The 60,948-nt window shown below is 38.2% G+C and overlaps 1 protein-coding gene across 4 annotated transcripts; it reads left to right on the top strand.

Moving 5' to 3' along the window:
* Window positions 1-266: 266 nt before the first annotated feature.
* letm1 (leucine zipper-EF-hand containing transmembrane protein 1) lies at window positions 267-30,082 on the top strand. Of its 4 annotated transcripts, XM_046877033.1 has the most exons (16): window positions 267-565; window positions 4,383-4,440; window positions 4,572-5,049; window positions 13,586-13,729; window positions 13,935-14,072; window positions 15,493-15,696; window positions 15,792-15,911; window positions 16,029-16,160; window positions 16,273-16,434; window positions 18,859-18,975; window positions 20,136-20,168; window positions 20,785-20,919; window positions 21,420-21,613; window positions 24,794-24,826; window positions 25,696-25,834; window positions 27,176-30,082. In XM_046877033.1, the coding sequence occupies exons 1-16, from the start codon at window positions 487-489 to the stop codon at window positions 27,329-27,331; spliced, it is 2,322 nt and encodes a 773-aa protein (XP_046732989.1). In that variant the 5' UTR covers window positions 267-486; the 3' UTR covers window positions 27,332-30,082. The 4 variants fall into 4 exon arrangements, with proteins under 4 accessions (XP_046732989.1, XP_046732998.1, XP_046733007.1 ...); XM_046877042.1 differs by lacking the exon at window positions 20,136-20,168 and having other exon boundaries at window positions 268-565; XM_046877051.1 differs by lacking the exon at window positions 24,794-24,826 and having other exon boundaries at window positions 268-565.
* The last annotated feature ends 30,866 nt before the right edge of the window (window positions 30,083-60,948 follow it).

The raw sequence follows: 60,948 nt of genomic DNA, 5'->3' as shown, positions 1-60,948 counted from the left end.
ATCATGAAATTTTTCAGAATGAAATAGTGAATAGTGTCCATTTGATAGACTTGTCTCTCCCATTCAGTTCAGCAGGTCTGTATTTAGATCATATCGCACAATATAAACAAAATAAAAAGAATAGGTTTATGTATACTGTTGAACGCTTCAGGTTGTCCTTCAGCAGCCTACACAGGACACGTTTCCGAGGAGCTCTTGAAGGCAGCATGGTGCTCGCCGTGTCCTGAAATGGCCTCCCAGCGACAACACGCCCCCTACCGGCCGAGCCTCCGCCTGCACTACAGGAAGCTCCGAGAAGCGCATGAAGGCCATTCAATAGCGAGCGTTTTGCTAGATCATCGCCTGAATCTCTGACCAAGGGCATGGGACGAGAATTTCGGACTTCCATGGTATTAAGTAGTTTCTAAAGCGCCCGAAATCCCCCCAGCACTCCCGGATCGGCGACTTGCTTACCATCAGCGTTTCCATCAGCTTTCAGGATTAAGGATGGCCTTAATTTTGTTTTCGAGATCGCGGACTCCATTGATGAAATCATCCAGATCGTTGAAGGACGAGCTTAGGAAAGGTAATGGTGCTGCTTGGTCTGATTAATTCAGTGCTACTTTAAATGGACGGTGTGACCTGCTGTCTACACGACCCTCATTGTTTTAGCCGGTGATCTGGCCTTGTTTGTCTCTGACAGTACAATCCGACGTGGGGCAGATGCCGGTAGCCGCTAGCATGCACCCAAGCCACAGGGTTTAATAAGATGATGGGGCGAGTCAGGATTTCTGGCTATATATCATTTATTAGGTTGACCAACATTAAGAAAAATGTCCTATATTTTGGCTAACGTTGGGGTTTTAATACTACACACTAAATAAAAGAGTTAATCCGAGCTAAATGCTAACAGCAGGACACTTCACCGAGATACATTCATTTAAACATGTGGCTGTTTCATGGAAGCTACATTGTGTTTAATGTTATTATTTGGACTAAAACTGCACACCTCATTTCCAGAAAGTGGTGCAACTGAAATGTCCTTTTGGACAATGGGGGGTCTTTTTTCCCCCACACATTCTGACCAGAATCCATGGCTTTCTAGAGCTGTGTATCCTGTCACACAACTACCCTTTTCACCGGCGGGTTTGGATGTAAACCCCGTTGTCAGTGGTTTTACATGAATTTTCCCTGTCATAATAATCCCTCCATGCTTATTCTACGTGTCTTCAGGTCTATCTGCTATGCTTGAGCTGTTCTTCCAGGTTATTCGAGGGCAAAGTCCTTTTGACACAATCATGTCCTCGGTCATTACTCGCCTGCACTCATGAGTCTCTTTCACACTTGGTCAGCTCTCAGATCATGTATGTTGCAACTGTATATCTCTGGGCCCTGGTGTCCTTTTGCCTTCTTTCGTTTGGCCGATTTCTTTACCAAAAGTACACCAGATTCACCGAATGATCTCCCTCTATACATCAGTGTTTCCAGAAGCCTCACTTATTGATCTAAATTGAACATATGATTGAACGTATTGATTGAGAAAAGAAGTATGAAGAATGTCCTGACGTTTTCAAGCTGCAAGCTGTTAAGTAAGTCGATATCGGGAGGATAAATGTGATCAACACTTCCGTTCCAAGTTTCTTTTTTTTTTTTTTTTTTTAAACTAATACAAGTTATTATTTGTCTCTCCAGACTGATGGCAGAGGTGGATTTTTTTGGATAAAGGTATAATATTAATTCACAGGGGAAAACATAAAAGCACAAAGGATCTGCTTTTCTGCATCAGTGTTTGGGCTTATAGACGAGAGGATCTTCTTGAACGCTATTATAAAGCTGAGATTCGGACTTAAAAACCTACAGATTGGGATGAAACGTGTGGCTCCATGTAGGTGAGAGGGGTGTAGCTTTATGTTCTGGCTAAATGAACGCAGCATTCTGCAGAGTTTTGAGTTATTTAGCAGTGATTCAGGGTTCAAGCACATTTTGGAGGTTACCAGTAACAAATGTAAGGTTTCCTGGTATTCATAAGATACGTGGTGTCACTTCAAAAATGTCCCCATGTTCTTTTCCTTAAACATTGAACGTTCATCATGTGCATCAACATATATTGGTTTAGCAGATATAATATGATTTTGGTTGAATTGGTAGTTAATGAGTGCATTGACTCCCAGATTATTGTACAGATGAAGTACTTCATAATTCAGTGAGAGATTTATATGTGCTTCTTTTTCAAGCTGTTACCATGAAGATGGAGGTTCACAATTGTATAGGATGTCTTAGGATGCGGCAGCATAAACTTTTCCCTTCGATTGAACTTGAAGACCCAAACCTGTTCCAGCATGGCGATGTCCCTGTGCACAAATCAAGATTCATGTCTTACATGGTTCAAAGTGGATTATCTTCAATGGCCTGTTCTGACCCCAAACCTATTGGATGCTTGGAACTGTCCTGCCTGTCTAGACTATATGTAATTACAGGGTAACTCACCTTTTTTTAGAAACGCATTCCAGTTTCGGAAGTGTTTAAAGGGTGTAACTCAGTGATGTATGTATTACATGTAAACATCTCATTTGGAACGTATAATAATGCAGGTTATAGTTGAAACTACTGTGAACGACCCTTGTGTTCATTGAGAAAGTCCGTTCTCAATTCTGTGTTCAGAAGCAACAACAACTACTACAACAAAAAACATTTAAAAGGGACAACTTTAAAAAAATTGTATTTATTTATTTTTTTACATTTGTTGGGTGTAATATAGCATAAAATTAATGATTAAAAAAAAAGTGTGGATCAGATACAAGTTGACATTTGTATCCCGAAGCATAGTTTTTAACATATTTGCATCTGATAAATGGATTATTTTATAAATAATTAATAGTAGATGCGTTAGACTTTTTTGAATTCAGAAATCGACCAATAATTTGTGAACAATATTTAATATGTAGATTGATTTCTCCTCGCTAAACAGTGCGTTCTCTCACATAGTCACATAGAATACAGATTAACATGGCAGAGGTAGAGCTGCATCCCTAGAAACAGAGCAGGACAGAACCTTTAGGTTTATTTATTCTTTTATTTTTGCACTATAATGGCCTGTTTATGAAAGGGGTCATGTGTTAGAAGTTTGAAGACACTTAAGTAAATGTATGATTTGCTGTCTGTCTGAAACAAAGAAATAAAAGTTGTACCATATTGAATTGCATAAAATCATATATTTTTTTCCCCCTTACACTTCATCGTAACTGGATGAATCGCATCGCATCTTTAACGTATCCTTGAGTATGCATGGAAATGCGAATCGCATCTGCCTCAGTTAGGGACATCCCTTACATATATACATAGGGAGTAAGGCAGCACTGGCTCATTAAAGAAAATGTTTGGTTAGAAATTAGTTACACAATTTTCAACTCAACCTAAATGTAGTTCATCATTCAAGACATTCATTATATGGCCCAAAGTAGATGTGAAAACCTGATCCATTATGTGGTTTATTCCCAAAATATTGCCACAAAATTGGAAGCAAGCACAGATTTGTATATAATGTATGATGTAGCATGATTCCAAATGTTTAATTTTTTAAATGTAAATATGGAGACTAAACCTTCTCTAGCATGAAGCGTGATTTGTCTGAAGAGAAACAATATACAAGGATGATCTGCTTTACTTTTATAAAATCTTTTATTTTTATGATTGTTGAATCTTATCTTTACAACTGATGAGCCTTCCTCCTGAACAAATCGTCTTGGTAGTGTTCAATATTAGAGCTCATGCCCTTGAATAACCTGGGTTTCTTGGTAAAAGTCTGTCCTCTGCTGGAAGCAGTGGATGAAAGTTCATCAGGTTTGCACCTGACAAGGAGGGAATCCCTTTAAAAGCATTGAGCAGATGTTCTGCCTGGGGTGAGTCGGTGCGTGAATGTTCCGTATTGCACAAAAGGTCTTCGAGTCTTAGAGGTTTGTTTGGATTCTTCTGCATATGTGACGGTATAAATGAACAAGAATGTCGTTTTGAAGCATGTCGTAAAAATGGTTGTTTAAAGATTTTTACAAAATGTTTGACATTTTAAGAGACAGCACTAGATAAATATAAAAAAAATTTCATAGGGTTTTCAGCTATTCAGCTATAGGTGATTTTAGCTATTTTACAGGTGCTACTCACCATATTTCCATATTTCTCAGTGGTCATCTGATCAGTTTCATGCTGTATAGATACACAAGTCCATGATTTTCCATGCAGATGTCTCTTTCAATGTTTGTCTTTTGCTGCTTAATGCATTTGGTTTAGATGCATGCGTCACTGACCCAAAACCAGAGATCGCACAATTAATAGATTTCAGTAAGTTTTTTGTTAGAGCTTTATAGAGTCTATATAAATTTCATTCAATTCAATTTTTGTTTTTCTAGGAAAGCTGAAAGAAGTAGCCTGTTTGAGTTGTACTGCTCTACGCCTGGCTCCAAACAGGTACACGAAGTTTGAATGGCATGCAAATGTTAATTCTAATTTACTGTACACTGAAGCACAGTTTATTTCTCTGTGAAACTCTCAAATGGATTTGGTGAACTTTGTCTGATTTCTGTGTCTCTCTGTAACAGCCCCGCGGTTCTCAGAGGCAGTTCGGCAGCTCCGACGTTATCTCTCGGTCTGTATCCTGACCATTCATATGTGCGTCAGTGCTCACTGACCAGTCCATCTCGTCGTTACTGTGCCGTCCTTTTACCCAACTCGGGTGCACTAGGCCACGCCCACTCCGCCTCTCATTGGACCGTTGCGCAGTGGGCCGCGCCAGTACGGTGGCTTCACACCTCAAGCTGTCTCCGTGACGACTCCAAAGTGGAACGCTCGCTGCGTTCATTAAAAGACCGCAATAAAAAGCTAGAGGAGGGAGGACCCATCTACAGCCCTGCTGTGGACGCTGAGCCAGTGCGGCGAACGCTGGGGCAACGCGTCATTGACGAGGTGAAGCACTACTACCATGGGTTCCGACTTCTGTGGAACGATACGGCCATCACTGGACGCATGCTGTGGAGAGTATTGAATGGACATGCGCTGTCACGAAGAGAGAGGAGACAGGTACAAACACACACCTACTTGCACAACTGACTATATTATTACATGTACAGTATCTCACAAAAGTGAGTGCACCCCTCTCATTTCAGCAGCCATTTTAATGTATCGTCTGAGGGGACGATACTATAGAAATAAAACTTGGATATATTTTAGAGTAGTCAATGTGCAGATTGTTTAGCAGTACAGATTTACTGTCCTCTGAAAATAACATACAGCCATTATTGTCAAAATATCTGGCAACAAAAGTGACTACACCCTAAGTGATAACAGCTGTATTTTGTTTAACTACGCAAAGCCACATGTCCTATTCATCATGTCATGTTTTTGTCTGCTTGACAGAACCATAAAAATGTGTGTATCTTGTAGTAGAGCAGTTAAAAGTTGGTGATTTTCAGTTCAATTCTCTCATACTGATCACTGGATGTTCAACATGGCACCTCATGGCAACGACTCTCTGAGGATTTGAGAATTAGAATTGTTTGCCTCGATGCATTTTTGTATTCTAGTTACTTCAGGAATTGATGCTTTGTTTAGTCCATTTAACTACACACGGAGCACTGTTTTCCCACGGACCATTATTACTGATGCACCACCCACTAAACTCTGGAGCACTCATCAGGTAAACACTATGGAAGCCCGTTTTCACAAAAAAAAAAAAAAGTTTGCTTAACTCCGACTTTTTTTTCTCGGAATTCCGACTTTATTTTTCGCAATTCCGACTTTTTATTTTATGCGGTGAAAACGGGCTTTCATAATACACAGAAGACGCTGCAGAATGAAAAGTGGAGGAACGGGGAGAAAACAGCGAAGGGCGAGATGATGATCCAGGCCAAAGAAAACAGCAGAAAGTTTCCAAAGTTTGGGATCATTTCAAAAGAAAACATATTTATTTATGATTTTCTTATTTATTTATTAGTATTTGCATTTTGGTGTAATGTGGCAATTACATACATTAAATGGGTTTGGTTAATACAAATAGTCCTCTATGCAATTTCAGCAATAAAATGTATGTTTTGCTAAAAGGGAAACTAATTACTTGTTCATTTTAAGAGACTTATATTCTCTGGTATAGTTAGTTAGTGGTCAGTTTTTTGGCTTGAAGTTTGTGAAACCGGGAAAAACCCAGGAAAAATCCATAAATTAGCTGCTTTATTGTTTAATCCGCGGGGTTGAAAACATGGGAAAAAAGTAGCGGCTTATAGTCTGAAAAATACGGTATTTCTTATCCAATTTCTTGATTAATCGATGGAATAATTGGTAGAATACTCTATTACTAAAATAAACAATAGCAGCAGCCCCAGTTTGAAGGAAAATTTTTATTTTATTGCAGTAGGTGGTTTTATTGTTATCAGTAGCTGACAAAACTAACTTTTACTAATCAGAAGATTAATCACAATTAAGCATTTGTGCTTTTCTGTCTTGACTCCTGTTGGTAGTTGGATTGTGTGTGCTGTACTGTCTTTACTCCTATTGGTAGTTGGATCGTGTGTGCTTTTCTGTCTTTAGTCAGTAAAGTACTGTGTAATACTGTCTTTCAGCCATTGACAGTCACTCCATAAAGTCGATCCATATTTGTTATTTTCATATTCGTATTTCAGTGACCGTTAATGGTCTCTAGTTGCTGCAGTGTTTCAACATAGCTTATGTTTTTACTGACTAAGACTAATGCTTTAGTCTTTGTATAATGACAGTCAGCATCTGTTCATGTGACCAGAATAATAATTTATTTCACCACCTGTGTTCCAGTACCGAAAGCAACCCTGAGTCCTTCCTTAAGTCTTTCACGAATGGCAGGCCAATTTATCCCCTTCTTGTTACATGATACCAAAACAAGGTTTCTAAGTAACTGTGGGAAGATGCAGGGCGTTTTAAACCTGATCCTGCACGCAGGGGTAACTTGCAGAAGTCCATCTAAGAGATGGCACCGGTGTTGCTTTGGTAGAGTGGAAAGATGTTGCGAATGAGAAATAAACAAGTTGACTCATTTCAGTTCTCCAAGGGGGATGACAAGGACATGATTTTGGGTTGATCGTTCAGGATTGTGTTACAGTTCAGCCATGCTGGGATGAAGTTTTATGAGTGATTAGTTGCCATTTATAAAACATGACTTGGGGGTGGTTGGGAGGGTTGGGAAGAGAATGGTTGTAAAGGGCAAATTGTAGAGAGTGAATTACTGAGCCGTGTGGGAGCTTGCATTGGGTAGACATTGACATTCTCCATGTTGCATCCTTCCTACCAGCAAATACACCCTACGGGCAAAATTATGTGGACACCTGACTAATCCCATTCCATATTTAGCACCTCCTTTACTCTTATAATAACCTCTGCTCTTTTGTTTGGAGTGTAGCTGTGGGTTTTTTTAATGCCCTTACAGGAACAAGAGCATTAGTTAGGACAGGAACAGGTTTTTCCAAAGGTGTTCGGTGGGCTTGAAGTCAGGGCTCTGTGCAGGACAATTTGAACAGGGACAGTGTCATACTTAAACTGGTTTGGGTCTCCCAGTGCCCAGTGAATGAAAAAACACCACAGCAAACAATGACATCCTTTACAATTGTGTGCCTCCATCTTTGTGAAAGAACCACATTTTGGTGCAGTGGTCATGGGTCCACATACTTAACTGTTAATGTCATAATATTTCATGAAATTGAAGTAAAGCTAGAGGCCAGAATATTCAGCTAAAACATTTTCTAAAACTTGTTTGTATGCTGAATACCGACTACTGCCACCTTTTAGTATGGGGAAAATTATCTGCACAGAAAGTTCACACGCAGTTTGGTGTTTCAGATGCGCCTGCCTAATATGCAACACAATCGGCCGATGGCGATAAATAAAAAAATGGCAAAAATCGGCTGGAAGATCAATCGGTCGACCTCTATTTAAAATGCTTTCATTAAGGATGAAATCAGAAATTTCATTTTAACTGGCTTTTTATACTTTATATAGAACTCTTCTCCATCTTAAATAAGTTAACTAAATTTAATTGTTGTGATTGCATTATTTCTCAATAATGCATTATTTTCTTTCTTTCTCTCTCTCTCTCTCTCTCTCTCTCTCTCTCTCTCTCTCTCTCCCTCAATTATTCGAGGTAATTGAGTGATAGGACACAAAGTACTTTTTCTTTATTGAGGAGCAGTACTAAATATACAAGAGAAAACAAGATGGGTCCAAACAGGACTTTGTTTAATTAGCCATATTACATAAAAATACAAATATATAAATAAGGAAAATCATACATAAAAATACCAAAACATTTCAAAAATAAAAAAAATATTTGAGTTACTCGAGGTCTTTTATTGTGCATCTGTGCAATAATCATGCTGTCTAATCAGCATCTTGATCTGCCACACCTGTGAGGTGGATGATTATCTCGGCAAAGGAGAAGTGCTCAGTAACACAGTGAACACTATTTGAGAGAAATAGGTCTTTTGTATACATTTTAAAAAGTCTTAGATCTTCGAGTTCAGCTCATGAAATGGCAAAAACAAAAGTGTTGGGTTTATAATTTTGTTCAGTATATCATGTGTTATTTGGATCTGTAGTTGGAAAGTAAAAATAACTTGTGAAGGACATTTATTTTATTTTATTTTTACTTCTACTGATCTGAAATCATCACCATTCTGTCTATTGTTTTATTTTTGGCACCTTTTTTTGTGGTCTAAACATTGATCAGTCCGAAAAGCTGTTGTATCATGCTGTACTAGGCGGATGTGTGTGTGTGAGAGTTTCTGTTGTGGTAATGTGATATCCCTTGGGGAGCTGCCGCCCTTCAGACAGAGGTGAAACAGAGGTCAGCTAAGGCCATGCTGTAACAGAAGTCATGCTTGAAATTAGCATTACGTTCACCCTTAACAGAGTTTTCCTTTCTGCCTTTGATACCAGTACAGTATGTGGTAAATAACACTGCATTAGATAAAATCTAAAATTAGCTGTTTTCTGCAATGGATTCCAATGAGGTGTTTTTTTTTTTGTTTTTTTTTCTCTCTACCACCATCGTTCTGGCAGATGCCCTGAAATATAATCCTACTAGCATTGTGCTAATGTCTGTCTCAGCCTCTCAGACAGACACATGACTCAGTTACTGTCTGTTCTGGTGCGTTCCCAGAACGTCTCCTCTAAATTCAGATCGAAATAGACACACTGCCCTTTTGTTGTTCTGATTCCATCATTACAGTCTAAAGCATCGCCTGATTGGGAATCTTTCTATCACATTGGTGGTGTTTTTCATCATGCCGCATTCTGCCGGATATATGGACATTTCTAATGGATATATCTGGTGTAAAAAAGGCCTGCCGTTAACTCATCTGAAGTAAACATTTCCAGTAATACCTCAGCACTGGTTGCATTCTCAGAGCTCGACACTGAATCTTGCGATGAAACTCATGAGCGCTTCAGTCTCGCGGCAAAACGCATGCTCGAAGAGTCTCATGTTTGCTCACGAACAGTGCTGTCGAGTGCCCTCAAAAACATTTCACTTTAGTGCTTTCTGTATATTTTAATCCTAAATCATCCTGAAGTGGTTAAGAATACACTCTTCATTTCGACAAACTTACTCACTGGTTAAATTTTGACCCTATCTGCAGGTCATGGTTCAAATTGAGATTCATTAAAAACCAGAAAATGTTTATCCAATTGTCGGCTGGAAATCTTGCACTTAACTGACTGACAGAAGTGGATTTTTTTAATGGGGTCCTCAGCTGAAGTAGCTTATCTGATTTGAGGATCAAACTGTTTTGGAGTCTGAGGCACTTTTCTGTTCACACACACCATTCTGTTCTGACCTCTTTCACCAAAAAAAGTGTTTCTAGCCATAGAACTCACTGCCTCACTGCTGTTGAGATATTGGCTTAAGCCAGGCTTTTTTCCTTTATATAACAAAAAACAACACTGTACTATAAACTCAGAGCACTTTTCATACATTGCCACATCATAAATTATCGAAAAAACTTTTGGCCAAGTTCAACAAGTTAAACTAAATAGATTATCCACAAAGTCCACACTTATAATTTACTGTTAGAACAACCTCCAGTCTTCTGGGAAGATGTTCCACTAGATTTTGGTGGCCCGTGCATTTGGTACCTGGGCCTTCAGTGGGGACTTACGTGACTTAACCCACCTGTATATACCACCAATCTATTAATACAATACAAAAACGCAATATAATAACGTGTGGCATCAAAGAGAGAGGCATTTCACATATGGAAGGTAAATACCATTATACTAAAGCAAGCTCCAAACCTCTACACTACAATTGCAACACGTACATCATCTGGAGCAGTTCAGAATCAATATTTGTCTAATAACATGACAAAAACATAAAAATTGTAATAAAATACCACCTACTTACCAGAGATACAGACTCATAATCTGCTCCGCTCCTCAGAGTCTGTAAACCAGTGGTACCGCTCAAATTCACTGGTCTTAATGTGGCGAACAAACCCTTTCCTGGGTTGAGACAAGCTAGCTAGCTTCGGGGTTGGCCGACCTCTCCTCACGATGTCTAGCTTTTCTTCAAAATGTATTTTTAAGTATGTCCGAAACCAAATAAATTTTCTTCCTCCATAGGCGTAAAAAAAGTATAACTCAGATGTATTGATGTGTGCAGAGCTACAGACGTGTTTTGCTAGTCGTACTTGGCTGTAACAGTTTTCCTCTGACCAACCAATCAGAGGACGGGAAAAATGCTGACACTATCAGCCCCGTGAGGCATATTTGAAATCTGATTGGTTAAAGAAAATGAGCTATTTCTTGAGGAGACTATGGTAAAAAGGCCAGCAGTACAGACTTTGAAGGCCCTGGGCAGATTACATGGCAGCAAATAGAGGCTGAAATCTGATTGGACAAAAAATACATCCACATAAACATACTGGAAGCAGTGCAGCCATGCAGAGAAGGCTTTGCTGACCCTGACCGCCTGCCACCGGTGAACCCTAGACAAAAGTTTGTGGACACCAAGATTCACTTTTGGAACATTCCATTTCACATGTCCTCATTTGCTGTTATAAAAACTTCACTTCTTCTGGGAAGCTTGGTAAAGTTTGGAGTGTGCTTGTGGAGATTTGTGCTCATTCAGCTAAAAGGGTGTTGGTAAACTCAGGTACTGATGTAGGTGAGATGAGGAGGCCTGGGGTGTGGGAAATGTTCAATTATTCTCAAAGGTGTTCAGTAGGGTTGAGGTCAGAGCTCTATAGCAGGCCACTCAAGATCTTCTACTTCAATCTTCATGGAGCTCGTATTGTGCACAGGGGCATTTTCATGCTTGAACAGGTTTGGGAAGACCTCCTATACAATTGTATGCCTCCAACTTGGTGGTAACTGTTTGGTGAAGAATATTATATGGCTGGAAGTCAGATGTCCCAGTGCTTTTGTTCATATAGTGTTTGTTTTTGGGTTTTTTTGGATTTTAAATTACTAGAAGTGTTCCTAACAATCCATGAATTTGATTCCATCAATTAGAGGCAATATTTTATCCTGATTAAGAAAAAAAACCCTTTGTGCCAGTGGTGGACAGTAAGTAGGTAAATGTAATTTGTTACTGTACTTTTATTTTTTTCACACATCTGTACTTTACTGGAGTATTTACATTAATGGAGACTTTCACTGTAACTTCACTACATTTCAAAGTCAGATTTCTTAAACTTTTTTTCCTCAACTACATTATGCAAAATCAGTCGTTCCTTTTTCTTCATGAGCAGATTCAAACTTTACTGGTCAAACCAGCAACAATCCTCCAAACAGGGTAGAGCACAAAATCTGTTTCGAACTTGTTTTAATTGGCGCTCGCTGGCATCTACTTATCACCAACATACAGATCAGTGTCAGTTTAACAGTAAGCAGAAGATTTTGAGAGAAATAAATGATTGAGGAAACTCCTGACTCGAACTCGCCTCAACACTTGGACTAATTTGCAAGTAGTTGAAAAGAAGGTTTTGGCTTTATGATAATTTTAATAAATATTAATCAGTGTTTGACTCATTAATATCATTCTATTAATAGATTGTTGTGCTGAGAGTAACAGAGTCTTTTCACATAAACTGAGTTGATTAATATAGTCTTATGACAAATGCTAATAGGAACATTATAGTTATAATAAATCATAGTACTTTGGATACTTAAGTAAATTTGAAGGCAAATAGTTTTGTACTTTTACTCAAGTGAAAGTTTACTTTTACTGGAGTAATATATTACCTACTGTATCTCTACTTTTACTCAAGTACATGCTTTGTGTACTTTGTCCACCACTGCTCTGTGCATGTTGATTAACACAGGTTCGTTTATAACGGCGAACTCTGGTCATCCAGATCTTGGGGCGCATGCAGGAAAAGTTTGCCTATTGTGAGCCGTTTGTTGCTTGTCTTCACCCAAACTGTTAAAGTGGATTCAAAGGAATTTAAATGAGCACTGGGTGGTAATTGAATGACCTGTTATAACACACTCGTACAATTAGTCCTCGTACAATCCATGTGGGCCTCTTGTATTAAAAAACACATCTCTTTGGCTTGAGTTAGCGTCTACTCAAGCTTCAAACCACTATTCCTCCTTCGTGTGTCTTTAATGCTTAATCACATTCAGCCCAGAAGCTTTTGATGTCATTTCTTATTCCTTTTTTTCCCCCTCCCTTTCTTTTTAAAGCCACCAGAACCAATGCCTCTTTTCTTCCCCTCGTTCCTTTTTTTTCTTTCGTTTTACCCCTCTCTGGCAGAGGTGATATACATGTCAATAGAGGATAGCACAAAGCTTCTTTTCATCCCCTTTGTCTTTGTTCCTATAGGACTATAGACATGCAGGTGGAGAGAGGGGAGAGGAACTCAAACTTTATCAACGTCTTTGGAGCACACATCTGTGTTTTTATGCAGTGATGGAAATTTTCAGGTTTCGTTCTGGCTATGACAACTGGTCTGCGCTAATTAAGCGTTGTTTTTTTGGGTTTTTTTGGTTGTAAAAGGAGTTAACAAACTGAAGATGACCAAAAATGACAATGACGGTCGACGGGGGATGGGGGATTCTGTGTTTGGAGGATTAAGATTTTGGGCATCTATAGGCAGAGGTGGAAAGAGTAATAAAATATTTTACTCAAATGAAAGTAATGTTACTTCCTTAAGTACAAGTAAAGTTACCAGCCTACAAATCTACTTAATAAAAGTAAAAAGTAACTCATTTGAAATGTACTCGGAGTAAAATCTACTGATGTCCTGTTATAACGTCATTTACGATAATGAGAGAAATCGCAGATTCAGAATTCAGACAGTGGGGGCACGCGTTGAACTTTCGATTCGATGGCATTTTGCTTACGGCTGGGTTTGAGTCACTGGTGCCTGTCTTGTTCGCCCTTCAGCCGGTCAGTGCAGTGGTTTCTGGGGCGCCATCCATCCATCCATCCATCCATCCATCCATCCATCCATCCATTTATCCATCCAATATAATATAATATAATATAATATAATTTCAGGTTATACTTAAAACATTTATTATCTGTATGTGATCTTAAGGCCTTTATGCTGTTGGTATGTAATTACATATTTGTCTTTTTTCTTTCTTTCAGTTTCTAAGGACGTGTGCAGACTTATTTCGGCTGCTGCCTTTTCTGGTTTTTATCATTGTTCCCTTTATGGAGTTCCTGCTTCCCGTTGCTCTGAAGCTTTTCCCCAACATGTTGCCATCCACATTCGAGACCAAGTCCAAGAAGGTGCAGCGCTCGTTCACTTTCTACTCTTCCTGTTCAGCAATACCCAATGCAAGAGAATGTGATCACGTTGTATTTTTGTTGTATGATCCGGATAAGGGGTGTGTGTTATGGCTGTGTTTGTGTTGTACTTTATGGGAATGTAAATAGTCATTGCAGATACTTAAGTATGTGGAAAATCTAGAAACTCCATTTTAATATACGGCAGGAAGAACGATTGAAGATGGAGCTGAGAGTGAAGCTGGAGATGGCGAAGTTCTTGCAGGACACGGTGGAGGAGATTGCACTGAGAAACAAAGCAGACAAAGGCAACGTGACCGAGGAGTTTTCCACCTTCTTCCAGAAGGTAATGCTACCGGGCTAATCTCTCTGTAGTAAATCCCAATCACAATGCTGAAAATACCAATTACTCTGATTAACAATGCTTGTGTCGCAGTTGGTTCTGGTTTTAATTAACGAGCCATTTCACGGTGTATATCACAGTCCTCATTATTATTCATGCCATTATCGCAAATGATATTTTCAGGAATATAACTTCAAATATGAACTCTTGTTCTTGTCAGCAGTTTTTCTTAAGAAGTGATTTTAATTGCAGAGTACAAACTGATGTGAGCTAGCTAGTGATCTAGTGGAAGTTAGTAAGGCATTTTTTGAAATGTAATAATACTAATATTTGGCCAAATTGTGTCCTTAACAGAATGATATTAACGAGTCAAACACGGATTGATATCTATTAAAATTATCATGAGCCCAAAAAACCTTTGAAAAAAATCTACTTCAAATAAATTACACAAATAAGGTCATTTATGACTCTCAAAATGTTCTGTTTGCCGTTGAACTGATGCTGAACTGCATGTTGGTGATAAGTAGGTACCACCAAGCGCCAATCAAAACAAGTTCAAAACAGGGCGTGCGCTCCACCCTGATTGGTGGCTTGCTGCATTATTGACCAGTTAAGTTTTTATTCACTTGTAAATAAAAAGGAACGACAAAAAAAAAAAAAAAAATTATCATTAATATTGATTACTTTAATACTCTGACACTCATTAATCCAATTAGAAATGTACTTGGGTATTGGTGCATATTACTGTAAACAATTATATATGCCATAAATGTACATGAGTTTATTATTAATATATGTAATAAGCTGTGTCAGGCCCTGGTGATGTGCAGGTTCGACGCGTACATTCTGACTAATGCTCTCCATGCAGCTCCGCAGTTGCACAAACCGCACGTGGTGTCAGTGATTTGCCTCTAGAGGCCGCTCTCGTAATGACACCGGAAAAACTATTGGTATGGAATTTTGCTGATAGCCGATCCTGCGTTCAACTATCAGTACCTTCACCTCTAATGATAACTAAGGGTAATTTTAGTTTGAAAGCCAACCTTTATTCTCAAATACAGATATGATATGAGTAAAACATATTTAAAATTAAATGTTCAAATTATGTCTCTGGCATTGTTCGGAGGGCTTTCCAAATGTGGGGGCCATAGTTTGGGGACCACTGCTATAATTAGTACTACCACACAGATCATTCTGAATTCTGCTAATCTCTGCTGAATATTATTATAAATTTTGACCTTTATGCATTGACAGATGGCACCAATGTTTGTGCCACTTATAATCTAGTCACTGTTCAGCTTCGTTCTCAAACAGTGCTACATTGCCTCCACGTGGTCATGCTGTTTTACCCACACTATTCCCAGGTCTTTAGTAAAATTTGGCCAACTTTTTTTTTCTTTTTTCTTTTTGCCTCTCACATCAGATCCGGGACTCGGGTGAAAGGCCTAGCAATGAGGAGATCATACGATTCTCCAAACTGTTCGAGGATGAGCTGACCCTAGACAACCTGACGCGGCCGCAGCTTGTCGCTCTCTGCAAGCTCCTGGAGCTGCAGCCCATCGGCACCAACAACTTCCTCCGCTTCCAGCTCATCATGAAGCTCCGCTCCATCCGCGCTGATGACAAGGTGCCTGGTCTATTCCTACAAATTTTCTTTATTCCCAACTGATCACAGTCTGGCTTACACATTGTCTCTGTACGTGTGTGATCTTGTGTTGACAGCTGATCGCAGAGGAAGGAGTTGAGAGCCTCAATGCAAATGAGCTGCAAGCTGCATGCAGGGTTCGAGGCATGAGAGCTCTGGGAGTGACACAGGAGAGGCTTAGAGAACAACTCAAGCAGGTAGCCCACACTCTGGTTTGTTCCAGTACTGTTATGATTTAACTGTCAGATTTGTAGTGCTCTGTCTAGCATAGCCAAAAGTAGCAATACAATTGAGATTTTGTGTTTGTGTGGCAGTGGCTGGAGCTGCATTTGAACCAGCAAATACCAACTTCCCTCCTCCTGCTTTCGAGGGCGATGTTCCTTCCTGACACTCTATCACCTGCAGACCAGCTTAAAACCACCCTGCAGACCTTGCCTGAAATAGTGGTGCGTATATGACTCATGAATCACTGCCTCACATTTTTGGTCTAAGACTTGAGCAAAAAAACGACTGTCACTGTTACGTTAACGTCGGACGTGTATCTGTGTATCTTCGCAGGCTAAAGAGGCGCAGGTGAAAGTGGCAGAGCTTGACTTCTCTAAGGTGGACAATAAGACAAAACTGGAGACCATGCTGCAGGAAGAGGCAGCTATTCGCCAGGAGAACAGAGAGCGGGAACTGGAACGGCAAGCCGAAAACGCAGAGAAAGCCAAAGAACAGGTTGGAGCATGTGGAGCTGCGTGAACCTCTCCTGTAGTGGATCACGTAGTTGATCACTTGATCTGTTTCGTCCCCTTAAATTGTCATTTGCAAAGATTTTTAATCTAAGATCTTTACATCTTAGTATCAAGATGTTTGAATAAGTGGATAGAGCCGGATGTGTTTATTTATAGTGGGAATGTGCATCTCCATAAATGAAGTTGATGCATAGCCAACGATACGATACATTAAAGATGCATATGAAACAGATACCAATGCGATACGATTTTCCCCCATTACGATGCAGTTTAATCCGATTTCAATGTGATTCAACACAATACGATGCAATAGAAAAATGATGATGCCATGCAGTTCAATATTGTACAAATAGTTCATTTATTTTATTTTTTTGGTTTGCACAGACATCAAATCATATAACTATGACGTCTAACACATGCCCTGCTTACAATCAGTCCTTTGTAGTGCAAAAAGGAAGAAAAAGATTAAATAAAACCAGAGGTTATTTTCCTGTTCTGTGTCCAGGAAGATGCAGCTCTACCTCTGCCATGTTAATCTGTATTCTATGTGACTCTCAGGACACGCCTCGGTAGTGTTGATATACGTAATATTCACGTAGCAGCAGTGGTCAGTTAGCGAAGAGAAATAAATCTACATATCAAATATTGGTTTCTCTTCAATAATAAAAGTACAGCAAATCCAATAGTTATATATAAATAAATCAAATGTGTTTAAAACTGTGCATCTTGATACAGATGCCAACTTGTATCTGATGCACACTTTTTAAACCAATGCATCCAATCAATGTATCATTATTTAATTTCTTTTTGTTGTAAAGAGGCTGTAGCAGTCATGAAGAATCTCATGGAACCTAACTCAAACCCTGCACTTTAATTATAATTATATAATATATAATCTCATCTGGGTTGGAGGGATTTTGGTTGATGCCCCAAAGTAAAACATTTTAGGCCCCTTTTTCAAAATATTTGTAGATTTGTGCATTTTAAAGTCCTATTCCAGTTTAGACCACAAGTTGATTTAGCATTGATCTTCTGTTTTATCGGCTCAACATCTTGTTGAAAATCCTGTGTGTTGCCGAATCTGGACCTCCTGTCAGGAGCAGCCAGGTTTTAAAGAGAAATATCCTGTTACAGAGCAGAATTCATGACATCAGCAGTGTTCTCAAGAGGCCCTGAACCACAAGCCACAAAACAGCCACAAGGCATCAGTGATCCACTTGCCTATTTTGCAGCTGGTATCAGGTGCTTTCCTGTTGCAGTTCTCTTATTTTCTTGTCGCCCATCATGCTGACTGTGTGCATGACCGATAAAAAAAACTGTAGTCCTTGCTTACCACAACAAACAACATTGAAACCAAAAGAATTTGCAAGAATGTGCAGTGCTTTGTGGTGGTTTAGTATATTTATAGTTAATGTCCCACCACATTACATATGTGGAAGCTTATTGTTAAGGCCTTCATTTTGCCAGTTTTTCTTTTAAACTAATTATGGATTTATTGCACATTACCTGATTTTTGCAGCATGAACAAATATCTATATGTTGTGGGTAGAAAGAACAGAGTGATAGTGAATTTAACTGAGCCCGATAGCTAGACAGTTCTTAAAAAGGAAACTGGATAGATAAAAAAAACATTTTCATAAAATTTTAACAAAATTTATTACCAAAATAAACAATTAAAAAAAGTACTAAATCATAAAAAAAAGTTCTAAATTAAAAAAATATAAATACATTAATTATATTAATAAATATTGTGAAAAATAAGTCCATGCTTTCCAACTGAAACAAAAAGTTACACTTCATATAAATTTAAACAGTTACATTCAAAATGAATAAAAAAAAAAAAAAAACACTTCAATTAAACAGCACCTATCATCAGTGATTCGCCTCTAGAGGCCGCTCTCGTACTGTATAATGACAGCAGAGCTTCTCAGCCACTTCAGACACTCCAGACACAAACGCAACCCGGATAAACTATAGGTATGGATTTTTGCTAATAGGACTTGTAGATTTTATACGCATGCAACATAATATTTTGACCCTAGTGTATTATTATGTAATGTATATTTTATTTGCTCAAATGCTTTCAACCGCATGATTTATTTTGTTTGCATGTTTATAAAATTCTCACTGTCGATACTTTTGCCACAATTTTGTGAAGGAATGTGATCGTTTTGTGGGACACTGTATAATAAAGGCTGCTCTAAAACATAATATGCATAATGCATAATATATATATATATATATATATATATATATATATATATATATATATATATATATATATATATATATATATATATTATTTTTCTAGTTTCAATGCAATTATAGTAAAAGGCTCCCATATTGAGTTTTTGTATTAACAAATAAGATGATTTGGAAAACTAATAGTTTGTTTATGCTTTTACAGAAGGAGGATGTGGATGTAGAGCTTCGGGTAGATGCTGATCTCGCCATGCACAGTGTAGATGTGGCGATTCACTCGGAAACATTACGAGACACTGCACCAGTGCTGGAAGGAATTAAGGTACAATTAACATAAAAGACCGATTCATGTATTATATCAGGCTTTCGGACCATTACTTAGCATTTAGAAGATTACTTAGCATAACCAATCGTTTACTCAGACACACCTGGACTCGGTCGTCATGCCTTTTATTTTTTTTATTTTTTTTCTCCTCCTCTAACATACTCTGTATCGACAAAATTTTGTGAACACCTGAACATAAGATTTGTATGTGCTTTTTCAACATCTCATTCCACATTTAGTCTCCATTTGCTGTTATGATGATCTCCACTTTTCTGGGATCTCCTTTTTCTGGGTTGTTTTTGGATTGTGCTTGTTCACATTTGTGCTCATTTAGCAATAAGGGTTTGAGTATAGTCAGGTACTGATGTAGGTGATGTGAGGAGGCCTGGGGTGTATTTTAAGTACCCAAAGGTGTTCAATACAGTTGATGTCAGAGCTTTATAGCAGGCCACTGTAGATCTTTCACTCCAAACCATGTAAACCATATCTTCATGGCGGTGACTTTGTGCACAGGGGCATTGTCATGTCTCGTAGTGTAAATAAAGCAAGAAATGTAATGCTACCGCATCCAAAGACATCCTGTGTGCCTCCATTTTTGTGGTAACAGTTTGAGGAGTTCCAACATATGGCTGGAACAGTCAAATACTTACTTACTGTCCCTATACATTTGTTCATAGTGTATGTGTGTGTATATGTTTTATATTTATATATATATATATATATATATATATATATATATATATATATATATATATATATAGTACAGACCAAAAGTTTGGACACCTTCTCATTCAAAGAGTTTTCTTTATTTTCATGACTATGAAAATTGTAGATTCACACTGAAGGCATCAAATATATATATATATATATATATATATATATATATATATATATATATATATATATATATATATATATATATAAAATACAATACTTGGAAAAACCAACTGAAATGTTTATTCCTATCAAGAACTGTGCTTCAGTAGACAATACTATCATGTCTATTAGTCTGTTGTGCTACTAAGCTTTAATGCAGTTCCTGAAATATTTTCAGCGTGTGTGTGTGTGTGTGTGTGTGTGTGTGTGTGTGTGTGTGTGTGTGTGTGTGTGTGTGTGTGTGTGTGTGTGTGGGCTTATTTTCTTCTTGCTGCCGTCAGTTTGAGCTGTGGCAAAAGTATCTGCGCATAAAGGTCCTGTACCTCTGTTTTGTTACCATCCAGACATGAGCACACAGACTCTTCTGCTTCTCGGGGCTCGAACCAGGCTTTCAGATTCTGTACTACTAAAAATGATCTGCTGGAAATATTATTATAATTGTGATTTCTTCTTAAATGGAGCTCTTAATTAGGAGGAGCAGAAAAAGCTGGTGATCTTGTTGTATGCTTTCCCTTCCTCAGTGTCTGTCTGTGTATGGTCTGTCTGTGTATGGTCCTGCTGTAAATGTGTTTCAGTTACTGCATTACTGTAAGCCTTTAACAGCTCCAGTCCTCTTGTCAATTATGTACTGCTGCTGTACACATACATTTGCATATTCAGTGTACTGGGAAAATGGGCATGAAATAAGCATAGAACAAGGATGGTCACACACACACACACACACACACACTCCACACGCCAAACGTAAAAAACTGTTTCATGTATGATCGCATCCTTTTATGCATGCAGTGCATTTACTGAGGAATGTTTGTGTTTTTCTACCTCTTTCTGCAACTTTACACTGTGTTGTGTGTATGTGTGTGTGTGTGTGTCGGTCGACGTGCCCCGGAAACGATATTGAATAATCTCGTGTAAACATTCGATCCGCAGGGTGAGGAAATCACTAAGGAGGAGATTGACATGTTGAGTGACGCCTGCACCAAACTCAAAGAGCAGAAAAAGCTCCTGACAAAAGAGAAGGAGGAGCTGGAGGAGCTGAAAGATGATGTGCAGGAATACAGTGAGGTGAGAAAGATGGTCCAAGCTGTTCATTTACCCATTTTCTTGTCAAGAAACATTTGTGAATAAACTCCCCAGGACTTATTGTGTGCTTTTGGAAACACAAGAGCAAATCTGTGCAATTTTGGGCAATTAGTCAAATATATTAATGGAAAGCGAATATCAGCAGTGCATTTTCACTTTAATCAGTCTCGGAGAAAGAGGCTATATATCAGGTTGCCCAGTAGAGGTCAGTGTTTTGCTTTTGGACTACTCTTCAGTCTATACCTTAAGGGAACTGGGGAATAATTGACCATACTGAGGCAATTCTATGTTTTTCCATTAAAAAAACAGAACATTAAGCTTTCACAACTCATCCAGGAAGCATGTGAAGCCTTTGTTCTTCTTGATTAATCGTACTGTGACAAAAATGGATAATTGGCTAAACAAGAATTAAAGTTTTTAATATATTAGATTTCTGAAAGAATGTATTCTGCTTTACACTTTTCCCATGTGTTGTATGTCAGGATCTGGAGGAGATAAAGAAAGAGCTTTCTAAAACTGGGCAGGAGAAAGAGGTGGAAGAGTCGAAAGCCAGTAAACATCTGTCACGCGGGGTGAACCGCATGATCAGCCGCATGGACAAGATCATAAACGAGTTGGAAAAAGACAAGCTGGTGTTGGATGGACAGGTGGACAGTGGAACCACACCACCAGTTAGGTAAGAAAGCATTATTATGATTGAGTATGCATGCATAGTTTTCACTTTTTTAGTTCTAACAGGCCTAACATGTATACCAAATTTTCTACATTTATTTATTTATTTATTTATTTATTTTTAATAAATGAAGGGGTTTATATAATTAATTTCAATATAATATTTACCATTGAAATAATATATTTGAATAATTTCTATTTTTGTTCCACATCTTTCACCATTATTCATACTTTTTTTCCCAAATGAGTGTATATAAAAAGATTGCACATCTGATAAAAATGCAGTTTTTTATAATAAAAAAAAAAAATAGAAAATAACTTTTTCCACCTTTAAGGTGATGAATCAAATTAAAATGAAAAACAAATAGAAATTTTTTTGTTGGCAGACAGAGTGCCGTGTTACAAGCAAAACAAGTGCATATATGCATACATATAAATAATGTATAAATAATTCGTTCTATTTATTGTTCACTTTTAACAAACAATACCAATATTTAGTTACATTCTTTATGCTCACTACAATCTATATAAAAGTTCAATGTAGGTTTTTGATATTTCATATGATCCAATAAATAAATTATGTCTGAACTTTTTAGATCAAAAGCCAACTGGAAAACAATTAAGATTTTAGATAAACAATTTTAACCGATAATTAAGATATAATATAATTAAAATAAAATATAGAAAAAAAACCATTTTTGGCCTAAAAACAAGACCTCCATCTCCAAAAAGCAAACCCATTATAAAGCATGGCGGTGTTAGCATTGTTCTGTAGAGCTGCTTCTCTTCAGCTGGAACTGGGTTTTACAGAGGAAATCAAAGTTTTGCATTTATATATATTTCCATCTTGAAAAACCTCTATATGACCTGGCGTTCTGAGCTGCACGGCATCGGGAGAAAAGCTTCACCGGTGGTGATTTTTAAACGCACGACGATGCCAAAAAAAAAAATTACAGAGAGAAATAGTTGTGAAAGGAAGGAGGAAGACAGTGAACAATGACTTTCTTGGTAGGCTACTGTTTAGATACAAGCCGTTGTAACACGTTGAGTCTGGGTGAAGGGAGAGCTTGCTAACTCCAGTTGCAACAGAAATCATATAAGCACAGACAGGTTTCCAAAACTCGTGCTTTTTAATTTTTCTTGGCAACAGCGTTACGGGTTAGTCAAAGAAACTTAGCATCAGAAAATAATGACATATTCCTCGGCCTTGCACACATGCAGTAATAGCGGGAAAACACCGTGTAGCAGACTGTCTTTCGTTAAAGCCTGTGTAAAGTTTATTAGTTTCAGTGTAGACACCTGCAGCTTATACACAGGTGCAGCTTATTTATGTTCAAAATAAAAATCTTTGTAAAATTCAGTGGCTTATATTTGGGTGCGCTTAATAGTCCGGAAATTACGGTACTCTAAAATATTTCCAAGCTTCATTTCTATAGTTTCATCCCTTCAGAAGACACTAAAATGGTTGCTGAAATGTGAGCGGTGCACTCACTTTAATTACTAAACACTTGGCCTGAGTTTTATTAGTGTGTGTTATTAGTGTGTGTTAGTAGTTCTGTTTGACCATTTTTTATTAAAAATATAAATCAATAAATATAGAAGAGACGAAATTAAAACCTTCAACTCACCACAAATTTTATTCATGGCATCCTTGCCCATGTTGATTAGAGTATTTAAAACTTGAAAAATATTAGTTAAAGCTACATTAAGAACAGATACAAATGTGCGAATAAATTGTGATTAAGTGACAGCTCATGACAATCATTCAATTAATCGCTATTAAATATTTTAACCGCTTGACAGCCCTAATACACACACACACACACACACACACACACACACACACACACACACACACACACAGAGATCTGGACATTTTATTCCTTGCAAAAATACTCGAAATTAATCAGATTGAAAAGGAAGCTCCTGTTCACTGTTTTCATGTCATTCCACAGTTTTTCAATAGGATTTAGCTCTAGCTGGGACTTTCTGTAAACACTGGTTATTATTTTTTTTATTCCAAACTCATTCGTCTGATAATACGGATTTGTGCTTTAGGATGATATTGTGCTGGAAGGTGAATATTTTCTTCATTTTTAGTAGTCTAACTGAAGGTTTTTGCCAGAATAAATTGGTATTCTGAGCTGTCTGTAATTCCTTCTCTAAGCCAAAGTCCCAGCCAAAGAGAAGCAGCCCTACAGCATAATGCTACCACCGCCATGCTTTACACAGGGTTTGCTTATCGGAGATGAGCGGTCTTATTTATTTTTTGCCAAAATATATTTATATTAATTTTATTTTAAGTATATCATATCTTAATAATGCCTTACAGGTTTTTCTGTAGAACTTTTCTATTTATTTTTCAGTTTTTGCTTTTGCTCTAAAAAGTTCAGACATCATTTATTTAGTAGTTGAATTATTTTAAATAACAAAAACCTACATTAAAGTTTCATATAGATTGTAGGGAGCACGAGAAATTGAGTTAAATATTGGCAATGTTTGTTGAAAGTGAATAATTAATAGAATGTATAATTTATTATACATGGCTTATGCCATGTATAGACAAAGTTTAAAATGGTGGTGAATGGTCTAAATCTGTTCAGAGATGCAAACAATAATTGCTGAATATTCTGAGATATAAATTGTAATAGTATCATTCATTCACTTATTACTGAAAATCTATATACACTAGAAATGATTTATAGTAGCCTATTTTTAAAATCCCAAAACAAAACAAAAAAACCCAATAAAAATGCATGAAGTGGACAATCACCAGTACAAAAAGCATGTAGTTGAGTAAAAGTAGAGATACAAAAAAGTACTATGATTTATTATTGCTATAATGTTATCATTTTCATCACAAGACTCTTAATCAACTCAGTTTATGTGAAAAGACTCATTTAATATCGTTCTATTAATAGATTGTTGTTCACCCAGAGTAACAAACACTGATTGATATTTAATAAATTATCATGAGGCTAAAACTTTATTTTCAACTATTTAAAAGAATCAGAGAAGAATGGAGTGTGTTTGTATGTGCAAGTGGTGTTTATTTGGTCCTCAGTAAAATTGTGGTGGGAGGAACGGCTTCAACACAGACAATCATAAGGGGTTCTGCCATTAATAAAAAGTTTGTTTGTTGTTGTGGGTTTTTTTTATTTTATTTTATTTTTTTATTTTTTAGATTTTTCTTTGAGAAATGTAATGACTTGCAAAGGTAAGAAAAGATGTTTGGCCGTCTCTGGGGTGTTTTGCTTGACAAAGCCACTAACATACATTTCCTGGGTTGCTTTCAAACGGTATATTGGCAAAGATTGATCCTTTTTATTTATTTATTTATTTATTTTTATTCTTTTAACAATTAGGGGGTTAAAAACAAGTTAATTTGCCTGTCATTTACTAACTTGGTGCTAATCTGTGGATTAAATTAGGTCATGATAATGAATAACAGCTGTTTCTCAATACCTGAACGTAGCTGTGTGGCATAATGAGCTTCATATTGTGCTGCAATCCACTAAAGAAATTCAAGTCATTATTCCGCATTGGCAGTTTACACCTGGATAAATATTTCTGTATCTTCTCTTTGAATGTAGCCAGTGAAATATGAAACTCCAGTTCATGTCTGTTATTGAGAAACAGTGCCATTATAGATAAGACAATTTCCTTTTTCTTTTTTTTTTTTTTTTTTTTTTTTTTTAATTACACCACTTTATTGTTCTCTGTGCTGATGGTAGCAGAACAAATCAATAACTTTCACACAAGCGTAATTGCGTTTTTTTTTCTGTGCTAAAGTGAAAAATAACATTTCAAAACGTTCCAAGCTTTTAAATGTTATCGTTCTCTCAAGCACAAATAATTATTCACCAAACAACTGATATGGCAGGGAATGACACCAAATATAAATATTATCCGTGAATTATAAGAAGAAATGACTTAAAAGTTAAAAGCAAAGTGGGTTGTAAACCTCTTCTAGAGTAATTGCATGAGAGTATGTTATTGCCAAGCTGGCTCCTCCCACATCTTTTTAATTCACTAATATGTTAGTGTGTAATTGCTTCCTGTATGCTACATGGTCCTTTCCTGTAGGGAGAACCTGATTAGCATCAATGAGCTCATTGCTGTCATGAGGCAGATCCAGAGCATCCCAGAGCACAAGCTGCTCAGCATCGCCAACTCGCTGGACGAAAACAAGGATGGCAAGATAGATATCGACGACGTCATCAAGGTAATAACAGTTTATGCAATGGAAAGGGGTGAGTGTGAGTGTGGCAGTAGGAATAAATTAGTAACAGATGTAACAGATACTTAAAAAAATTTAATTTTTCGCAACTTAATCGCACATTTTTATCTGTTCTAAATGTACCTTGAATCAATACTTTTTCAAATTTTTAATACTGTAATTGACATGGGCATGGACAAATATGGAGGCTTTTTGCAAATGTATGTTTTTTATTAGTGAAACCGAACTCAACATAGAGCATAAACAAATCCTTCTGTAACACTCTGTGAATAGATCCGAGTCTCACAAGTCCCTGGAGTCACTTAAATCAGTAGGGATTCTGCCTGCCTTTGCCTTGTAATTCCACTAGTGGGCACTCACTGAATCCATAAATTCATGAATTCCACTCGCACTTCTCTCGGTTCTGGCTGTTTCTGTACACGCTGCGAGTCCGCTGAATCCCATAATTTAGGTGGATCAGCCAGGACACGTATAGGACCTGCGAAACTGAATCTCTTGTTTCTGGCCATGCGAAAGTTTCCCGAACATCTCAGTCAGCTACTTGTTGCTACAGTTTCTTGCAACAACTTTGTAAACATAAATGGTGTAATTTACAGTTTGTATTTAGTCCTTGGGTTAGTTGAGCCACTCGGCATTGCTTTGCCTCAAGTCGCATAAGAGAGAGCCAAATATTTCTCATTGTTTCTATGGTAAAAATGAAATAGAAAGAATTTTGTGCCAACTCTGCAGGGAAAAATATAAATGACTATGAATCAAGAATTATCAATGGCAAATATGGAGATGTTAATATAAACATCACCTCGCCAGCTCTTCTGGATGACATAAGTGTTGTCTAATATCAGAAGAATTTCAATCTTTTATATTTATGTATATTGTTTATAAAAAATTGTCAAACAGAAAGTTGCGCTGCATTGATCACACATTAATAAAAATTAGTGCAGGTAAAATTTTGTGTGTATAACAAATGCAATAGGTACATAGAACTAACCAAGTCATCTCTCCCTCCATTCCCCAATTCGCTCATATGCCATTTCCCACCGATCCCTGCCATAGAACCAATAGCAGCTAGGAAGTGTGAAGGCAAAAACGTGATTTCTCCGAAACATGTGAAACCAGCCAAGGGCATCTTTTCAAATTGTTTTTTATACTGCATTGCTGAAAGCTTTACCTTCCTTTAAAGACATGTCATTTGCTCAGAGAGAGAGAGAGAGAGAGAGAGCTATATTTCAGAAAACTGTATTATGTGTTCTCAATTATTATACTTTAAATATGCAATGGTACAGTTTTCAATAAGAATCTCATTATCTGATCTGTGTGTGGTTTTAGGTGGTGGAGCTGATCGATAAGGAGGACGTGGACATCTCCACCGCACAAGTGGCGGAGATCATGCTGATGCTGCAGAAAGAGGAGAAGCTGGTGGAGAAGGAAAAAGCGAAGGAGAAGGCCGAAAAGGAGCAGGCTGCTAAAGTGCAGCAAAACTAAGTCTGTCATGGCAAGTTACCAGCAATGCAGCAGGAACGCACAGAGGAGCCAATAGTTCTGTAGCCACTGGTTTCATGCTTGAAAAATATGAGAAATGAAATGTATTTGTTAAACAAAAAAAAAAAATCCCTTTACATTTTACCGTCTAACCATCAGCCACTTCATGTGAGCTGAAGCACTCATTTTATCTCGAGTCGCTCGTTTTATTTTGCACACCTCCGCGCTCCTCCTCATTCCACCGCCACCGCTTGTGTTCGGACTCATATGTTTCGTGTTCGATTCGATTGAAACCGGGCGCTTTTGAGTGGAATTAATTGGCACTCGCTCCTGAATGTAGCTCACACGGCCCGTGAGTGCACTATTCTGTTTTGTCCACGAACCAAAGTCAATTTGCAAAGCGACTACAGAAATCAAGGTCAATATGCAAATACTATGGACTGATCTATAGGTCAGCTCTTTGAGTGAGTGTTGGCTATGTAATTCTTTTTTTTTTTTTTTTTTTTTTTTTTGGGCCATTTCTCTGTGGTGACCTTGAGTGAGGAAACATACACTTTTCCTGCTAATGTCAGTGATTGTATATTTTATTTTATTTTATTATTATTTTTTTCATCTTTATTGGCCATGGTCAAAAAATCTTCTAAATTAGCAGTGTTTTCTTTCATGCCTTGATGAAACCTGGCATATATCAGTGGGGTAGTTAACCTCGGGACGAATGCTCGCTGTAGACTAATCCAACTGGCTGTAGTTCTTTAGGCAAATGTAGAGGATAGAGGGTGAGAAAAGTGTGTGTGAGTGTGAGAGATGGAGAGAGAAGATGAAGTGGGCTCTTTGCACTGCAGTTTGGCGTATCTAGGCTTCGGCTCAGACCCAGTATGGTGAGGCCAGTCTGGGTACAGTCGCTTCAAGGACTGGGTAAACACTCACACCATACATGGAGAGGGGTAGCTCGCAGATACACACACACACACACACACACCGTGTTATGTCAGCGTAACATAGTTGCACAGGGCACAGCCGACAGCGAATACATCACTCCCACTCCTAAACATGTCATAGAGAGAGAACAGAGTGTCTGACCCGAAAGCACTGCCTCTGCGTTGCATCAGAGAAACAGACGGAGCTGGTTTTTTTCTTTCTTTCTTTTTCCCCCGAGTCAGGGTGCCTTTTCTCACTTCGTATCTGTACGCTTCCAACGAAGGGTCAGAGTTCAGCCCTCACCACAGTAACCATCTGTATTTTTTTTTTTACAGCTTGTGTATCTGCATTTGGGCCGTACACCACGTGAATTTATTGCACGTTAAAATCTCATTATCTGTCGTTCTAAGGGAGCAAGAAATACCGATTTGCATTTGCACTATCATTATTTAAAGCTGTTTTTTGTTTTTCTTCTTGTTTTGAGGTTGTGATTCAGACTCAGGAATATTTGTGTAATGGGCTGCAGGTGCAGGTTTAGAGAGGAATAAGCTGGCTTGGTGATACTACTGGAAAAGATGAAGAGATTGTCAAGTGGCAGAAGACTCTATTTAGGTGAACAACCCAGATTTGGAAGAGAGTGTTATTTTGCTATTGTTCTGCCCTGAAGGTGCATTACTGTGCTCCTGCTTTAATGGGCAGGTTTGAAAGTTCATGTTTCAATATAAGCTTTTTTCGAAGGTGGATCTTAGGACATCTGACTGAGAAGGCGAGGTCAAACCGACCAGGGAGTAGCCACCTAATCCAAAGTTTGCATTCAAATTATTTAAAATGCAACAGTTGCTCTATACGCACAAAAGGTTGTCAACACCTGAACATAAAATTTGCTATTTGAATAGATCGGGTTTAGATTAGATCTTGAGGTCACACTACTTCCACTCCAACCCATGGATTTCATATCTTCATAGAGCTCACATTGTATACAAGTGCATTGTCATGCTGAAACATCTCCTAGTTCAAGAGACCCAAAGACATTGTATACAATTGTGTGGCTCCAGTCGTGTGATAAAAGTTTGGTGAAGAACCACATGTGGCTTGAAAAGTCAGTGGTCCCAATACTTTTGTCCATATAGTGTTGTTAATTTGCTAATTAAGTTCATTTCTTTTGTGTGCTGCTTAGGCTTGTCCCGAACAAGGGTAATTGTAATTGTATGACTGAGTGTAATATAATATTCTAAAATATTTTCCATCCCAGAAGTCTAAAAGATTATAAAGTGTTTCTGTGTATTAGTATACACTAAGTATATTGGTGTATTTAAAAAAAAATAAAAAAAGGGGGTATTTGGCCTGTTTTGATTTTTTTTTTTTGTGCTTAAAAAACAAAAAAACAATTGTAGTAGGCAAAACCCATTATAAAAAAAAAACAATTCTACAATTCATTTGTAACTATAAGTACATGTTAACAGCATGTAGTTATATATTTCAATTTATGTTTTAATTGTACAGTACAATATGTACAGTGAATTGGCTTTTAGTGATTACATTTAATGAATTTATTTTCTTATTAATAAGTTTATCAAATATTTGAACAGAAGAGGTGTGAAGCTTGATGGTCTATTTAATTTTTTTATAATTTAATTAACATTTGATTAAAAAAAAGGCTTAAAACTTGATGTATGGTAAAGTTATTGGTACTGTATTTCAAACATCATTTGGTTTTCTTGGAGCTTTTATTGTCAAAATATATGAAAAACATATCTTAATTTTTTCTCATGACTAATGTAAACATGCATATGCTTTAATGGGTTGTTCCAATTTGAATAAAATGTGGGAATTTTATTTCTGGGAAGTGTTGCATTGTTATTATTAATTTTTTATACATTTCAATCACTCATATGTTTGCTTTTGAATTTCTTTCTCCACCTTTATGCCCAACAGCTTTTCCTTCTTATTGTTTCTTCTCATTTCTGCTTATACATATATTATTTACTCACTTTTCTAGCACTTTTCTATTAGGAAACCCGGTACATCTACTCATTTATACAGTTATCTAATCAGCCAATCATGTAGTGCAGTGCATGTAGATATTGTATAACAGCTTTGGGCAATGTTCACATAAACCATTAGCATGGAAGTGGTAGTTTTGTAGACTAAAACTCCTTGTTAATGTTGAGGGGAGAAAAGCAAGACTGACTTGAGCTTAAATGTCACATCTGTAAGCTACAGATAATATTTATAGACACCGATCAGACATAAATTATGACCACCTGCCTAATATTGTGTTGGTCCCCCTTTTGCTGCCAAAACAGTCCTGATCCATCAAGCATTCACTTCAACAATTTGAGCTACAGGAGCTACATGGTCTGTTACATGAACCAGCCTTCACTTCCCACGTTCATCAATGAGTCTTGGGTCTTCCCATGACCCTGTCGCCGGTTCACCACTATTCCTTCCTTGGAGCACTTTTGATAGATACTGACCACTGCAGACCAGGAAACAACCCACAAAAGCTGGAGTTTTGGAGAAGCTTTGACCAAGTCTTGCATCACAATTTGTCCCTCGTCAAACTCGCTCAAATCTTTACGCTTGCCCATTTTTTCTGCTTCTTACACGTCAACTTTGAGGACAAAATGTTCACTTGCTGCTTAAGATATCAACCCATTACCATTTGCCATGATGATGAGATAATCAGTGTTATTCACTTCAACTGTTATAATATCTAAATTTTATGCCTGAGCGGTGTAAGCTACAACAGTATACTTTTTGACTTTATTATCCAAAACGGAAAAAAAATGAGACCGGCTCACCAACCCAGGGATGTGATAGGAGATTCACGTAAAGAAATCGGCAGGAACTGCGTGATGTACTCATATCAGCATGGACCAGAATCCCAAAGGAATGTTGTGAAATCTTGTGGTACCCATAACTCAAAGCACTGAGGCTGCTTTAAGGGCAAACTGAGCCACAGTATTAGTATATTGTTCCTAATAAAGTAATCAGTGACTGTATATAAATTCATGCATGATTCTGCTTATAAGGACCCTCTGTTTTGGAATCACCTGCATGCTGCAGTAGACTTCAAGAAACTCATTCTGATCTTATTTTGTAAGCTCTTGTCATGATTCTATGAAGGCTTTAAGTTACAATAATCCTGTGACCTCTGCTGTAACTGTACTTTGATGCGATGTGTATAATTGAGGTGTAATAATGTCCTTATTGCTGCTGCATTGGGAAATACTGATCAGGGTTTGGGCAGGAACAGAGTGTTACTGAAGTGTTATTGAAAAGAATCGTGTAAAGAATGATTCATAAACAGGGTTTATTTACTTCGTTTTTTACGACTCACAGACTGAAGGAATTTGATATGTTTAATTATGACGTTTGTGAAGAAAATGGATATGGGTGCTCAGTATGCTGGTAAAGAACATATTCATTCTTATCACCAAATTATCTGTGTAAAGCTGCTTTGAGACAATGTTCATTGTTAAAAGCGCTATAGAAATAAAAATGAATAGAACTGAATTAAATGCTGGTATCATATTGATTAAACTTTGACATATATAAGCAATTTTTCCTCTAAAAGAACAAATGTTAAAGCTGACAAAAGCTGCGATTTAAAGTGTAGGGGGAAAAAAAACCCCCCATAGAAATAGTTTTAATAATCTCTTTTTTAAAACTATGCATTTGCATAATAGTCAGTAGAGCCAATGCTGTTCATACATCTGTAACAAATTCTTTCTCGCTCATGATTTCACTTTAATGCTTTACAGTTGGGCTTGTTAGATAATGTAATGATTTATGAAGGATCTAATAACTACAAATGCAAACATGCTGTACATACACTAATATGAACAAAAGATTGTGGACACCCGACTATTCGTATGTGCTTTTTGAACATTCCACATTTAGTCCCTGTTTTCTGTTATAATAACCTCCACTCTTCTGGGAAGGTGTTCCAATTAGATTTTAGAGTGTGCTTGTGGAGATTTGTGCTCATTCGGCCATAAGGAAATTAGAAAAGTCAGACACTTATGTAGGTTAAGGAGGCCTGAGGTACACTTAGAGTTTTTTTATTTCATCTCAAAGGTGTTCAATAGAGTTGAGGTCAGAGCTCTAGAGCAGGCTAGTCAAGAGCTTTAACTCCAAATGTCTAGCTGTACCACTTGATGAAGTATTCACTTCCCCAAACACTTTACACAGTTCGGCTAATAATATACCATAATGAGATCTTGATACCTTGTTTTTCTTTGTGCATTACATTCCCTTTTGAGAGACTAAAATCTAATTAGTAAATTATTACAAATAAAGTAAAAGACTGCATCATATTTGCAATAACATGCAATTGTAGATCTTGATGCTTTCATAGATCTTTGGTATGTGACCCTGGAAGGGACTGTATATAAAAAAATAAAGAAAGAAAAGGTTCCCTTTTTGAAACTGAAAAAACCTTCAAAATCTTTATTTCTTTCTCTTTTTTTTCTTAGGAGTGAGCTTATGTAAGCAGTCCAGCTTAAAGAGAGATTTTGGTTTGCTATTTATGCAGGTGAAAGCCTTGTTTTTTTTTTATTACGCAGCTGGTAGCCTTCTCAAACTGTGTACACAACATTGGGAGATTAAACTGCATAATATAGTGAATTCTAAACCTAATTTAATGTGTGTTTTCAGTGTCTAAGAGAATATGAATTTGCAAAGTGTTCATGAGAAATGCATCTAAATGTACAAATCTATTAGAAAGCAAATCATAAGGCTTGTAATGACAAGTCATTTTAAAACCTTTTGCTTTTGATAAATGCTATAATTTTATAATAATAATGTAAGATTTTATATTTAGGCCGTATTGTGTGAACCTGCTCTAATTAGTAGAGATTATCCCGGGGCATATCACACCGTAAACATTATGTCAAGGCCGAAATAGCGGCGAATATACTGCCAAATTGTGCATGTTTGCACCGGTGGAAATCAGCACACACAACCTTTACATGACAGAGACAAATACCAGTTTGGGTGCCAGACTTATCATGCATGTCTCCAGCTGTCAGCCACGCAGACTGACTTAATGATTAAAGGAAAATAATAAACCAGTGCAGACTTGATATGACCGTTTGAAACGACTAAACACTGTTCCAGTAGATGATTGTTCCCTGAATGTGAGGCTTGTTCAAAAACAAGTGTCTTATTTTTTTCATTTTTGAAAGCAAAAATCCAACATCTCTGCCACCTTGTAAGGCCAAGCTCTGCTGGCTTCCTTGTTTAGGTCAGAGGTGAGCGGTTTATAGTGTTTTTCATGGCATTTAAACTGTCCATGTACTGTGTAGGATTGTTGCTTGAATAGAAAAGCGCATCTAATATTCTCTTAAGTAGTGAGACATGTCTTGCTGACGTTCCTCTGAACATAGATTGTGTACTCAGGAAGCATTCAGCAGTACAACCTGTGTTCGCTTTTGCACTCTCACTTTCCCACACTCACACAAACATTTTCTCCACTGTCTTGTTGGGGAAGGCTGAACATGTCTGGGATGTGTTGGGAATCCCTTGGCATGCGCAGTATATGCAGCTGTCCTTCTACTGGTCCTGCTTGTCTTCACATCTCGCTTGCCCTGCTTGTCTTCTGTCCTCGCCCTGTCCTCATTTCTTCTGCCAGTCCTTTGCTCTTTACACTGCACAGTAATGTTCAGTAATGTCTTAAAAAAGTAAACACAGCTGCATTTGCAAGTGTGCAATGTTATAATTGTGCAAACCGTAAGTGATAGTAAGCTTATACACTTGGTAATGCATGGACTCAAGTTTATTGTATACATTAATACCTTCTGACATGGTTTTCTATGTGTAAAAAATACTATAATATAGGGACAAAGGTTTGTGGACACCTGACTGTACGATTCGTATGTGCTTTTTGAGCATCCCATTCCACATTGTTTCCATTTGATGTTTCATTCAGCCAAAAGTGTGTTATTAAAATCATGGACTGAAGTAGGTGAGGTGAGCAGAGGACGCCTGGGGTGCAGTCAGCGTACACACATTCATCCCAATGCAGTAGCAGGCTACTCAAGATCTTTCACGCCAACCCATGGGAAGCATATTTGTCGTCATGCTGGAACAGGTTTGCTCTCCTAGTTCAAGTGAAGAACAATTTTAATAATAACACATCCGATGACAATGTGTCCTTCCATCTTTGTAATAACAGATTGGGAAAGAACCACATATGGTTGGATAAGTCAGGTGTCACAATACTATTGTTTTATATAGTGTATATTCAGCTTTCCTCCACACACTGGTCTTGACTACGTTCTTACCTAAATAAATATCTGAATAAATGATGTGTTTCTGCCATTGCAAAAGAAAGCATTTTGAAAACTTCAAGCCATCTTGATGTGTGTGTTAATGTGTATCATTTACTACTGTGCTAGTTATTTTTTTATTCATTTTCATAATACTTCCATTTGATTAGCACATGACCGGTGAATGTACCTCTGGAATTAAAATTTTTTTAAAGGTCTGTTTTTTTTCATTTAGTAAATTTTTTTAAACAGTTATTCGAGCCATAACCACAGCACTGCTAAATGAAACAGAATTCATTAAGAGCATCTTTTTGTCTAAAATGTCCCCCCCCCCACACACACACACACAAACACACACTCACACACACACATCCTTTTTCATGTCTCTCCCAATTCTTTTATTAATCTATAATAAATCCGAATACTGCTTGAGATTTTGGCTGCGGTTCTGTTCTTGTAAAGCCAGAGTCGGCCCACTGTGTTACTGACATGGAGGCTTAAGAATGTTAATGAAGTAAACGTTTACACCGAGTGTACACTGTTGACACGTTGCTTACGTCAGACACATTCCCATTTTAATCTCTTCTACGGTTAACTCTCTGTGGCTCAATGCAAAGAGCACCTTCTTTTTTTTCCCCCTAATAGGCCGTATTTCCAATTTTCCATAGTGTCAGAAGAAATTTTTACTGAAGCTTCAGGTGTTAAACAAGATGATGAGGTGATTTGCTGGTGACATTTTTAATGAAGCTGACGAGAAGCTGTTTCATTTAAACACTAGGAGGCAGTATGTGACATTTTATAGCATTTGTTGAAACCCATAAATCACTGGTCCCCCTAAGCCCTGAGGCTAGAGTACTGTGTCCTCGCTATTGTGGTGCTTTAGCCAACTCCCACCTCATTATAATCAATCAGCTAATTAACAGCCCACCTTGAGGTGAAGGTGGTTGTATTAAAGCAGGAAAAATGCTAAAAATAAAAAAAATGCAAAGCATAGGGTACTCCAGGACCTGATTTTTAACTCGTACAGGGAGGCTTACAAACAATTCATAGCTGCATGTCTTCTACAGCTAGTAATAAGATCTATAAATTGCACCTATGTATTAGGCTTATAAACTGTCCTCAGGCTAGACGCACTAATACACTATTAAACTTGATACTGCACATCAGTGCACAGACGCTCCTCATGGCTAATAAAACTTATTGATCCAATCCCAGCATTCTGAGGCTGGTATTTCACATTTTTTGGTGTATAGCACAGGTAAAAATTGTATTTATTTCATGACAATTTTACAAGCAAATTCGAGATGATGAAGATTTCAACGAAATGAGATTAACACGTTTTTTTGACGTTGTTTGAATACAGGCCCTGTGTCGTTACAAAAATAATCTATATTCAAAAATTGAAAATAAGATTTCAGACACTTTACTTTCTATACACAATATACCATTTAGTCTATTTTGCATTTGCTGCATTTAGCAGACTTTTGCCCTTTGTTAAAATAACTTCCACTCTTCTGGGAAGATGTTGCACTAGATTTTGAAGTGTGCTTGTAAAGATTTGTGCTCATTCAGACACAAGGCTGTTAGTAAAGTATGGTACTGATGTAGGGTGATTATAGAGCTCTATAGCAGGCCACCCAAGATCTTCCATTGCAAACCATGTAAGGCATATCTTCATGTAGCTTTTGTTTAGCTTTGTGCACAGGGGCATTGACATGCTGGAACAGGTTTAGGTCCTGGGGGCTACAGCATTAAAAGACATCCAGTATAATTGTGTGTATATTATACATGCATGTAGATACATAGGTACATTTTATGTATATGTCAATATGCAAAAAAACATTTCAGACCCCACAAACTACCTACATTAGACTACTACAAAGCCAAAGTCGGCAATTACAGCTGTGAGATGTCGGTAAGAAGTAATTAACTTGTTTGCCAGCATTGTGGTTCGGTTTTGGCCCATATGTCTTGGGCAAATGTGAAAATTCCTCAAATAAAGACAGGAAATTGGCTGATACATGCAAGCACAGTCACCTTTCTATATCGAAACCAGTCTTGAGTTGTTTTGGATGAATGTTTGGTTATCGTTTAATTGAAACGTTCACTTTCATGCCAGATTCCGTTCCTCTTCTGATGAGATTAAATTCTCTGCTGATACAATTCCAATACAATCAATCTGTTCCTTTAATGTATCTGTCGATGATGTATGATGTTCCCGTACAGTTTGTACTGAAGTTGTTCCATATCATTATGCTCTCACCTTTGTGCTTCACAGTGGCAATGGTGCCCTTAAGCTTGTATGTGCAAACCTTCTTTCTATAACAAAAACATGCTTAATTAATTCCAGAGCCTGCATGTGTCTCTGCAAAGCATGTGTCTCTTTTTTATAAGTAGAGGATCACAGGTGTAGGAACAGTTGCAGATGTTCCTGCTGCTTTCAGGTTGTCCTGCAATTCTTTTCTTTTTGACCTCCCTTATCATCAGTTTGAGAGTGTTGAGTAGATATATTTTAGAGTATTCAATGAGCAGCTTGTATAGTAGTAAAAATTACTGTCCTCTGAAAATAACTCAATATGCAGTCATTATTGTCAAAATAGCTAGGAACAAAAGTGAGTACACCCTAAGTGATAACAGCTGTGTGTCATGTAACCACACAAAGCCATGTTCATATTTTTGTCTGCTTGACAAGACCATACATATTTGTGTGTCTTGTATTAGAGCAGTTAATATTTGGAACTTTGAGTACAATTCTCTCATACTGACCACTGGATGTTCAACATGTCACCTCATGGCAAAGAAACTCTCTGAAATTTGAGAATTAGAATTGTTGCTCTCCACAAAGATGGCCCACGCTATAAGAAGATCAGTAACACCCTGAAACCAAGGAAAACAGAAAACTGTTTTGGAAAACCTCTGTACGACCCTGGCTACTGTACTGTAACAGAGGCCAGGGTCATACAGAGGTTTTCCAAGACGGGTTCCACTCTGCACAGGCCTTGCAAGGGTCGATCAAAGAAGTTGAGTCCTCGTGCTCTGCGTCAAGTGCAGAAGCTGGTTTAAAAAAAACAGAGTGCTACAAGTGCTGCCAGCATTGCTTCAGAGGTTGCAGAAGCGAAAGGTCCACTTGTCAGAGCTCAGACCAAGTTGCTGCAACAAGTTAGTTTGCATGGCCTTCATCCCAGTAGGAAGCCTCTTCTAAAGCTGACTCTCAAGCAAGCCCGCAAACAGTTAAAAGTAGATAACATGTCCAAGAGCATGAATTACTGGAACCATGTCCTGTTTTCTGATGAGACAGAGAACTTGTCTGGCTCAGATGGTAGCCAGCATGTGTGGTGATGCTCTGGTGAGGAGTACCAAGAAAATAGTCTTGCCTACAGTCAAGCATGGTGGTGGTAGCATCATGTTCTAGGGCTGCATGAGTGCTGCTGCTAGTGGGGAGCTGCGGTTCATTGATGGAAACATGGGTTTCAACATGTGTGACATTCTAAAGCAGAACACGATGCCCTCCCTTCAGAAACTGGGCTAAAACGTCATTTTTCCAACATAATAACGACGCCAAACATATTACCAAGTTGACAACTGCCCTGCTAAAGAAGGTGAAGGTGATGCAGTGACCAAGTATGTCTCCAGACCTGAATCCTATTCAGCACCTATGGCTCATCCTCAAGTGGAAGGTGGAGAAGTGCCATGTGTGTAACATCCAGCAGCTCCATGATGTCATTATAGAAGAGTGGAAAAGGATCCCAGCAACAACCTGTGCAGCTCTGGTGAATTCAATGCCCAGGAGGATTAAGACAGTGCTAGATAACAATGGTGCTCATGCAAAATATTGACACTTTGGACACAGTTTTGACTTGTTCAGTTAGGGTGTACCCACTTTTGTTGCCAGTTATTTTGACAATAATTTCTGTATGTTGAGTGATTTTTAGAGGACAGTAAATCTGTACTGTTACACCAGATGCACACTGACTACTCTAAAATATATCCAAATTAAATTTTTTATGTATTATCCCTTGAGAAGATATACTGAAATGGTTGCTGAAATATAAAGGGCGTACTCAGTTTTGTGAGATACTGTAAATTTGTTCATGCTTATGAATGCTTCTTTACTTATTCATAAGTGCAAACATAAAAGCTTTCAACAACAACAAAAAAACAGAATTGATCTGCATCCTTAAATTGCACAATACTGTATTATGGAAAATAGACTATTGCAAAGCATGAAACAACAGTATTCACTGGTGTTGGAATGTGAAAGCAGCAGAATTCAGACCTATTATATAAGATATACAGTGGGTACGGAAAGTATTCAGACCCCCTTAAATTTTTCCACTCTTTGTTATATTGCAGCCATTTGCTAAAATCATTTAAGTTCATTTCTTTTCCTCATTAATGTACACATAGCACCCAATATTGACAGAAAAACACAGAATTGTTGACTTTTTTGCAGATTTATTAAAAAAGAAAACCTTAAATATCACATGGTCCTAAGTATTCAGACCCTTTGCTGTGACACTCATATATTTAACTTAGTTGCTATCCATTTCTTCTGATCAGCCTTGAGATGGTTCTACACCTTCATTTGAGTCCAGCTGTGTTTGATTATACTGATTAGACTTAATTAGGAAAGCCACACACCTGTCTATATAAGACCTCACAGATCACAATGCATGTCAGAGCAAATGAGAATCATGAGGCCAAAGGAACTGCCTGAAGAGCTCAGAGACAGAGTTGTGGCAAGGCACAGATCTGGCCAAGGTTACAAAAAAAATTCTGCTGCACATAAGGTTCCTAAGAGCACAGTGGCCTCCATAATCCTTAAATGGAAGACGTTTGGGACGACCAGAACCCTTCCAGAGCTGGCCGTCCGGCCAAACTGAGCTATCGGGGGAGAAGAGCCTTGGTGAGAGAGGTAAAGAAGAACCCAAAGATTACTGTGGCTGAGCTCCAGAGATGCAGTTGGGAGATGGGAGAAAGTTGTAGAAAGTCAACCACCACTGCAGCCCTCCACCAGTCGAGGCTTTATGGCAGAGTGACCCGACGGAAGCCTCTCCTCAGTGCAAGACACATGAAAGCCTACATGGAGTTTGCTAAAAAACACCTGAAGGACTCCAAGATGGTGAGAAATAAGATTCTCTGGTCTGATGAGACCAAGATAGAACTTTTTGGCCTTAATTCTAAGCGGTATGTGTGGAGAAAACCAGGCACTGCTAATCACCTGTCCAATACAGTCCCAACAATGAAGCATGGTGGTGACAGCATCATGCTGTGTGGGTGTTTTTCAGCCGCAGGGACGACTGGTTGCAATCAAGGGAAAGATGAATGTGGCCAAGTACAGGGATATCCTGGACGAAAACCTTCTCCAGAGTGCTCTGGACCTCAGACTGGGCCGACAAGACAATGACCCTAAGCGCACAGCTAAAATAACGAAGAAGTGGCTTCACAACAACTCCGTGACTGTTCTTAAATGGCCCAGCCATTAAAACCCAATTGAGCATCTCTGGAGAGACCTAAAAATGGCTGTCCACCAACTGTTTACCATCCAACCTGACAGAACTGGAGAGGATCTGCAAGGAGGAATGGCAGAGGATCCCCATATCCAGGTGTGAAAAACTTGTTGCATCTTTCCCAAAAAGACTCATGGCTGTATTAGATCAAAAGGGTGCTTCTACTAAATACTAAGCAAAGGGTCTGAATACTTAGGACCATGTGATATTTCAGTTTTTCTTTTTTTTTTTATAAATCTGCAAAAATGTAAACAATTCTGTGTTTTTCTGTCAATATAGGGTGCTATGTGTACATTAATGAGGAAGAAAAATGAACTTAAATGATTTTAGCAAATGGCTGCAATATAACAAAGTTAAACATTTTAAGGGGGTCTGAATACTTCCCCTACCCACTGTATATTATATTACATATATTTTTATCATGCAGTCCTGGTGACAGCAATCATTGTGTTTCAGTCATTGTTTTCTCTCTGTAACTGATTTGTCTCCTTGTCTATACAAAACTATATTGAAGAAGAGATAAATATAGAGTAACTGGACACAATATGGTCAATAGGTTAATTGTTTTTGTGCCATTACCAAAAACAGATCCTTAAAAAAACCACAAACACCCCCCCCTTTTTTTTTTTGCTCACTAGCTAGCTTACATTTATTTGTAGGGGTTCTTTTGCTAATATAAAGTCTCCACTTTTTGTATTCAAATAACACATTTTCATATTTTTAAGGTGACAGTAATATTTTTGAGAAGTATCATTTGCTGATGCTCACTAACACTACTGTAGTAAAGGTTTCAAAGTAGGGATTAGAATTGCGCATGGACAAGCGGAGAAATACACACAGTAATATATCCCAGTGAAGATACAGGAAAAATTGGCACAGTTGGAATGCTGCTTAAGCAATCAAATTAATGGACTGGAACTAAATGTTTTATAAATAGTAAATAATGTATTCACTTGTGTGTGTGTGTGTGTGTGTGTGTGTGTGTGTGTGTGTATATATATATATATATATATATATATATATATATATATATATATATATATATATATATATATATATATATATATATATATATATATATATATATACAGGAGTGCAGAATTATTAGGCAAATGAGTATTTTGACCACATCATCCTCGTTATGCATGTTGTCTTACTCCAAGCTGTATAGGCTGGAAAGCCTACTACCAATTAAGCATATTAGGTGATGTGCATCTCTGTAATGAGAAGGGTGTGGTCTAATGACATCAACACCCTATATCAGGTGTGCATAATTATTAGGCAACTTCCTTTCCTTTGGCAAAATGGGTCAAAAGAAGGACTTGACAGGCTCAGAAAAGTCAAAAATAGTGAGATATATTGCAGAGGATGCAGCAGTCTTAAAATAGCCAAGCTTCTGAAGCGTGATCATCGAACAATCAAGCGTTTCATTCAAAATAGTCAACAGGGTCGCAAGAAGCGTGTGGAAAAACCAAGGCGCAAAATAACTGCCCGTGAACTGAGAAAAGTCAAGCGTGCAGCTGCCAAGATGCCACTTGCCACCAGTTTGGCCATATTTCAGAGCTGCAACATCACTGGGTGCCCAAAAGCACAAGGTGTGCAATACTCAGAGACATGGCCAAGGTAAGAAAGGCAGAAAGTCGACCACCACTGAACAAGACACACAAGCTGAAACGTCAAGACTGGGCCAAGAAATATCTCAAGACTGATTTTTCTAAGGTTTTATGGACTGATGAAATGAGTGAGTCTTGATGGGCCAGATGGATGGGCCCGTGGCTGGATTGGTAAAGGGCAGAGAGCTCCAGTCCGACTCAGGCGCCAGCAAGGTGGAGGTGGAGTACTGGTTTGGGCTGGTATCATCAAAGATGAGCTTGTGGGGCCTTTTCGGGTTGAGGATGGAGTCAAGCTGAACTCCCAGTCCTACTGCCAGTTTCTGGAAGACACCTTCTTCAAGCAGTGGTACAGGAAGAAGTCTGCATCCTTCAAGAAAAACATGATTTTCATGCAGGACAATGCTCCATCACACCGTCCAAGTACTCCACAGCGTGGCTGGCAAGAAAGGGTATAAAAGAAGAAAATCTAATGATATGGCCTCCTTGTTCACCTGATCTGAACCCCATTGAGAACCTGTGGTCCATCATCAAATGTGCGATTTACAAGGAGGAAAACAGTACACCTCTCTGAACAGTGTCTGGGAGGCTGTGGTTGCTGCTGCACGCAATGTTGATGGTGAACAGATCAAAACACTGACAGAATCCATGGATGGCAGGCTTTTGAGTGTCCTTGCAAAGAAAGGTGGCTATATTGGTCACTGATTTGTTTTGTTTGGTTTTGAATGTCAGAAATGTATATTTGTGAATGTTGAGATGTTATATTGGTTTCACTGGTAAAAATAAATAATTGAAATGGGTATGAATTTGTTTTTTGTTAAGTTGCCTAATAATTATGCACAGTAATAGTCACCTGCACACACAGATATCCCCTAAAATAGCTAAAACTAAAACTACTTCCAAAAATATTCAGCTTTGATATTAATGAGTTTTTTGTGTTCATTGAGAACATGGTTGTTGTTCAAATTAAATCCTCAAATAAAATTAATCCTCAAAAATACAACTTGCCTAATAATTCTGCACTCCCTGTATATATATATATATATATATATATATATATATATATATATATATATATATATATATGGAGAATTGTCTTATTCTGGTTGCAAATGTTTAAAAAGTCTTGACCATGTCTTGACATTTAGACAGACCCAGAGAGCCAGATAAAAAAAAAGTTTAAATGAACCAAAAGGTTGAAGAAGTGGTACGTCCTGGTTTTACGTTTCATTATTATGTCCTACCTTTCATTCTGAAGGTAAGAAATAATACAACTTTTATGTTAAAATTCAACATTTTTGAACTATCCCCCAAAAAGGAAGTATAAATCTTTGGAAAGAATGTATGTCAAGAGATTATTTAGTTACACACAGGTATGACATGTTGGATGACATCATTACTGGCTGTCAGCAACAAACTGTCTAACCACACAAAAATTCTCTCTCTCTCTCTCTCTCTCTCTCTCTCTCTCTCTCTCATCCTCCTCCCACCTCCTTTCGCTCTGTCTCTGTCAAGCCGTCTTCTCTCCACACAGTCAGTGTACAGTCTGCCTACAATAATATTGTTCCTCTTCCTCCTACACAAACACATCTCCATTGCACTCCCCGTTCCCCTCGGTTACCGTGCGTCGCCACGGCGCCTGAAGTCATCAGAACCCTGGCACGGTGGCCGGGAAACAGAACTGTCATGCCAATTGCTGTGGTCAGCAACGGGAAAGCTTATTGGCCGGTAAAGATGATCTCTGAGTCATGAGGATCCAAAAAAGGCGAAGTAAAAAAAAACAAAACGAAAAAAGTGTGCAAAATCTTAGGAAAACAAACAGCACTGGGTCGAATAGAGGAAAAACCCACAGACTTCACTTTGTAGGCTCTGAGGTTTCCTCTGTGCTCCACTCTGAAATGCTGGGTTAGCAAAACACGCTTGGATGGAAGAACTATTCTGTCAGTTTCTCTGTATTTCAAAGCCACACTTCTATGCACATATGATTCAATTAGTTTTCATTTGGATAGCACATTTAACAATGGACATTGTCTCAAAGCGGCTTTAAACAGATAATGTGGTAATAAAGGAATATTATAAGAATGTGTGTTCCTTATAATTGTAAGATGGTATGAAGTAGAAACCTTGAAAGGAACCAGACTCCCAAGGGAATCCATCCTCATATGTGTGGCACAGAATGTCCATTCATTACAGTTCATTGTTATTGAGGTGTGCAGTGAAAGTCGATTAAATGCACCCTGGTGGTAGTGAGCCATTGTAGTAGACTCTAGATATTAAGTACAGTCCAAATCTGTCCTCACTGCTCCTGTGTTGCTTCGTAATCTCATGGATCCCCCAGGTCACTGATGTGAAACCATACCCAGCTGTACATAGTGGACTCCAATCAAAAATAACCTCATCCTGAGATCCAGAGAGAGAGGAAAAGAAGATGGGTCACAAGAAGAGAGAAACACACTTCGGAAAGAAGGCGAAGCCTGCAGAAACCAATACCAGTGAGTAAAGGTGGGTGTGGAAGTGAGATCATGCACAAGTCGCTGTTCATGTTGAAATCGCAAACGTACTAACAGAATAGCACATGTAGGTGTGTAATGCAATTAGAACAAGAGCAGAGCACTGTGTTTTGATAGGGCAGAAGCAGTTTTGGGTCTTTTTGGGCCATTTCAACACAGCGTCAGTGTGAAAGGCATACTGGGACACCAGTGTAGAGCAGCGGTTTGGGGATCTAAAGAGTCAGCATGTCATGAATGAGGATGTGGCCCACACTTAGAAAAGATTGGCATTAGCTTCAGGTTTTGGCATGGAGCGGTCTGAAAAAGGCATGTGTGTGTGTATGTTTTCAGTTGAGCAGGTGTTGGAGAAGCTGTTCTTTACTAAAGCTGAAGCTGGCGCTGGTTAGAGGAATGAGAGAAGTAGGGAAAGAGAAAATGAATGGTATAAAAAAAGAAAAAAAAAGGATTTCCTGGCTGGAGGACAGCTGTGTCCCTCAGGACTAATTACTGTTCTTTGAAAGAATAATACATCCACATGCACATGCACAGAACTAGGCTAATGTATGGCAGCCTGGTAAAAAATACACTTGTAGCAAGTGCACAATGCTATGAACTGCATATACTTTGCCAGTTTGCGATTTTTCACCACTATCACACAAGAGGTGTAGACATTGATACAGTAATTGATGCAGGTGTGTGTGTGTGTGTGTGTGTGTGTGTGTGTGTGTGTGTGTGTGTGAGAGCAGGGGTGGGTTTGTGTGTGAGCAGGGGTGGGTTTGGGGAGGAACTGTCTTTTTTTTTTTTTTTTAAGAAATTCATAATACCAACAAACATCTCCTTTTTCATCTCACAATCGTGTAAATGGTTGCTCTGGCAAGCTGTGGTATGTGTGTGTGTGTGTGTGTGTGTGTGTGTGTGTGTGTGTATCTCAAATCAATTTCATGCAGGGATGGGTCATTGATGTATAGTCTACTTTTTTGTTGCTAAAAGTCAGACATACAGCAATATGTTTCAAACTAGCACACTAGTATATCTCTATAGCCTTGTTCTTTTATTTATAGAAAACATGTAATAAAGCAGTGGTTTTGAACTTGCTTTAGAACCCACTTCGGTTTTTCATTGTGAGTCGTGACCAATATAAACATCCTATCATTTTTAATTCGATTCAACATTTTTCTATATTATGTGCATTGTAAACATTGTTACAAAGCAGATTTACAGAGATCGGGATGTATTTGTAGAACTGTAATGAGCAAGCCAGAGACAGTAATGTGAAGAGGAAACTCTTTGTGAAGACACAAGGAAGTGAAGGATTCATTTTATATGTTGGAGAAGAATCTGGTCCATGCTTTTACTTAAGTTATGTACTGGATAAAAACATGCACCTTTAGCAATGGTTGTGCTAAATTGCCTGTAGATGTGAAGGAGAAGGCAAATATCTGTGGGTATGGTGCCATGTGATTGACTGACATTCAGGGAATAGGTACCAATTTTCAAAACAACCAAAAGAAGAAGTAGAAGAAAATATACCGATCTGGCATAACATTATGACATTTTAACATGAACGGTGAGTGAATAACACTGATTATCTCTTCATTATGGCACCTGTTATTGTGTCGGATATATAAGACAGCAAGTAAACATTTTGTCCTCAAAGTTGATGTATTAGAAGCAGGAAAATGGGCAAGAGTAAGGATTTGAGCGAGTTTGACGAGGGCCAAATTGCAATGGCCAGGCTGGTCCGTGTGGTCTAATCTAACAGATGAGCTCCTAGGTCACAACTGTTTTGGCAGCAAGAGGGGACCAAAACAATATTAGGCTATATATATATATATGCTAAGTGACTAATGGGCAAATGATTTTATTAGTACTGATGCTCTTATCTAAGCCTGACAACCGCAGATCTCATATGGTGTATGATAGAAAATGCTGGATGACTTTAAAAACAAATGAACCAATCCATTAAATTCAAAAAATGTCAAGCTAAACAAATCTACACAGTCTGTTTTTTAATGAAGAAAAAAAAAAGGATAAACACTTGGGTCAACAGTTGAAAACCCTAATTATGTATGCAACTCTTGTTCTGTGAAACTCAGATAACCGCTAGGGGCAGTAACACCGCGATACCTCTTTGTGTGTGTGTGTGTGTGTGTGAATATCTCAAATCAATTTCATGTGTTCTGTCTCTCTCTCTCTCTCTCTCTCTCTCTCTCTCTCTCTCTCTCTCTCTCTCTCTCTCTCTCTCTCTCTCTCTCTCTCTCTCTCTCTTCTTTCTCATTTTTCTTATTGGTCTCTGATGTTAAGACTGACCTGTGTCTAACCTGTTGCATGTAAGACTGAGCAGTAAACTATGAGTAAACACAGAGAAAACACAGAGAAAACACAGAAAACACTGAGTAAACACTGAGAAGTAAATGTAATTCGTTACTGTATTTAAGTAGTTTTTTTTATGTATCTGTACTTTACTCAAGTATTTCCGTTTAAGGAGACTCTTACTTTAACTTACTTTAAATATCATTTTGCAAAATCACCTGTTCCTTTTTACTTGAGTGAATAAAAATGTAACTGGTCAATCACACAGCAAGCTGATCACGGTAGGGCACACGCTCTGTTTTACACTTTTGTTTGATTGCCGCTTGGCAGTGGTGGATTTAGAAGGCATGGGCAGATGCCCAGAGTGGCATCTTGCCTGGGGGCGGCACGTGGGGAATTTTCAGTGAAGCTCAAAAGTTCATAAGACGTATATTCATAAGACGTATATTATATGGATATAGATGTTGTATGTATCTTGGCTTTGATTAGCCATGCAGTTGTATAGTTATTGGTTCTGAGAGTTCAATACTTTTTGCACAATGACGTGTATTTAATTGTGCAATAAATGCATTTAGGGTTATATTTCTACATAAAATATAGCTCTCAGGAATGTATTAAAATTTGTAAAGTGCTCTGAGAATATGTTCTTACTCATTCAGTGTACCTAAAGCAGAGAGGAGCTTTTCAAAACTAAAACTAATCAATGGGGGAGACTTTGTGTCATGGTGTGTTCACTCGGGGCGTCATTCAAGCTAAAACCGCCATTGCTGCTTGGTGGTATCTACCAACATACAGATCAGTGTCAGTTTAAACAGCAAGAGGAATAAATGATGGAAGAAACTCCTGACTCGAGCTCGCCACAACAGCCGTGGCGAGCTGTCTCCACAACCACACTCAAGTCTACTGAAACCACTTCCCAGATGAATGGAGGTTATTATAACAGCAAATGGGGATTTATTGTGAAATAGTATGTTTATGCAAAAAAAATGCTTAGATAATAAAGGCACATTAATTTGGCTCCGAGTCCACACTATTGTTTCTCAAAAGTTGCTCATCCACACTGAAACTTCTGAAAACGCTTAAGTCCTTGTACTGCATATCAGCGAAATGTAAGACGCTTCAACCTGTGTCATTTCCGCCTGCTGTTTTTTTTTGTTGTTGTTTTTTTCTTTTGAGCTCTTATAAATGTTGTGATAATGAAAATGCGTCATCGTTTAAAGAAAGTTTATATTTTTACATTCCACACTGCAATGCAAAAACACTGTTTTCAGGTTTATCCATTTCTGTAAATATTTTCAAAAAGCTACGTTTTTGTTGACTGAAATCACCGTCTCAGTGTGGAAAGCCAAAACTGAGAGAAAAAGTGTGTACATGGTCTAAATCTTTAAACAGAACTACTCTTCTTGAAGTAGGTGTAATTTATTTTTACTGTATTGCGCCGTTTTTTCTTATTTCTCCACTTTTTTCACCATAAATGTTAAATACCAAGCCAAAAATCTCCACCATATCAATGATTATAAGAACCACCTTATTAAACAACCTTATAAATAAAAAGGGTTATTATAATATAACAATAATAATAATAAAACCAACAATAATAATATTAATAATATAAATAAAAAAGGTTATAAATAACCTTATCAAACACACTTTATAAAATAAGTTTTGTACTAGCCTTAGATCATGTTCAAGGCGTACGTGTATGAACGACAACTACTTTTTCAAATGAATATATTTAAATGAGAGTATAAATATTTAGCTACAGTTCATGTGACATCATGAACTACTTGTACATTTGACCATGCTCTCATTTATAGCCACATATAAACAGCTTTGATCGAGCATTTGCTAATTCAATGTTTTTCCTAAATAATATTCAACAGCTTATATGATCAAGAAGTGTCTTGTTCACACAATGACTTTGTGATGTAAGTGTGTGTGTTTGTCTCTGTGTGCGCACACACATCTGAGTGTGTAAGAAGGGTTTCTACAAAAAATGATGTGTGTGTCATTGGTGTCATCTGTCACTCAGGCAAAATGAGGCTGAATGGCAAAGGGTTATTTAAACTATGCGCTTGTGCAGGTCAACAGCAATAGGCTTTTTTGTGTTTGTTTGTGTGTGTGTGTGTGTGTGTGTGTGTGTGTGTGTGTGTGTGTGTGCATTACAGGGAGGGAGATTTAGAGTGACAGCTCTTGTCGACATCTCCATCTCAGTCATAGCGGGGTGTTGCCATCCTGTCACAGATCTGAATAGGAGGTCACAGTGGGCCATGTACTTTGGCCTGGCCAGACTAACTGTTTTTGTCTCCAAGCGTCCCATCACTTTTCTTTTCGACTTTGTTCTTCTTTTTTCAGTAGGACATCTCAGCCTGAAAAGCAGAAAGAGCACTATTATGCAACACTGCATTCCTAAATTCTCTCTATATCATTCCTTTGCTCCATGTCTAAGCAAAAGAGAATCCTTGTCTGCAAATGTAATGTACGACACATGCACAGGTACACACACAGGCACAAACACACAAACATAGAGAAATATATTGTCCAATGGTTGCGTTTGTGATTTCAGAATATGAGTGGAAGATCATCTAATGTCTAATTATTATTATTATTATTATTATTATTATTATTATTATTATTATTATTATTATTATTGTTTGCATAGGTCCATGTGCTGCAGGAGCAGAACCTGATCCCACCACTTTAATTAGTTGATTAATTGACTCTTCAATGTGTCCCCTGCCCTGCTTGAAGCCAAGTTGTAGATGACTGACAACTTCATAGAACCGGGGACAGAAGGAGGAAGGGAGGGATTGATATCTGAATAAGTGCCCCGAGGGTTTTTGTTTTTAACCTCTGGCTGCAGCTGTCAACCCTGTGTTTCTTCCTGTCTTCCTGCCATGTCCAATTCAAACCTTCCCACAAATGCACTTCTCTGTCGATCCTTTAACACACTTTACCAAGCAAATCCCAGCCTAGGGAAACCCCGATCTCTTCCCAAGCAATGCTGGCTAATGTGTTATTCCACGAACGATTCAACAGATTTTTTTTTTTATCACTTCTTGGATTAGAATAAAAGCTAATTTGGTTTTATTACATGCAACACAGAAACACAGAAAGCAAAGTGGAGCCTGAGGCAGGTGTTTGGCTTTGCTAGTGATCAGCAGGTTTTGGCTTGTTTGGTATATAGTTGGGACTAGAGACGGACTGATTCATTTAGATTGTGCTTGTGAAATATGTGTAAAGAAAATCTTTCTCCAAGGGTATTGACCCATGAGCTAGTTTTCATTCTTAGCACTTTTTGGACACAAGTCTATTTATTTGGTCAAATAGGAAAGCTGAATCTGAGCCCATGTACACCGACTCTAATCTACTTGAACATGTAAGTTTGGGGATTGCTTTATTGTGATTGTTTTATAAGGTACTGTTTCACATTTTACCATGGCCATCTTCAGACCTAAAGTGACCATATATGACTGGAAACAAACCAATGAGAAAATATTGAGCAATAGTAAGGAAAACACAGCAGAAATTGCATAAAATGATGGAACAATCTGCCATTCGGAAATAATTTGTCTTTGTGTAAACCTATGGACATATTAACCAATTGTTTTTACACCCTCACCCAAATGAATCCTGGGTCCATGACTGTAAGAATTTAAATCAGGGTCATTATCTCAAGCTGCTCAATTGGTCAAACAATAACCAAAACAATGCATTTTTCACTGAGTATTAGATTCTTATTTGTTTTTTTTCTTTATAATATGGACTATAAAATTGCTTTTCCCCCCCTGTGGCTGTTACTGTAGTGAACAGCTGATCATATAAAGTCAACAAATACACTACTGCACTGTCACTTTCTGTTTGTATTGCACTACATCATACATTATGCTTCTCTGCACCATCCATAACTTATGTTTATCATTGCATTACTGTATATTCCACCCATATTTTTTCTGTATATACTGCTTCATACAAACATTCATATAAACCGATCAGGCATAACATTATGATCACTGACGGGTGAAGTAAATATGACTGATTATCTCTTCATCATGGCACCTGTTAGTGTGTTGGATATATTAGGGCGCAAGTAAACTTTTTGTCCTCAAAGTTGAATTTGACGAGGGCCAAATAGTGATGGATAGACGACTGGGTCAGAACATCTCTAAAACTACAGCTCTTGTGGGGTTTTCCAGGTCATGGGCGGCCAAGGTCAAATTATACTATAGGTCAAATTGCTGAAGAAGTTAATGCTCGTTCTGATAGGTTTGATTTGGGCAATGTTCTACTGGGAAACCTTGTGGTTGGCTAACCTCCATGTGGATGTGACTTTAACACATACCTAAGCATTGTTGCAGACCATGTACACCCTTTCATGGAAATGGAATATCCTGATGGCTGTGGCATCTTTCAGCAGAATAAGAAATGTTTCAAAAATGGTTTGAGGAGCACAACAACGACTTCGAGGTGGCTTAAAAATTCCCCAGATCTCAATGCCAATTAAGCATCTGTGGGATGTGCTGGACCAAACAAGTCTGATACATAAAGGCCCCATCTCGCAACTTACAGCACTTAAAGGACCTGCTGTTATTATCCAGTCCATGCCTTGACAGGTCAGGGCTGTTTGGCAGCAAAAGGGGAACCAACAATATTAGGCAGGTGGTCATAATGTACATATTTATATCATATTATTTAAGCATGTTATCTTCTAATGTGCACAATCTTTTCACAGTTAGACTGTATATTACTATATACCATACCTTATTACCTACTGCCCCTGCTGTATATCAATTATTCTCACCCCTTTAAATATTGTCCCATACACTCATTTAACATTTCTATTTATTGTAAATGGGCCACTTATACACTTCTGGTTACATACCAACTCTGTACGTGTATTTTGCATAATGACAATAAAGTTTAATCTAATCTAATCTAATCTAATCTAATCTAATCTTTAAATGTGTGTTTTGTGTGTATACTGTATGTCAGGGTTTTTTTTCCCCAAAAGTGCACGTGTGATGGTGGGATGCAGCAGGGAGAAGTGACACTGGACAGCTGTCTTATTAGTTATATCATTAGGATGCACAGCCGACCTTTGAGAACTAGATTATCTTTTACCATCTCTCTCTCTCTCTCTCTCTCTCTCTCTCTCTCTCTCTCTCTCTCTCTCTCTCTCTCTTTTTCTCCCAGGAAGCATGTGATTTAGTGTTTCTTATGCAGGTCTATTTGCAAAACAAAACTGTGCTTTCGTACAAGGATAATTTGAGGCTAACACAAGAAATAAAATGTATTGCTCATTCCATCACTGTAGTATTTGCCGGTCCCGTCTGCTCTCATGTGCTTCCATAATCCCACCATCTGTTCTCTGAAAACCACCTGTTATAGTCTTATACAACTTTAAATAAGTGTGACAGAATGATGTCCAGTATTAAGTGGTAAGGCCGGGTATGCGCAAACCTCTGCTTTTTTTTTATTCACAGCTCACCTCATTGTCAGAACTGGCTCGCTTGCTCTCTCTTTCTACAATCTGGCTAGAGAGGGGGTGTGAAAACTTGTTCAATGACGTGACGTGGTCATAATGGAGCTCGACCGTGTCGTTCCGATAAACGCGCAGAAAGAGTAAATATTTGTCGGCGCACAGTTTTGACAAGGCTTTCCTTCTAAGTAGTCACAGTGCCCCATTCACTGACTCACTTCCCTCTCTGTCTCCGGTTCAGTTTGCTTCAGTTCTTCAGTTTGCTGTCATAAATAACACGCACTTAATTCTATATGTGTGTAAGTGTGTGTGAGAGCAGGTGTTTGTGTGAGTCGGAGAGAGCAAGAGACAGGATGTCATTCTTCTCGCTTTCCCGGTGAGAAATAGCATTTTTTCCCTTCCTGTTGAATAATGCAGTGCCAGATTAGCCAATCTCTGTGCATGATTGGAGTAACAGCTGCTCACACGCCACATACATTTACTCACACACCAACCTACAGACATGCCGGTCTCATCCTTGGCCTAATGTGCTAAGATTAAGTTACATAATGATCGGTCCTCATAGGCATCTTATACTCTCGCTTTCTCTCTCTCTCTCTCTTTTTCAGCAGAGTTCTCCTATTTCTTATAGCTGTCCTCCACCAACTGTTCTCTTCCCCTTTCTCATTCTGTGCGTCTGCGGGATGTCTTTCTCTCTCTCTGTTTATTTGGGTCGTGTTGTTGCGGGTTGCTGTTTCTGACTTGGCGGGTATGAAAGCCCATAAACAACAGACTCTGCTGGAGTGAGTGTGTGTAGGCTGGACCGGCTCTGCAGAGTCCCACCGAGCACTTTACTTCTATCACAGCCAATCTTCAAGACACTCACAATCTCAGCGGAGGAGCTGTGATTAGAGAAAAAAAAAATGAATTTTAAGGAGAGGCCTGAAATTTATACTAGCCTTGTAGACTATATCTATCTATCTATCTATCTATCTATCTATCTATCTATCTATCTATCTATCTATCTATCTATCTATCTATCTATCTATCTATCTATCTATCTATCTATCTATCTATCTATCTATCTATCTATCCACGGTATCTACTTTACTGAAGTATTTCCATTTGGGGAGATCTTTACTTTTAACTTCACTACATGTCAAAGTCAAATATTGTACTTTTTACTCAACTACATGTTGTGAAATAAGTTGTTCCTTTTCATTTATGAGTGGATAAAAACTGGTCAAACACAAAGCAAGCCACCAATCAAGGAAGAGTGTTTGCTCCTTGGCACCAACCTACAGTTCAGCATCAGTTCAACAGCAAGCAGAATATTTTGAGAGCAACAAATGATGGAAGAATCACCTGACTCGAACTTGCTACAACACCCGTAGACTTATTTGCACAGTTTTCTTGAAGTAGTTGAAAGGAAGTGTTTGGGCTCATGATAATTTTTATAGATGTAAGTGTTGACAATGTGCTAAGAGTAACATTAGTCTTTTCACATAAACTGAGTTGATTAAGCAAAAGTCTTGTAACACAAAGGCTAATAAGACATTATAGTTATAATAAATTATACTTTGGATACTGAAGTATATTTCAGTGGAGGTTTATGTATTTTGTCCACCAGTGGTTTTGTTACTCTGTGGCATGAAGACATCTTACTGCCTTTAAGCTTTAAGGTCCTTGGTTCTCCCTCGTAGTGCGAGGTTTACATGGTCTCTTAATTTTTTTGGGTGGGTTTCTTTCAGTGCCTCAGGTTTCCTCCTGCTGTATGAAAACATGAAGGTATGCAGATTGGCTGTGAAAAATTACTGTGTGAATGGTGCCCTGTAATGTCCTGGCCCATTTGGGATGAACTCTCCTTTCTTGCAACCAGTGTTGCCAGGATTGACTCCGGATTTAATGCATCCCTGATGAGAAAGTTGAGGATGAAGGAATAACCAGTATTGAAGTCAGAGTACAAACATTCTGCTTTAATATTACTCCTGTAAAAGAAATTCTACTTGTACAACAGTGTCTATCAGAATGATCAGAATATTTATTAGAACAGAATAGAATAGAATAGAATAACGCTGATAGAACAGCTATAAGAAGGAGAGAGTTGTCTAGTGTTACAGGCACAGAATAGACTGAAAATCTTCTTACTCCACACAAACTTTAAGTACTGTAAATTTAAGGTTGTGGTCTCCTGACAGGTTCTCACTTAACGCTGACTTTGTAGTCACTCTAAACTAGCAAAGAACAGCATATTTCTTTGAAATGTAGTGGAGTAGAAAGAAAAATATGACGTATTAAAATGTAGTGAGGTTAAGGTTTCAAGAAATAAAAATACTCTGATAAAGTACAGATCCAAAACTACTTTAATCATGTTCTTTACTCAGCTTTACTGAAAATGTTTTGTATACTTTTATCATTATGTAGCTACACTAAATAAAGTTTTGGAAACGTGACTATAAGATTTGTATGGTTTTTCCAACACCCCATTCCACATTTAGTCCCCATTTGCTACTATAATAACCTCCACTCTCTTGAAAAAATGTTTCACTAGATTTTGAAGTGTATTAATGGGGATTTGTGCTCATAATATACAGTTGTATGCAAAAGTTTAGGAACCCCTGACAATGTCCATTATTTTCATTTTTAAATATTTGGGTGTTTGGATGAGCAATTTCATTTTGATCTATCAAATAACTGAAGGACACAGTAATATTTCAGTAGTGAAATGAGGTTTATTGGATTAACAGAAAATGCACAATATGCATCAAAACCAAATTAGACAGGTGCATAAATCTGGGCACGCCAACAGAAAAATCACATCAATATTTAGTAGAGCCTCCTTTAGCAGAAATAACAGCCTCTAGATGCTTCCCTATAGCCTGTAATTAGTGTTTGGATTCTGGATGACTGTATTTTTGACCATTCCTCCTTACAAAACATCTCCAGTTCAGTTAGGTTTGATGGTTGCTGAGCATGTACAGCCCGCTTCAAATCACCCCACAGATGTTCAATGACATTCAGGTCTGGGGACTGGGATGGCCATTCCAGGACATTGTACTTGTTCCTCTACATAAATGCCCGAGTAGAATTTGATCAGTGTTTCGGGTTGTTGTCTTGTTGAAATGTCCAGCCCCGGCGTAACTTCAACTTCGTGACTGATTCCTCAACATTATTCTCAAGAATCTGCTGATATTAAGCGGAAACCATGCAACCCTTAACTTTAACCAGATTCCCAGTACCGGCATTGGCCACACAGCCCCACAGCATGATGAAACCTCGCCCAAATTTTACTGTGGGTAGCAAGTGTTTTTCTTGGAACACTGTGTTCTTTTGCCACCATGCATAACACCCCTTGTTATGACCAAATAACTCAATCTTTGTTTCACCAGTCCACAGCACCTTATTCCAAAATTAAGATCGCTTGTCCAAATGTGCTTTTGCATACCTCAAGCGACTCCGTTTGTGGCGTGTGTGCAGAAAAGGCTTCTTTCACATCACTCTCCCATACAGCTTCTCCCTGTGCAAAGTGTGCTGAAATGTTGAACGATGCACAGTGACACCATCTGCAGCAAGTGGATGTTGTAGGTTTTTAGAGGTGGTCTGTGGGCTGTTTTTGACCATTCTCACCATCCTTTGCCTTTGCCTCTCCAATATTTTATGTGGCCTGCCACTTCTGGCCTTTACAAGATATGTACCTGTGGCCTTTTTATTTCCTCACTATGTTCCTCACAGTGGACACTGATAGCTTATATCTCTGTGATAACTTTTTGTAGCCTTCCCCCTAAACCATAATGTTGAACAATCTTTGTTTTCAGGTCATTTGAGGGTTGTTTTAAGACCCCTATGTTGCCACTCTTCAGAGGAGAGTCAAAGAGAACAACAACTTGCAATTGGTCACCTCAAGTTCAAGGCTTAATGAGCTCACCAAACCAATTGTGTGTTCCAATTAAATGCACCTGTCTAATTTCGTTTTGATGCATATTGCGCATTTTCTGTTAATACAGTAAACCTCATTTCACTACTGAAATATTACTGTGTCCTTCAGTTATTTGATAGATCAAAATGAAATTGCTGATTCAAACACCCAAATATTTATGAATGAAAATCATGGACAATGGACATTGTCAGGGGTTCCTAAACTTTTGCATACAACTGTAACTGTATTATATATTATAGATCTATAGGTGACTATTTTAATGTAGAACATGTGCAAGATTTGTGTAAGTTATAATGTTTAGAAAAAAATTGTTCATTAATGCCTATGATCCACAAGTCGGTTGTGAGATGGAGGAGAAGGAAAAATTCTGGTGTGAGTTAAATGAAGTGGTAGATGGTGTACCTAGGAATGCGATTGGTGATTGGGGCAGACTTAATTGGGCATGTAGGTGAAGGGAAGATGATGAGGAGGGGATGGGTGGTTATGGCCTTAAGGAGAGGAATGTGGAAGGGCAGATGGTGGTAGATTTTGCTAATAGGATGAAAATGGCAGTGGTAAAAACTTATTTTAAGAAGAAGCAGGATCATAGGGTGACGTATAAGAGTGGAGGAAGGTGCACACAGGTGGACTATGTTCTATGTAGGAGATGCAACCTGAAGGAAATTGGAGACTGCCAATTGGAGGTGTTGGCAGGGGACAGTGTAGCTAGACAGCATCGGATGGTGGTCTATAGGATGGTCTTGGAGGTGAAGAAGAAGAGGAATAGAGTGAGGACTGAAGAAGAATAAGATGGTGGAAACTGAAGAAGGAAGTCTGTAGTGTGAGATTCAGGGAAGAGGTCAGACAGGGGCTCGGTGGGGGTGAAGAGGTGCTGTATGATTGGGCAACTACTGCAGAAGTGATAAGGGAGACAGCTAGGAAGGTACTTGGTGTGACATCTGGAAATAGAAAGGAAGACAAAGAGACGTGGTGGTGGAATAAGGAAGTGAAAAAAAGCATAAGGAGTAAGAGGTTAGCAAAACAAAATTGAGATCGACAGAGTGATGAGAAAAGTAGGCAGGAGTACAAAGAGATGCAGCAGCAGATAAAGAGGGATGTGGCAAAAGCAAAGGAAAAGGCATTTTGTATGTGAAGTTGGACACTAACGAATGAGAAAAGGATTTGTACCGATTGGCCAGGCAGAGGGACCGAGCTGGGAAGGATGTCCTGCAAGTTAGAGCAATGCAGACAGAGGTGTGTTGACTAGTGAGGAGAGTGTGTTGAGAAGATAGAGGGAGTATTTTGAGCAGCTGATGAACGAGGAAAATAAGACAGAGAGAGAGAAGGGTGGATGATGTGGAAATAATGAAGCAGGACCAAATGACATACCGGTAGAAGCATAGAGATGTTTAGGAGAGATGGCAGTGAAGTTTTTAACCAGGTTGTTTAACAAGATTCTGGAAGGTGAGAAGATGCCTGAGGAATGGAGAAGAAGTGTGCAGACCTGCAGTAACTAAAAGGCAATAAAGTTTATCAGTCACACCGTGAAGTTATGGGTAGTGGAAAAAATGAAGTTAAAGAGTAGTGGAAGCCAGGCTGAGAGAAGTGGTAACCATCTGTGAACAACAGTATGGTTTTATGCCAAGGAAGAGCACCACAGACGCATTATTTGCTTTGAGAATGTTGATGGAGAAGTATAGAGAAGGTCAGAAGAAATTGCATTGTGTGTTTGTGGATTTAGAGAAAGCGTACGACAGAGTGCCGAGAGAGGAGTTGTGTATTGTATAAGGAAGTCAGGCGTGTCAGAGAAGTATGTGAGGGTGGTGCAGAACATGTATGAGGACAGTGTGACAGCAGTGAAGTGTGCAGTAGGAACAACAGACTGGTTTAAGGTGAAGGTTGGACTGCATCAAGGATCGGTTCTGAACCCTTTCCTCTTTGCAGTGGTGATGGACAGGTGGACGGATGAGGTCAGACAAGAGTCTCTCTGGACTATAAAGTTTGCGGATGATACTGTGATTTGTGGTGAGAGTAGTAAGCAGGTGGAGAAGAGCCTGGAGAGGTGGAGGTACATGCTGGAGAGAAGGGGAATGAAAGTCAGTAGGAGTAAGACAGAGTACATGTGTGTGAATGAGAGGAAGGGCAGTGGAGGGGTGCGGTTGCAGGGAGAAGAGGTGGAGAAGGTGGAGGAGTTCAGGTACCTGGGGTCAACAGTGCAGAGTAATGGAGAGTGTGTTAGAGAAGTGAAGAAAAGAGTGCAGGCAGAGTGGAGTGGGTGGAGAAGAGGGATAGCAGAAGTGATTTGTGATAGAAGCTTATCTGCGAGAGTGAAAGGGAAAGTTTATAGGACTGTGGTGAGACCTGCTATGTTGTATGGTTGAGAGACAGTGGCTTTGACTAAAAGACAAGAGGTGGAGCTGGAGGTATCAGAGCTTAAGATGTTAAGGTTTTCGTTGGGAATGACGAGGATAGACAGGATTAGAAGTGAGTTTATTAGAGGGACAGCGCATGGAGACGTTTCGGAGACAAGGTGAGGGAGGTGAGATTGAGATGGTTTGGACATGTTCAGAGAAGTAACATGGGGAATATCGGTAGGAGAATGCTGAGGATGGAGCCACCAGGAAGGAGGAAAAGAGGAAGGCCAAGGAGGAGGTTCATGGATGTGTTGAATGAATACATTCAGGTAGTTGGTTTGAAAGAGGCAGATGTAGAGGACAGGGGGGGTTTGGAGACGGATGATCCGCTGTGGCGACTCCTAATGGGAGCAGCCGAAAGAAGAAGAAGAAGAAGTTGTACAAGTGTACAGTATGAGATGTGTACATTGTACGTACACTGGTATTAAGACTAATACACAGTGCATACACAGGTGGTAAACAGATTTTTGTATAAGATAATCTTGGATATGCAATGAATTTACATTATGTGCACATAAACATACTAAGATAAATACAGGATGTACAGAGTGCTTGAAAACTGCATAATGATTACTGGCAATAAAATTAGTTAATGAGACATCAGTGTCCTAGTGCTGTAGTGTAGAGTTTAGTTGGTTGATGCATATCATTACTACCAAATAACTATTTAATGATAAGTGAGGGAATTAAATTTTGTGGTACTGGAACACTGCATACTGCCTCAGGACACTTTGAGTCAATAAAGCTCTGAATGATTTTAAAATAGAATTGTAGTACTTCACTACTGTGGACCTTAGTGTGTCAGAATCTTATAAGGATTCGATTTAACTCTAAGCATAGCATTAATTAGCTGCAAGAATAATTATGTCAGTGGATGGTTCTCACAAGGATAGTAAGATTTAAAAAACCTCTGTGTATGTGTGTGTGTGTGTGTGTGTGTGTGTGTGTGTGTGTGTGTGTGTGTGTGTGTGTGTGTGTGGGTATGTGCGAATGCACCCATGTTCTCTGTGATTCTCTTTGATTGCACTGTGCTCTTTGATCTTTCACATTCTCAATTGCTCCTTCAGAGTTACTCATTGTTTAAGGGCAGAAGCTAAAAATGGTCTAATGTAACTAATATGCACACACACACACACACACACACACACACGCACACGCACACACACCCATGTCATCTTTTTTTCTGACATCATTCGCTCTTCATTTCTTTTTTGGAGAGAATGATGAAAGGGCAAGATTTGAAAGCATCAATATTATATTTGATCCTCTCTGATTTGTGCTGTCCTCTCTTCATTTCATATTAGTATCACTAATGCACATGATGCACACATGCTGTTATGTTAATGTTAATGTTTGCTTGGACTTATCATTTAGTGATTAACAAAAATAATGAATTAATTGCCAAACAAATTCTCTTATTGGTACCTCATTGTATTAGCCTATGACCTACTATATCTATACTATATCTATATGCTTCCTATTCTTCATGTGAGAACCTTGAAGCCTGTTGTTCGAATAACGGATAAACAGGAAACTGATGTAGTTAATCCGCTGAAGATCCTAGCAAGTCCTGGGACTTTCAAGGGTTAAAATACAAAAGATGGGAATTTCTGTCTACAAAAAATATTGTCTTTCTATGGTGGTTTACAATGTGTTTAACGGTGATATATTTTTCTATGGAATAAAGTACTTAATGAATTTTCAAATGAAACATTTATATACAGCTGACTATGACATGTACTGTATATTAAAATAAGTAAAATGTATATATTATTCCATATATTACTTATATGGATAAACTTATAATGGATACACTTATATGATTATATTTAATTCATTTTTTATTTGTATAGCACTTTTATCAATAGACATAGTCTCAAATAAGCTAGATAGATAGATAAAGATAAAGTGGTTATAAAGTTGTATAAAAGAGTGTCTCATTTTAGTATCTTAAGTTTTTTTTAGCATATAATTGTAAGTTTATCCCTAATAAGTGAGCCAGTGGCAACTGTGGCAAGGAATAACTCCCTGAGATGGCATTAGGGAGAAACCTTGAGAGGAACCAGACTCAAAAGGAAGCTTATCCTCATCACCAAATATCAAGTTCATTGTTAATTGTGTTAATTGTGTATGCAGTGATAGGCACTTAAATGCAGACCTGTTCATGGAAACTGTGGTCCTGAGCCATTGTTGATTGTTGATATTAATTACCATACAAATATGTATCTTCATAGTTCTTGAGTTGCTAAGTAACTTCATGGATCTTTGGGTGGTTGATGTGGAACCATCCCCAGCTGCACAGAGTGCTCTGCAATTGAAAAGAACTCCATCCGGATGTAGACCTGAAGACCTGAAGAGAAGAAAGACAGGAACACTGGTCACTGGTACCTCAGGAGCTGATTTATAAGTGTAAAAATTATAGTCATAATCTATTTAATTCTGTAAAGATGCTGTCTATTGTTAAAAGAACTATTCAATTGAATTGAAACTTGAATTGATTGAAAAAGTTTAATAATCTGGTATTACTACTGTTTAATGCTGTGCAGCAAACACTGAGACTGAGGGGGTCACGTTCTTTCTTTGTAATGACACCATTCACAAACTGATACGGGGCTGATTTGGGAAAAGGGAATCTAAAGAGCTTGCCTATCAGTGCTAACACCTTGTCTAGTTCTGTGGCCACATTTCCACAGCAGTGTCCATCTGTGGCTCGCATA

Source organism: Silurus meridionalis, chromosome 2 (assembly GCF_014805685.1).
Source record: "Silurus meridionalis isolate SWU-2019-XX chromosome 2, ASM1480568v1, whole genome shotgun sequence".
In the NCBI taxonomy this organism is placed as follows: domain Eukaryota; kingdom Metazoa; phylum Chordata; class Actinopteri; order Siluriformes; family Siluridae; genus Silurus; species Silurus meridionalis.
This window is presented reverse-complemented; position numbering and strand designations above follow the sequence as displayed.

Bases quoted from the DNA above. Each gene is read 5' to 3' on its own strand.
- letm1 (XM_046877033.1), top strand. From the start codon at position 487: ATGGCCTTAATTTTGTTTTCGAGATCGCGGACTCCATTGATGAAATCA. The intron at 18,976-20,135 runs GTACAATTAACA...TGCTGCCGTCAG, and splicing joins CAGTGCTGGAAGGAATTAAG to TTTGAGCTGTGGCAAAAGTA. The intron at 21,614-24,793 runs GTAAGAAAGCAT...TTTATTTTTTAG, and splicing joins GGAACCACACCACCAGTTAG to ATTTTTCTTTGAGAAATGTA.